This window comes from Saccopteryx bilineata, chromosome 1 (assembly GCF_036850765.1).
Source record: "Saccopteryx bilineata isolate mSacBil1 chromosome 1, mSacBil1_pri_phased_curated, whole genome shotgun sequence".
Taxonomy (NCBI): domain Eukaryota; kingdom Metazoa; phylum Chordata; class Mammalia; order Chiroptera; family Emballonuridae; genus Saccopteryx; species Saccopteryx bilineata.
In genome coordinates, this window is record NC_089490.1 from 6,485,651 (window position 1) to 6,551,583 (window position 65,933).

The following is a 65,933-nucleotide window of genomic DNA, read 5'->3' on the forward strand; positions in this document are numbered from 1 at the left end:
CTATGGAACCAAAAAACTACACAAGGTGTGTGTTGGGATTCCATTTTGAATCAGATGATTAGGTCCATGCTTATTAAAGATTATCCCAAACTGATTAGGAGTGGCCTTTGCTAGGAACCCTACCTACTTTAAGCATAAGGGAGGGCCCCCAGGCAAGAAGAAGAAAGTTGAGAATGGAGGGGGGTGCTTTTCTTTTCTTCCTTTTTTTTTTTTTTTTTTTTTTTGTTTTTTTTAGAGAGAGAGTTGAGAAGTGTCAACTCGTAGTTGAGGCACTTTAATTGTTCATTGATTGTTTTTCACACGTGGTTTGAAGAGGGGCTCCAGCTGAGCCAGTGACCCCCTGCTCAAGCCAGCGACCTTTGGATCATGTTGAAGATCCCACACTCAAGCTGGTGACTCCGTGCTCAAGCCAGCGACACAGGGTTTCAAACCCGGGATCTCAGCATCTGAGGCCGACTCTGTCCACTCCACCACCACCAGTCAGGTGGTGCTTTGCTTTTCTTCATGCTGTCTCAGAAAGTAATTTTAAAGGATTTCCACACTAAGGAACATGCCAATTGTGTTCTGCAAATTTTTTTTTATTCATTTTAGAGAAGAGAAGGAGAAAGGGGAGGAGCAGGAAGCATCAACTCCCATATGTGCCTTGACCAGGCAAGCCCAGGATTTGAACCGGTGACCTCAGCATTCCAGGTCAATGCTTTATCCACTGAGCCACCAGAAGTCAGACATGTGTTCTGCAATTTTGTTAACAGTTTGAGGAATGCACTGGTGGCTGCTTATTTTAAAATAAGCAGAACTTGTCGGTTGACTCTCTGCTGTCTGACCTCTGTTTGACCCTACTTCATACTTTTATGACCCTTATCAGACACTACAGTTGAGAAATGGGAATATTGTTATTTCACTTAACAGCCACTGATAAGCACTTCATGTCCTTGACATCTTGGATGCTTTGCTTCTGTTTCTGAGATGGATTGTGGGGGTATCTGTGGTATCTCTGGTCTTCCTGCTTCTACTTTCCTGGGTGGCAACACTTAGGATCTTTACCTAATTAGCTACTAATGTAAGGATTCTGTTACCCTCCATACCCACACCCTCTCTGAACTGGCTTATTCATTTGACACCTTGTTTATTCCCCTCTTGGTAAATTATAGACTTTTGGCATGTTTAAGATCCATGTGTGTAATAGGTTTTTTGTTTTTAGTAAAGAGGACTCTCCTCTCACTAGGCTGAGAGAAGCATTCTCTAGTGATAGGACTGTAACTACTCAACCATGTCTTTTCTTTTAAATGCTTATATTATTGCCTTTAGAAAGGAAAGGGGGGAGAGAGAGAGAGAGAGAGAGAGAGAGAGAGAGAGAAGAAGAAGAAGAAGAAGAAGAAGAAGAAGAAGAAGAAGAAGAGAGGAAGAGGAACAAGAACGCCAATCTGTTCCTGTATGGGCCCTGACCAGGATTCATACCAGCAACCTCTGCACTTCAGGACAATGCTATAACCAATCAAGCTAACTGGTCAGGGCTGAACCACGTCTTTACAAGCCTGCAGAACTAAAAAAACCGACCCCATAAATAAAATGTAGCTCTCCCACATTTTTAGGAGATAGAAATTCTTTGAAATGGGAAAATCTCTCAATATCAACTATACTCGGGCAACAAAGCCATGAAATAGTAATGGATCATAAACCTTTAAGAAAAACTGTTGTCGGCCCTGGCCAATTGGCTCAGTGGCAGAGCATTGGTCCGGTGTGTGGATATCCTGGGTTCGATTCCTAGTCAGAGCACACAGGAGAAGTGACCATCTGTTTCTCCACCCCTCCTCCTCTTGCTTCTATCTCTCCCCCTCCCACAGCCAAGCCTCCACTGGAGAAAGTTGGCCCAGGTGCTGAGAATGGTTCCATGGCCTCTGCCTCAGGTGATAAAAATAGCTTGGTTGCTGACCGATGGAGCAACGGCCCCAGATGGGCAGAGCATCGCCCCATAGTGAGCTTGCCAGGTGGATCCCAGTTGGGCACATGTGGGAGTCTGTCTCTCTGCCTCATTGCTTCTCACTTAAGAACAATACAAAAAAAAGAAAAAAGAAAACCTGTTCTGTCAGAGGAGTCTCCTTTCCAGGACACTGAATGTCTGCACATACACTGTATTCTTCAGATTTATTACTTGGTGGTCCTGGGTGTTGGAGTAAACAAGCCTGGATTAGCCAGAGTCACACACTACCTGGCTGCTTGCATTGCGCTCGAACCTCTGAATGCTGGAATCCTTCAATTCAAATTTCTTCTGCTTCCAATTTCTTATCTCTTTTCATCTACCCATTTATTTGTCGAATAATTCATTCTAGAAACAGCTTTTCTTTTTTTTAATCTACTAGATGCCAAGTGTGGGGCTAAACCCAACCAACAGTCTGCCCTTGTGGCACTTGCCATGTCTAATGGGTACTTTCAGGGCCCTTCCTCAAACCAGCCCCGCGAGCCGGTGCAGGACTCTCTCGAGGAACTTTCTCCATGTCAGTGCTGAGCTCCGGATCTCGCCCCGTCATTCTCCCTCCCACCGCCATGCCCACTTCCTCTTGCTGGCCAATAGGAAGATGGCAGAGGTTTGGAAGGAGAAACCCAGAACCTCCCCCACATACACCTCCCCCCTCCCAAAGTAGAAGCAGCCCTAACCTGGTAGCTCATTTGGTTTGAGCATCGTCGTAATACACCAAGGTTGTGGGTTCGATCCCCAATCAGGGCACATACAACAATCAACCAATGAATGCATAAATACGTGGAACAACAAATCTACATTTCTCGCTCTTCCTCTCCCTTCCTCTCTCTCTAAAAATCAGTAACTAATTTTTCTTTTTTTTTTTTAAAAAAAAGGAGAAGCAGCAGGAGAATTGGAAAGAGATCCACTTTATTATGAAAAGTTGTTTTTGTCTTCTTTAAAAAAAAAAAATCACAGGCGATTGAAAAGGAAAAAGAGGTGGGGCAGGAGAGTTGAGGCGTTTCATTAGTCCCACTCCACACCCTTACAATTCACTTGTGAACCGCTGGGAGGAAGAGAATTAAATAACCAGATGTGGGTACAGATGTGAGTACGGAGTTAAGATTCCCAGCCTTCCCTCCCGGGGAAAACTGAGGTCAGTAATACTACTCAGCAACAGCGAAGGAGCCACGCCCCCAGGACACTCCCAGGGAGGCCAGTGCAGGGCTTGGGAGAGCATTCCGCGTGGGCGTGGAAGGTAGGCACGGCTTGTAAACCTGGGACTTTGGTGGGTGGAGCAGGGGGGTTTGTAAACCAGGCTGTGGTCCAGAGAGGAGGCAGGAGCTGTAAACAATGGGGCAGGAGAAAGAGGAGCCTGCAGAAGGACCGGGGCCAGAACTCCCAGGGAGAGGAGGGCCCCGGCTGGAGGGCAGTCAGGGAAGGCTGTAGGGCGAGTGTTCTCTGCCCACGGAGATGGAGGAGGCTGTCCGCCTGCACCCCCAGGGAGCTCTGGGCTCCCACCTGGGGACCCGGCTCATCCAGGGTGCACAAGTACACCTGACACCCTCACACTGGGGACTGCGGGGGAGGGTGGGATTTGGGCTCTGTCCCTAGACACGGGATGAGGGAAGCAAGTTGGAAGATGCTGGCTGCCCTTCCCTGCCAGGCTCGTCTGCTCTGAATGTGCTGGTATCGAGGGCCTGCGGTTCTGGGAAGGAGAGAGGTATGCCCCTGTGCGGGTGGAGGGTCACCTCCGGCAGGACTCGTCTGTGGGAGAGGAGGCAATAAAGACAGAGTGAGTGAGGGCCGGTGCCTCCCGCCCTCCCCACCCGCTCCCTGCACTGAAGGCCAGTTGGCATAAGGAAGCTGCCTACTGTCGTCCACAGCGTGAGTGCCCGCTCTAGCAGTAATAGCAGCCATACCCACTGAGCTCACACTCTGTGCCAGGCATTCTTACAACTGGTTTATCTCACAATAACCCTTGGTGAGGTTAAGTAATTCGATGTCCAGCCATGGTCCTAGGTGCTTCATAAAAACCACTTAACCCACCTGACTAGGCAGTGGCACAGTGGATAGAGCATCGGACTGGGATGCGGAGGACCCAGGTTCGAGACCCCAAGGTCACCAGCTTGAGCGCGGGCTTATCTGGTTTGAGCAAAGCTCACCAGGTTGGACCCAAGGTCGCTGGCTCGAGCAAGGGCTTACTCGGTCTGTTGAAGGCCCATGGTCAAGGCACATATGAGAAAGCAATCAATGAACAACTAAGGTGTCACCACGAAAAACTGATGATTGATGCTTCTCATCTCTCTCTGTTCCTGTCTGTCCCTATCTATCCCTCTCTCTGACTCTCTGTCTCTGTAAAAAATAAAAATAAAAATCATCTTTTAAAAAAAAAACACTTAACCCTCGGCTCTGGCCAGTTGGCTCAGCCGTCAGCCCCGCATGTGGAAGTCCCAGGTTCGATTCCCAGCCAGGACACTCAGGAGAAGCGCCCATCTGCTTCTCCACCCTTCCCCCCCTCCTTTCTCTTTGTCTTTCTCTTCCCTTCCCGCAGCCAAGGCTCCATTGGAGCAAAGTTGGCCTGGGCACTGAGGACGGCTCTGTGGCCTCCGCCTCAGGCGCTAGCATGGCTCCAGTTGCAATAGAGCAACGCCCCAGATGGGCAGAGCATCGCTCCCTGGTGGGCATGCCGGGTGGACCCCTGTCAGGCGCATGTGGGATTCTCACTTCAAAAAAAAAATACAAAGTTGGCCTGACCTGTGGTGGCGCAGTAGATAAAGCGTCCACCTGGAAATGCTGAGGTTGCCGGTTTGAAACCCTGGGCTTGCCTGGTCAAGGCACATATGGGAGTTGATGCTTCCAGCTCCTCCCCCCTTCTCTCTCTCTGTCTCTCCTCTCTCTCTCTCTCCCTGTCCTCTCTAAAATGAATAAATAAAAAAATTTATTAAAAAAAATTTTTTTAAAAAAAATACAAAGTAAATAAATAAATAAATATCACTTAACCCCCTCAACAACTCCAGGAGGTAGTTATTATGAACCCCATTTCATAAATAATAAACTGATGCCAACGGTAGTCAGGTCACAACCAAAAGAGAATTCAAACTCGGGCCGACGGACCCAAACCTTATGTTTTAAACCACACTTAGAGCGCTCAGAGAGAACCCTGGTTTTAAAACTGGAGACCTGATGTGCACTTCGCTTCCCAGGACCTCAGCTTCCCCCACCTGTTTGTTAAAGGAGCAGGTCGAACCCAGCCCAAGGCCCCGACAAGCCCCAAGCGCCAGCCTTGCCCGCCCCTGTGCCTCAGGACCGCAGTGCCGGCTCCGGACAGCAGGCGGCGCCCCCCGCTCACCCACGATCAGCGCCTTGGTTCGCAGCCCGCTCAGGAGCTCCCGCTGCAGCTCTTCCTCGTCCTCGTCGTCGTCGGGCTGGGCCGCCGGGGCGCTGGGGGCCTCGGGCTCCGGGCCCAGCTCCTCCAGCACCGAGCTCTCGGAGGGGTACTGGTACGTGGTCTCCAGGGCCGTCTCGCTGAAGGAGATCTTGAGCTGCGGGTGGAGGGGCAGCGAGGAGGCAGGTCAGCCAGATGCCCCGGTCCCCAGACTGCAGGTGCCCCGTGGGGCCAGGGCCGGTGCCGGGTGGGGCCTGGGGCGGGACTGGGGCACCCTGCTGATTTGATCCTCCCATCCACTCTGGGACCCAGTTTTCCTTTATTTATTTTTAAAGATTTTATTTATTGATTTTAGAAAGAGAGAGAGAGAATGGGGAGTTCAAGCGGGAAGCATTAGCTCATATTGACTGCTCACAAAAATGAGGGGATATTTTATCGCTTCATATTCATTTTTGTGAGCAGTAGAGTTGCTTCTCGTTTGTGCCTCCACCGGGCAAGCCCGGTGGGTTGGGGGGTTCCCACCGGTGACCTCAGCCTGTCAGGTCCACCCTGTATTCACTGCGCCACCCCTGGTCAGGCCCCGGTTTTCACTTTGAGGCTGGCCCTCTAATCCCAGCGTGTCCCTCTTCCATCACATCGTTTCAAAAACATCAGACTTGAGCCTGAACTGTTGGCAGGGGCCTGGGCTGCGGAGGTGAGTCATGCCGGACCAGGTTCCTAACCTTTTAGTGTGGGAGACAGAGGAGTAAGTAGAAATTAAATAGATGGAAATAATGCCTGACCTGTGGTGGCGCAGGGGAATAGAGCGTCCACCTGGCACGCTGAGGTCGCAGGGTTGGAAACCCTGGGCTTGCCTGGTCAAGGCACGTACATGAAGCAAGTATGAGGAAATAATGCTTCCCACTCCCCCGCCCCCTCTCTCCTCTCTCTAAAATTCAATAAATAAAAATTTAAATTATAAAAAAACAAACATGGAAATAAGTTCTGTAATCAGAACTGAGTCTTTGGGGGCCCTGGGCCAACCAGGAAGGCTCCCTGGAGGAGGTGAGATTTGAGCTGGCTAATCTCAAGCAAAAGCAAGGGCAGACCAACAGAGATCCAGAAACAGTGTGTCCCCTCCCACACATACACACACACACAGGGGTAAAGATAAGCCTTGAGGCCCTGAACGGTGCAGCCAGAGGTGACCAGGGCAGAGAGGAAAAGTTCACACAAACACCGGGTAGGGTGCAGAGTGCACCAGAAGGCACACACAAAGAGACAGAGGCAAAGCCCCAGCCCCAGCCCCAGCCAGGGGACCTGGGGGGGAGAGAGACTCCTCCGTAGTAAACAGGGCGCGCCCAGCTGTTCTCACTGCTGCCCTACCCTTCCCTCTGCCTTCCTAAGAAGCTCAGGGGGAAGGGGCAAGGTGAGATTAACCCTGGGAGCCAAAGCGATTACAGGGGGACAGGCAGGAGGAGCCCAGGTGAACGGCTGGGGAAGGTCCAGATGGTCTATTCTCTTCCCTGGCATCCCGGGAGACCTGGGGCTGGGTCGGGCTGGGGTGTGAGAGGAGCCCACCCAGGGGGGTGGCTGGGCAGGCAGCTGCTAATGTATGGTCCCCACGAGGAAGCAGGGACTCAGGGACTGTCACTGCTTGACTCCAGACCCTACATCTCACTGGGGGCCAAAGCCAGAGCCTGACCAGAGCCTCCAGGATGCCGTTCCTGTGCGACCCCACCCTCACCTCTTGGGCGTCCTCCGTCTATCCACACAGGCCCACGGGGGGGGGGGGGAGGCATCCCACCTCAGGGCTTTTGCACTGGCTGTTCCCCTTCTTCCTGGCGCACTCTTCCCTCCCAACATCCCCGTGGCTTCCTGTCTCCCCATCACCCCATTATAAAGTTGTCACCGTCACCCTCTCCCCTCCTAGCCCTCTATCTTCCTCTTATCCCTCCCTGTTCTATTTTCTTTTCCCCCATGACCACCTCCTGACCTATCAGAGACCTTACTTACTAAACTCTCTGTGCCTGCTGTCACTGGGTACGGAGGGGTGCCCCCAGGCCTCAGACGAGGTCCCACAGAGGGCTGAGGAGGCGGGGGAGCTGTGGGGGAGGGGCCCAGCTGTAGACAGTCCACCCCAGTCTATCTGTGAAACAGTTGTGAGAACCCAGGGACGGCCACCTCACAGCCCAGCTTCTCAGGAGACACCACTTCCGTTTTCTGTTACGGACAGATTCGCCCGGTCTGGGAGCCCATGTCTGTTTCCCTTCCCCATTCCCTTTCAGGGTAGCGCGCTGGCCGTTTAGTAGCCGCTCTAAAAAAGGACTCCTCTTATCTGCTGTCCGACCCTGTCCCCTCTCCCTGCTTCTCTCCCCCCTTCCCCGTCTTCTGACTGGGCTTCCCAGGAATGTACAGCCTGCACGGGGTGGGGGTGGGGGTCGGAGGGGGTGACTCACCGGCTCCTCTCTCAGCTATATAAGGTCACAAGGGGGCCGGAGAGGGGAGGGCCGCTGAGGAGGCCCCACCCCCACCCCACCCAGCCCCAGCCCGGGGCTCCAGCGGCCCACGTGGGATTTCCCAGAATACGGCTGATAGAATTAGCCTGCAGACGAGTTATTTAGGGAAGACGGGATTGAAGGGTGGGGGTCCTCCTGCCCCTGAACCAGAGGGGGCGGAGGGGGGTGCTGTGGGTCTGGGGGGCTCGCAGCTTCTCCCCCCACCCCGCCCCCGCTCTGCTTCCTTCTCTCACCACATCCTGCGCGGCTCTGGCGGGCCAGGGCCTAGCCTCCTTCCCCACGCGGCCCCACCAGCCTTCCGGCCCCCGCCCCAGCCTTCCTGTTTGGGCGACCTGCTTCCGGCCCCCCAGCTCCCCGACCTAGGTCCGGGCACCCTCGCAGGTCCTGCCCTGCACCAAGGGGGCCCCCGGGCGTTCCGTCCCAATCTCCGTGCCCCCCTCGCCTCTCCCCACGCCTGAAGCGCCAGCCAGCTAACTCCCCAGGAAGTGACTTTCCTGAGCGCTGCACCCCGGCAGCTCCTGACCCGCCTCCCCGCGTGCTCGGAGGCTTGGGGCGACTCCGGCACCGCTCAGGGCTGGCGGCGGGAGCTTCTGGTGATGAGGGAGCTTCTGGATCAAATGACACCCCCTCCCCTAAACTTAACCTGGGTCTCTGGTCCCTGTGGTTTCCCACTGATACTGAGGACGCAGAAACAGGTCTGAGGACGTCACCTGGGGGCTGAGGACTGGAGACTAGAAAGGGCTCCCCCAGTCTCTGCCGGGATGGGATGGGATGTGTGTGTGTGTGTGGTGCAGGGACCTCCCTCAGACACTGGTGTGAAGGGAAGGGACTCAGGAAGTGGCGGGGGCAGGGCCAGGTCAGAGACATCAGCCTGGCTTCTCCCACCTTCTTGCACATCCTGATTCCAGTTTAACCTCTGACCCTCTGCTGGCCTCGGTCCCCACCCCTGTCCTCAACTCGCCTGCCTTGGACTCCCTGTTCTCAGTAGTGCCTCCAAATTCACTTCTCTCTTTTTCCACGAAGGGGGGGGGGGGAGGGGAAGAGGCCAGGGAGGCGGGAAGACGGGAAAACCGGGTGCTCTGCCAGTCCTGAGGAAGGAGGGGGTATTTTGGAGAGGAGAAAGCTTTTCTTGTCCCAAGAGAGAAGGGAGCACTGTCTGAAGTAGTGGCCCAGCTGGGGGTGTGCAACCCCGAGGTCACCACTTTAAATGGCCCCTGTGTGCTGTCTCTCCCAGGGGGCAGGCTTGCTCTGGGCCAGCCCTGTTCCACTGCCCCCCCACCCCGTCCCTGGAGGCCCCCCCCACTCCGCTCTGCCCCCTTTTCCTCGGGACTGTGAGGCCTTCCTCCACTCACTTCTTTCCGTGTCCCCCTAGAACCCCCAAGGCACCGCTTCCGCCTCTGCAGGCTTCCTGCCCCCCACATTCTTCCCCTGGAAGTCTGGGAGGGCTTTCACCCCGTGACCCTGCCCTATAGGTTCTGAGGAGTTGTTGGCCGGTCTCCTACCAGCTGGGCTGGGCTGGGTCACAGATTCGGAGGAAAGGAAGGAAAGAAATGGGGGCGGGAGACCTCATAGCCCGAGGGAGCAGAGAGTAAGGAGCGTGGGCACACCCTGGGACGGACACACCCAGGGCCAGCACCGGGCTGCGGGCAGGCTCTCCGGCTGGGAAATCAATGGCAGAGGGGGCTCCGAGAAGGAGGGCTGTGTCTGCAGAGCAGGGAGGGTGGGAGCGGGAATTCACCAGAAGAGGGGGAGACCAGCAGACAGGGGTGTAGAAGGAAAAAACAGCACGAAGTTCAGAGCCCAGAGGGAACAGGCGCGTGGGCTTCTAAGAAGTCTGGCTGGGGCCGCTCCCTACCTGTTTGTGGTGCCTTTCAGGGGACCCCTTCGCCAGGCAGCTGCGGCTGAGGCGGAGGTAGCCCCCCAGAACCAAGATCTCCTCGGAGGTCGGGTACCGCTTCTTCCCGGCCCCCGGGCCCACGGCATCAGGGGCGGCTGGAGCGGCGGGGGCCGCTGGGGGGACAGACCGCCTGGGGTTGACTGTGAAGGTGTGTCCGCTGCGGCGGGGGGCCCCCACCCCTGGCCCTGCCTTCACCCCATAGAACAGCCGGCTCATCAGGGGATCCCCAGGGGACTGGGGGGCAGCTGGGGCTGGGGCTGGGGCCGGGGGAGGCAGAGGGGCTGAGGGTGGGGGCCGGAGCTCCGCGGCTTCCTCTTCCTGCGGTCTCGAGCCTCCAGTCCCAGCCTCCTCCGGTGGGAGGGGGCAGGGGACAGCGCAGCGGTTCTGCAGGGCTCCCGGAGGCCTGCCCTGGGCCCCTGCCGCCTCCTTCTCAGCCTCTGCACGGAGAGGCCCCAGAGGCTTCTCAGCAGCCTCGGGAGGAGGCGCTGGCTTCTGAGTCTGAGTGTCTGGGTCCCTGGATGTCCATTCACGGCCCTTCCCCGACTGCAGGGTCCATTTCCACCCCTGTGTCAGCCTCAAGTCCCCCTCGCCGTCCTCCACGGGGCTGGGCCTACGTTCCGCCGCCCACACCGCTCCCGAGCTGCTGCTGCTGTCCCCAGCATCCGGTGTCGGGGTCTCGGGCAGCCCCGTAACCTCTTCGGGGGCCAGCCTTGGAGCCGGCCTGTCCTCTCTTCTCCCACATTCCTCCGGGCTGTCTTGCCGTCTTCCTCCCGAGTCCGGCCTCCCTTCCGATGCCTCTGGTTGTAGCAAACTTTGTTCTCGGGACTCTGCGGAGTCAGGCCTCCACGTAGGGGTCTCTGTCAGGCCCAGCTGCTGGCTGTCGGACTCCGCTGGACTCAGCCTGCTGTCCACCACCTCCCCTCTCCTGGGGCTTTGTTCCTGAGGCTCCACCGGCCTCAGACTCCGCTCCTGCGTTTCCCCGGGGCTCAGCTTCCACCTCCACGCCTCTGACAGCCTGGACCTGTCCCCAGCCTCTCCCGGGCTCTGCCTCCAGTCCCGAGCCTCCGAGGGCCTGGGGCTCGACTCTCGGGCGCCCCCTACCCCCAGCCTCCTCTCTCTGGCTTCCCTGGGGCTGAGCCGCTCTTCTCTGGCCTCTCCTCCTTTGGGGCTTGAATCCCGCGTCTCCCCAGGGCTGGGTCTCCACTCCCGGGTCTCCAAAGGCCCAGGCCTCCGGTCCGCAAGTGGCTCGTCACTCCGCTGCTGCTGCTGCTGCTGCTGCTGGCGCTCCTGCCGAATGAATCGGTTCTGGTGCACCGGGCCGATGGCCTCCAGGAGGACCGCAGACTTGTCTGGGTCTGGAGGTCCCGCCTCTGTAGTCCCAGACGCAGGGCTAGGCTCCCCGGGAGACAGACCGAGTTTGGCACGGCGGCGCTCCAGAAGTCCCCGCTTCCAAGCTGGCATCTGGGACAGGCGCTCCCTCTCCGCCTTCTCCCGGCCGCGAACGGCTGCCTCCTCCTGCCGGCGCCGGGCTAGCAGCTGGAGCTTCCAGTCGGGGATGGTGGCCATGGTCGCCTTGAGGTGAGGGTGGGGAGCGCTGGGGAGCAGAGAACAGGAAGGCGATGCTACCGAGAGGCCCCGGGGGCGAGCCTGGGGACGGGAGGAGCGAGAGCGGAAGGCAGAGGGGGACCCAGAGAAGGGCAGAGGGGCGGAGGGACAGAGGACAGAGGGGGAAAGAGGGAAGTGAGGCAGGCCAGAGACAGGGGAAAACCAAGAAAGAGAAGAGAGGCGGCGGGGGGAGGGGACGAGGCAGAGGGAGAGCGGGGTTCGGATTCGGCAGCCCAGGGTCACTGGCTGTCAGACACGGTCCCAGGATGTGAGAGGAGAGGAGGGCGAAAAGGGAAGTCGGTGTGAGGGCCGAGAGGGGAGAGAGGGGCTGAGGAGCAGGGTGCAGGCCTCGGGCGAGGCGGCCGCCCCGCTACCCGGGGGGCGCCGAGTGTGGACGGAGGTCAGGGAACCCCGCCGGGGTGGGGCGGCCGGACGCGAGCGGGTGTCCGGGAGCAGGGGCGGAGCGTGGAGAGGTCCAGGGGCTCAAGGGAAACGGGGGGTCAGCGGGGCAAAGGGAGCTCTGCGGAGGCAGCCGGGCGCGTCTCCGCGCGATCCAGGCGCCCCTTCCAGCTGTGCTCGGACCCCGCCCCCGCCCCAGGGCGGGTCAGGGGAAATACCCTCCCCCGGGGACTTTCGGAACTCGGGCGCGGGGCTGCCAGCGCGTTCCCAGAACCCTGGCGTCCACCCCCCCACCCCCACCCCGGCGCGTCACCAGCTCCCGCTTCCCCACCGGCTGTACCCGCGACCCAGGGGCGCGGAGGGCCGGCTCCGCGCCTCTTCGCTCCGGAGCCCGCGCATCCTGGGCCGGTTCTCCGCTCTCACGGAACCCTGACATCGTCAGCCATCCCCGCCCCGCGCCGGCCGCGCGCGGACAGACAGATCTCGGCACAAAGAGCAGTCAGCCCCCAGGTCCGGTCAGCCAGGGACGCGAGCGAGGACGGAGCTCGGGGACAGCCCTCCCCGGGTCGGAAGCCCCTCGGTCCACTCACGCTGCGGGGCTCCCAGGGGAGGGGCCGCGGAGGAGCCCGGCGTCCGGAGAGGAGGCGAGAGGAAGAGGAGGAGAGAGAGGGATCGAGGGAGATCCGGAGACGGGAGGGCGGGGAGGAGCGGGAGGAGGGATGGTGGAAGAGGGAGCCCGGGAGGAGGGACGAAGACAGGGACCTAGAGGCCGGGCGGGGGGCGGCGACCGCTTTGTCTGAGGACAATGGGGAGTGGGAAGGGGGCGCGGGGCGGAGCCCGCGGGGGGGGCGGGGCCTCGCTCCTGCCAGCCCCGCGTGCGACTCGGCCCGAGGCTCCCCATTTCCCGCCGCCACCCCTAACTTTACGCTTTGGGTCCGTGGGGGTCCCTTCACCCCGCTCCTGCCCAGTAGCCCCGGAAAACCCAGGGGTCCAGACACTCCCCACCCCCCTCCGACCCAGGGCGGCGGCTCGTGACTCAGGCCCCTCGAGGGACTTGGGGAGGAAGCAGCAGCTGCTCGGAGCGGGGGCCCGCCCTTCCCATCTCCTGCTGCTCCTCCCCACGCTCCGGCCTCCCGGGCCAGCCTTTGTCGCTGCGGGGTCCCGGGCACTGGGGAGCCCGTGGAGTGGGGTGCCCCTGGGGAGGGGCGCCCGGAGCTGCTGCCCACTCTTTTTAGCTCCCTTCTCCCTTGGGTTCCCTGGTTTGCACCGGGAACATCGGAGGATGTGGAGGAAGGGGGACAGGGCTGCTCCTGGAAGGTGGGGTGGGTCCTCCGGGAGTGGCCGCTGCCCAGCGGTCGCCAGAGGGCGCGGTGGCTGCCCAGACTCGAGTTTGGCGCGCCCAGGCTCGGGCTCGCCGTCCTTCCCAAACTCTGCCCTGCAGCTTAAGACCCACCGACAGAAGGCTCACCATATGCAGAAAAACCAGGCTGAAATTTATTTTCCGTGGATGCGGTTCCTCCGGAAAGCGGGGAGCCCTCAGCCCCTCGAATTAAGAGCGGGAGAATCCTCTCAACGAAGTTCAAGGACAGAACCCAGGGGCAGGGCCTAAAGAAGCGAAGAGGCCAGCCAGCGGGCTGGTGGAGATGGAGATGCAAGACACTCCGCCTGGAGGGCGGCCACTACTGTCCAACCTGCGGACCCTGGGACAGACAGCTCTGAGGAGCCAGGAGCAGAGGCCACTACTTGTGCCAAGGGAGTGGTCAAGCGGGACCCTCCTATCGAGGAGGTTGGGGAGGGAGTGTCACACCGGAAACTGTGAGAAGACCTATATGTTCCCCACCCCCTCTTCCTGGCTGGTGAGAAGTGGACCTTGGAGTGCCCAAACCCAGAACGTAGGGCATGTGGACGGACCCAGGGAGTGGCATGGATGGGGCAGCTCCTTCAGCCCGTGGACTTGGGCCCTCTGGTCTGAAGCAGGCCCGGATGCCCAGGCATTTGAATTCTGAGGGGCTGAGGAAGTCCAGGGCTTGAACACGCAGTCAGGTCCTCACTCGGCCTCCCCATCCTGCGGCCGGGAGAGCAGGTGCAGTTTTCTCTGCAGCTGGGCCCGGAGGTAGCGGAGATCTTGCTGGTCCAGTCCGTGAGCCAGACCCAGGTAGAGGGTGAGGAGGAGAGCGAGGAGGAGCCGGTCCGCGCCCAGGGTGGGCACCACCCACAGCACCGTCAGCAGCTCCACGCACACCGGGTGGCGCAGGTGGGAGAAGAGCCTCAGCGCCCGGGGGGACTTCAGGGCCAGAGGCTCACCCAGCCCCAGCACGTGGTAGTACACCTGGGAGCCGGAGAGCAGCTTACAAATGGAGTCCTGCCCTTTTCACAACCTAGCCGCCCGCCTGTTCCTCCCCTTCCGGGCACCCTCCTTCTGGAACTCAGGGCCAAGAACCAGCCCTTCTAAGTCTTGAGTCCCTGACCCTTGCTTCTGGGTCACGACCCTTCCTCAGCCACAGCAGGCCCATTGTTTTTGGCCTCTGAGGGAAGGCTGAGGGGAGACTACAGTAGAAGAAAGGCAGGTACGGGAGCAAAAGCAAGAGGAAGCTATGTGGCCCTGGCTGCTGGCTCAGTGGTAAAGTGTCGGCCTGGTGTACGGATGTCCTGGGTTCAATTCCTGGTCAGGGCACACAGGAGAAGTGACCATCATCTGCTTCTCTCCCCCTCCCCCTCTTCTCTCTCTCTCTCTCTCTTTCCCCACCTCCAGCCTCCGCACGATTGGTACCAGCGAGCAGTCATCAGGCGCTGAGGATGGATCCATGGCCTCCACACCTCAGGCACTAATAAAATGGCTCGGTTCAGGCCCTGGCCGGTTGGCTCAGCGGTACAGCGTTGGCCTGGCGTGTGGTGGACCCGGGTTTGATTCCTGGCCAGGGCACATAGGAGAAGCGCCCATTTGCTTCTCCACCCCCACCCCCTCCTTCCTCTCTGTCTCTCTCTTCCCCTCCCGCAGCCAAGGCTCCAGTGGAGCAAAGATGGCCCGGGTGCTGGGGATGGCTCCTTGGCCTCTGCCCCAGGCACTAGAGTGGCTCTGGTCGCGGCAGAGTGACGCCCCGGAGGGGCAGAGCATCGCCCCCTGGTGGGCAGAACGTCGCCCCTGGTGGGTGTGCCAGGTGGATCCGGGTCGGGCGCATGTGGGAGTCTGTCTGACTGTCTCTCCCCGTTTCCAGCTTCAGAAGAAAAATAAAACAAGAAAAAAGAAAAAAAAAATGGCTCGGTTCAGAGCAACAGCCCCAGATGGGCAGAGTATCGCCCCCTAGTGGGCTTGCCGGGTAGATCCCGGTCGGGGTGCATGTGGGAGTCTGTCTCTTTGCCTCTTCTCCTCTCACTAAAAAATAAAAAGAGGAAGGTAGGAGAGCGCAGGAAGAGCGGGGAAATCCTTGGAAAGGCAAGAGGCGTTCCAGAAAGGATCAAATAGGGGTCTGGGAGCCTCACCTGTTTGAGGCCCATGAGCTCGGCGTAGTCGAAGACGAGGAGGATGCTGAAGATGAGGAGCCAGGAAATGACGTGGAGCACAAAGCACAGGAGCGGCACCCAGGTGGCCCAGGGCTCGGCCCGAGCTGCCCACAACACAGGGCCTCTGGGGACGGGCTCCCAGTACCGCATCACCAGCTGGGGAGGGACGACAGGCTGGGACACCAAGGCCCACAGGCTTCCCCTACTCCCAAGTGGCCTGCGGCTCTCCCCACTGTGCCCACGAGCATCGCCAGCCAATATTCAGCACACGTATGGACGGTGCTGGGCGGGGTCCCAAGGATGTAAGGGTGACCGCCCGTACCCGAGGAGCTCCAGGATGGACGAAGTTGACCAGAGAGGTGCACAAAGTAGCCTACGCTAAGCACCCGCAGGGAAGACCGAGGGTGCTTACTGGGAAGCCTCCTCTAGGTTTGGAAGAAAGGGTAGGACTATGGAAGAAAGAGTTAAGGAGAGACTCTCCAGCAGGACACGGGCGGAGCGCAGAGGGGAACACGCAGGTGGCATGCACGCTTCAGGAATGGCAAGCAGTGCACCTGTCTTTGTGTTTTGGGTTTTTTTTTTAATCATTTTAGAGAGGAGAGAGAGAGAGAGAAAGGGGGAGGAGCAGGAAGCACCAACTCCCATATGTGCCTTGACCGGACAAGTGCAGGGTATCAAAACAGCGACCTCAGCGTTCCAGGTCGACACTTTATCCACTGCTCCACCACAGGTCAGGCCACCACCTGCCTTGATAAAGAGTAGGGTGTGTGCTGTGGAGGAACAGAAGCTGAGATGAGAGTTCTGAATACCCTCAGTTCTCCTAAACCCACACTTATGAGAAGTCTAAGGTTCTAGCCCTGGCTGGGTAGCTCAGTGGCTTAGAACACCGTTCTGATGCACCAAAGATGCAGGTTTGATCCCTGCAAATACAAGAATCAACCAATGAATACATAAATTAATGGAACAACAAATTGGTGAGTCTCTCTCTCTCTCTCTCTCTAAAATCAATCAATCAATCAATATAAAACAAAGAAGCCTAGCCTGACTTATGGTGTGGCGCAGTGGATTGGAGCACCAACCTGGAATGCTGAGGTCACTGGTTTAAGGCCCCCAGCTGGTCTAGTCAAGGCATATAGAAGAAGCAACTGCAAGTTGATGCTTCCCGCTCCTCCCACCCTTTCACTCTCCCAAAATTTATAAATAAAATCTTTTTTTAAAGAAAGAAGAAGCCTAAGGTCCTTGCCCCTGCAATCTAGGGCTTCCTTCCCAGACTGTTTCCCTTAGGGCCTCAGCATCTAGGGCCTCCTACCTGCAAGGCCAGGGCAGTGCAGGCCACATACAGTGACCTCTGAAGAACCCCGAAATACCGGGACATCCACGCCTTCACCGTCTCAGTTGCCATGAGGCTGTGCTGCACCACGAACAGGAGCAGGAGCCCCAGGTCCCAAGCCAGAGCAGCAAGCACGCTGTGGTCCTGAAAGGCAGCCAACCAGCCCTGTTGGGCATCTAGGGGGAGATAGAGAAGAAAAGAGAAAAAAACACCGAAGATAGTGGAAAACATGCCCACCTCCTCTCCTCTTGGGGTCCCGGGCCATGTCCCCTATTGCTTTCACGAGCGTTAAGGCCTTTCCCCCCCATTCCGTTTTTTCTCTCTTTCCCAGAGCTGGGGAGCATGGTTCCTGTTGGGTCGTCACAAAGGCATGGCAGGAGAGGCCTCCCTTGCCTCTTTTATTTCACTTCGCCAGATGTTCCCTTCTTTACTGTCTTCTCCATAGTCCTGTCCACAAGGCACTTTCCTTAGCAAACTCTGCATACTGCCCTTTTTCCCTCGGCCGCAGTCCTCCACTGTCCCTCCTCTCTAAACCGCTAACCCCCGACTTCCTAATTTAGCTCTCGGGGCTCTCCGGCTGCTGCTCCTCGGAGCCGGTCTCGGTTTTCGTTCCCTGGAACTCTGGAGCTTGCCCGGTCGTTCGTCCAAAGCCCCGCCCCGCTCCCTCTCCGCCGGCTCCACCTCCCCGCCCCTATCCCTCCCGCTCACCTGGACCTCCGGACTCCGGCATCCCTCCAAGGAGAGGCCGGAGAGAGGTGAAGCGCACGAACTCCACCCCGGTGCCAAAGGCCAGGATGAACGAGGCCAGGGCTGCGGGGACCAGGAGCAGGGCTGGAGCCATGGCGAGAAACCAAGGGGTGGGGACGAGGGCGGGCTCTGGGTTCCCGCGGCCGCAGGCCACGCCCCTCCACGCCCCGAGATGCCGCCTGGGGGCGGGGCTTCTGCGCGCCGCCGCCGCAGGCCCCGCCCGCCCCGCCTCGGGATGTCGCCGGGGGCGGGGTTTCCGTGCGCGCGCCACACAGGCCCCGCCCCGCCCCGGGAAGCCGCCTGTGGGGCGGGGCTTCTGCGCGCCGCGGCCGCAGGGCTCAGGCCCGGGTTCCTCTCGGGGTGTCGTGGTCGCCGCGTCCCGGAGGGAATGTTAGAGTCACGGGGACGAGGTGACGGGGCAGCGGCTCCGCAGCCACTCGCGTGGGTCGAATCCTACGGCGGCTCTTTTCCCGTCTCAGGTACAGTTCCTCTCTTGCAGGATCCTTGTGGAAACAGCGACGCAGGAGCAGCCCCCTAACAGCCCTAACCGCAAAACACCCGAGGTCAGAGAACAAAGCTGCGAAATCACCTGCGACATCGCTTGATGCTTATTTTGTAACTTCCTAGAAAGTTGAATTCTTGCTTCTCCGCTTGCTAAAGAAGGGCGCTTTTGTAACACAAGATTCGTTCGAATGATACCAAAGGCTGTTGATTTGTAACCACGAGAATGAAAACGTGAATATATGTAGGGTGCAAAGCTTTATTCTACTTGCAAACGTTTTCGGTTAATTTTACCCAAGCTTTCTAGTAGTTAACTATGACTTGACTCTGCACCCTCATTAGCTGAACTCCACTCACTAGCCAGACACCACTAAGAAGAACTTTGGTGTTAACATATTGTCTTCTTTAAAAAAAATAAAAACTTAAAATATAATTTTATATATGTGTGTGTGTGTGTGTGTAATATATATATTGATTTTAGAGAGAGGAAGGGAGAGAATGAAAGAAAGAAACATTCATCTCTTCCTGTATGTGCCCTGACCAGGGATCGAACCAGCAACCTCTGTGCTTCAAGATGATGCTCTAACCAACCAAGCTACCTGGCCAGGGCAACATGTTTTCCCTTGCAGATGTTTGTGATACAGACTAACAACATTCGTATCTAAAAAGCAACATAAAAGTAAGGTTTTCTTCATCCAATTTAGAGATCGTGTTGTGAAGAACTTACAGCCTCGGCGCCCTGAGCCCCACACCATGGCAGTCGGCAAGACTTACAAAAAACTAGGAGTTGAAACTTCTTGTACTCCCCCCTCTGCAATATCAATAAATAAAATCTTTTTTAAAAATTGCTAAGCAGCATCTTTTGTGGTCTGCAAACATTCCTTCTCCCTCCCCAAGGCTCTGACCTCCTGTTCTCTACACAGTGAAGGGCTCTGAATCAGTGCTACTGTATACTGTATGAGACAGTTTGTTTTCCTTCCAGACTGACTCTGCACGCTTTGTGTGTGCTTCAGGAAGTTGTCCTGAATGGACTCATCAGTGCAAATCAGTTTTCACTAAGGACGCTCTCTCTATAGCAGGGGTCCCCAAACTACGGCCCGCGGGCCACAGGCGGCCCCTGCTGCACTTCTGGAAAGGGCACCTCTTTCATTGGTGGTCAGTGAGAGGAGCATAGTTCCCATTGAAATACTGGTCAGTTTGTTGATTTAAATTTACTTGTTCTTTATTTTAAATATTGTATTTGTTCCCGTTTTGTTTTTTTACTTTAAAATAAGATATGTGCAGTGTGCATAGGGATTTGTTCATAGTTTTTTTTATAGTCCGGCCCTCCAACGGTCTGAGGGACAGTGAACTGGCCCCCTGTGTAAAAAGTTTGGGGACCCCTGCTCTATAGAGAACTGCTCCCTCATCTCATCCTTGTGGGCTTAGAGGTGGTGGTCACCATGGATCTGTGGGTACTGGGGTATGGCAATATTCTTTGTGATTTCTCTAATCTCTGCCTACTTCCTTGTAATTTTCACTTCATTAAACTCTCCAAAAATTATCCTAATTTTGACTGTGCCATCACTTCCTGCCAGGACCTTGAATGATAGAGACACTTATTACACAATGTGCTACAAGCTGTGGGATTCATTGGAAGTGTAAAAAAAAAAACAACACAAAAAAACCAAACTTATTCTCTACAAGTTTACATGCACTTGCTGAATAGCTCAGTTGGTTAGAGCAGAGGTCCCCAACTCCCGGGCCGCGGACCGGTACCGGTCCGTAGAGAAAGAATAAATAACTTACATTATTTCCATTTTATTTATATTTGTCTGAACGATGTTTTATTTTTATTTATTTTTCTTTTTAATAAATTTGGCATGCGTCACATGGTAAAGAGAAAGTCTTTGTATTTTTTTATTTTTTTTTTACAGAGACAGAGAGTCAGAGAGGGGGATAGGGACAGACAGACAGGAACGGAGAGAGATGAGAAGCATCAATCATCAATTTTTCATTGCGACACCTTAGTTGTTCATTGATTGCTTCCTCATATGTGCCTTGACTGCAGGCCTTCAGCAGACTGAGTAACCCCTTGCTCAAGCCAGCGACCTTGGGTCCAAGCTGGTGAGCTTTGCTCAAACTAGATGATCCCGCGCTCAAGCTGGCAACCTTGGGGTCTCGAACCTGGGTCCTCGGCATCCCAGTCCAATGCTCTATCCACTGCGCCACCGCCTGGTCAGGCAAAAGGAGCTGTTTTAGAGAACAATCCAGACTGACCAATGGTGGAGCCATGGATAGAGTGTCAATCTGGGATGCTGAGGTCCCAGGTTGGAAACCCTGAGGTCGCTGGCTTGAGTGTGGCATCATCAACATGACCCATGGTCACTGGCTTGAGCATGCAGATCACTAGCTTGCAGCCCAAAGTCATTGGCTTGAGCCCAAGGTCGACAGCTTGAGCAAGGGGTCACTTGCTCTGCTGTAGCCCCTGGTCAAGGCACATATAAGAAAGCAATCAATGAACAACTAAGGTGCCACAACTATGAGTTGATGTTTCTCATCTCCCTTCCTTTCTGTCTCTCAAACACACAAAAAAGACCAATCCAGTATCATTTAGTACAGGGGTCCCCAAACTACGGCCTGCAGGCTGCATGTGGCCCCCTGAGGCCATTTATCCAGCCCCCGCCACACTTCCAGAAGGGGCACCCCTTTCATTGGTGATCAGTGAGAGGAGCATAGTTCCCACTGAAATACTGGCCAGTTTGTTGATTTAAATTTACTTGTTCTTTATTTTAAATATTATATTTGTTCCCGTTTTGTGTTTTTACTTTAAAATAAGATATGTGCAGTGTGCATAGGGATTTGTTCATAGTTTTTTTTATAGCCTGGCCCTCCAATGATCTGAGGGACCCCTGATTTAGTATGTTCATAATGTGTACAATCACCACCTCTAACTAGTTCCAAAGCATTTTCATCTCCCTAAAGAAAACAGTGTCCATTAAGGAGTTACTCCCTGGTCCTGGCCAGTTGACTCAGTGCATAGAGCATCAACCCAGCATGTGGATATCTGGGGTTCAATTTCCAGTCAGGGCAAACATGAGAAGTGACCATCCATCCGCTCCTCTTCCCTTCCCACAGCCAGTGGCTCAATTATTTCAAGCGCCAACCCCAGGTGCTGAGGATAGCTTGGTTGATTCGAGCACTGGCCCCAAACAGAGGGTTGCCAGGTGGATCTTGGTTGGGGCACATGTGGGAGTCTGTCTCTCTGCCTCCCTCCTCTCACTGAATAAAAAATAAAGGAAAAAGAAATGGCTTTCAAATGGGAAGCAGGACACTGCGCAATAAGTACATATGTCAGTCTGCTTAAAGATGAGTGCCCCTAAAGACACCCGGGCATGGGGTTAGCCAGCTTTAAATGGCCATTTTAAAAAATCTGTGGCCCCTTGGCTCAGTGGTAGAGTGTCGGCCTGGCATGCAGAAGCCCCGGGTTCGATTCCTGGCCAGGGCACACAGGAGAAGCGCCCATCTGCTTCTTCACCCCTCCACCTCTCCTTCCTCTCTGTCTCTCTCTTCCCCTCCCGCAGCCGAGGCTCCATTGGAGCAAAGATGGCCCGGGCGCTGGGGATGGCTCCTTGGCCTCTGCCCCAGGCGCTAGAGTGGCTCTGGTTGCAACAGAGCGACGCCCAGGAGGGGCAGAGCATCGCCCCCTGGTGGGCGTGCCGGGTGGATCCCTGTCAGGCGCATGCGGGAGTCTGTCAGACTGTCTCTCCCCGTTTCCAGCTTCAGAAAAATACAAAAAAATATATATATATCTGTGGCCCCATCTCCCTATCTGTGTTTTCCCATAAGCCTTTTCATCCCCACCCATTTTCTAGACAAATCAGATCAGTACACACCAATCCTTTCTAAAGCCCTGAGTTCTCTCTCGCCTGACCTGAGGTGATGCAGTGGATAAAGTATTGACCTGCAATGCTGAGGTCGCCGGTTCGAAACCCTGGGCTTGCCCCATCCAGGAACATATGGATGGGAGTTGATGTTTCCTGCTCCTGCCCCCTCTCTCCTCCTCTCTCCCCCACCCCTCAAAAAATGAAAAGAGAAAGTTTTCTCCCACGTATTTTCTATTTATTGGTCTGGAAGGGAAGAGGGTCCTGGGACGGGGTTCTCAGGTGAACGGCATCCCCTCAGTGGGCAGGACAAAGGCCTCGGGCATGGCTTCCTGCCTCAGCACTCCGGTCAGCAGGAACTCGGGCGACAGGACCGGCAGCCCCGCCCGCAGCGGCGTGGCGCATCGAGGGGCGTCCTGGGGGCACGTGATCACAACTCTGCGAGGCTGGGGACAGAGGGGACAGACGGCAGGACAGAGGTCAGGGGGACAGAGCCCTCGCAGCAGGTCAGGACCACCCCCAGTCTAAGCCCCGCTGACAGCACCTCCTGACACAAGGCCACAGGAGGCACCCTGCACTGTCTGCAGAGCCCTCGGGCCAGAAACGTTGAATCTGCATTTATTTGAGCCTTTTTTTTTTTTTTTTCTTTCATTTTTTCATTTTTCTGAATCTGGAAACGGGGAGAGACAGTCAGACAGACTCCCGCATGCGCCCGACCGGGATCCACCCGGCATGCCCACCAGGGGGCGATGCTCTGCCCTTCTGGGGCGTCGCCATATTGCGACCAGAGCCACTCTAGCACCTGAGGCAGAGGCCAAGGAGCCATCCCCAGCGCCCGGGCCATCTCTGCTCCAATGGAGCCTTGGCTGCGGGAGGGGAAGAGAGAGACAGAGAGGAAAGCGTGGCGGAGGGGTGGAGAAGCAAATGGGCGCTTCTCCTGTGTGCCCTGGCCGGGAATCGAACCCGGGTCCTCCGCACGCTAGGCCGATGCTCTACCGCTGAGCCAACCGGCCAGGGCTATTTGAGCTTTTAAAATTAATTTTTTTCTTTCTGGTAAAAAGGGGGGGCAGACAGGGACAGAGAGACAGGAAGAGAGAGAGAGATGAGAAGAATGAACTCATGGCTGTGGCATTTTAGTTATTCATTGATGTGCCTTGACTGGGGCGGAAGGGGGGGGCTCCAGCCAAGCCAGTGACCCCTTACTTAAGCCAGCGACCAAGTGGTTATGTCTATGATTCCAAGCTCAAGCCAGTGACCCCGCGCTCAAGCTGGTGACCTCAGGCATTGAACCAGGGTCCTCAGCATCCCAGGCCAATGCTTTATCCATTGTGCCACCACCTGGTCAGGCTAAAATTAATTATAATTTACAGGAAATACAGGAGATAGAAGAATAAGATAAACGATATAACCAGGGAGCAAATAGAAAAATCCAGACTGAGGAACATTCTGAAGGACAATTGATCTAGTTTCTGCAGGAAGTCAATGACATAAAAAAGGCTAAATGGGTGGGGACATGCTCTGGAGCAGCAATTTTTTTTTTTTAATTTTTTTTTTAATTTTATTAATTTTAGAGAGGAGAGAGAAAGGGAGAGAGACAGAGAGGGAGAGAGAGAGGAGAGACAGAGAGAGAAGGTGGGGGGGGGAGCTGGAAGCATCAACTCCCATATGTGCCTTGACCAGGCAAGCCCAGGGTTTCGAACCGGCGACCTCAGCATTTCCAGGTCGACGCTTTATCCACTGCACCACCACAGGTCAGGGCTGGAGCAGCAATTTTTTTTTTTTTTTTTTAATTTTTATTTTATTTATTCATTTTAGAGAGGAGAGAGAGAGAGAGACAGAGACAGAGAGAGAGAGAGAGAGGAGAGACAGAGAGAGAAGGGGGGAGGAGCTAGAAGCATCAACTCCCATATGTGCCTTGACCAGGCAAGCCCAGGGTTTCGAACCGGCGACCTCAGCATTTCCAGGTCGACGCTTTATCCACTGCGCCACCACAGGTCAGGCCTGGAGCAGCAATTTTTAACTGGTGTGCTGCAAGAGTTTTGTGGGGGTTTTTTAGGTGAGAGGAGGGGAGATAGTGAGGCAGACTCCCATATGTGCCCTGACCAGGATCCATCCGACCCAGCAATTATGTCTGGGGCAAATGCTTGAGTACCAGCTATTTTTAGCACCTGAGGCTGACACACTCCAATGGAGCTATCCTCAGCAGCCGGGGCGTACCTGGAGCCTACCGTCAAACCAATCGAGCCACTGGCCGTGGGAGCCACTCAAAAGGGAGAGAAAGGGGCGGGAATGACACAGATGTTTGCTTCTCCTGTGTGCCCTGACTGGGAATCAAACCTGGGATGTCCACATGGTGGGCTGACGCTCTATCCACTGAGCCACTGGCCAGGGCTGCAAGAATTTTTAAGACATGCAATATCTGACTAGTCAAGGGCACTGACCTCTTTTCCCTTAGATTGTCAAATAAAAACATGACAATTGGCACTGGTTGGTTTGCTCAGTGGATAGAGTGTGGGCCTGGTGTATAGACATCCCAGGTTCGATTCCTGGTCAGGACACACAAGAAAAGTGACCATCTGCTCTTCTTCCCCTTCTTCCCCCTTCTCTCTCTTCCCCTCCCACAGCCAGTGGCTCGATCCCGGTTGAGGTACATGCAGTCTGTCTGTCTTTCCCCTCTCACTTAAACAAACAAACAGACCATGACAACAGCAGGTATGAATGCCCTGTCTTGAACCATAAGACATCTACGTCACCTATAGGTCATATAAAAGAGTTGCATCTTAATAATCATGTTGCATAAGGTTGCATCTGATTGGTTAATTCTTGGGACCAGAAATCTTTATAAGTAAGTATAGGCATCTGAATTTTTTTAAACTTTGATTTATTTGAAAAAGTCACTTTGGAGCAAAAGAGGTAGGCAATTACTTTTTTTTTTTTGTAAATCAACCAAAATTATACCTATCTTTTTATCAGATTGGCAAAACATATATTTTTTGGTGTGCTGCAGAATTTTAGTAGTTTATATATGCCAAGAAATGAAAAAAGTTAAAAATTGCTAATCTTGAGTCAAAGAGAATTAAGATATACTGTGTCAATAGAGAGAGCTGGTTTGAATACTGATTGAACTGTAAAGACATTTTTAGACACCTGGTAAAATTTGATTAATGGAGTATGAGAAAATGACTGAGAAACTATTGTGAATTTTACTACAAATCAATAGTGGCATCGTGCCTGACCAGGCCGTGGCGTAGTGGATAGAGCATCAGACTGGGATGCGGAGGACCCAGGTTTGAGACCCTGAGGTCATGAGCTTGAGCGCAGGCTCATTTGGTTTGAGCAAGGCTCACCAGCTTAAGCCCAAGGTTGCTGGCTTGAGCAAGGGGTCACTGGTCTGCTGTAGCCCCCCCCCCGCCACAAGGCACATATGAGAAAGCAATCAATGAACAACTAAGGTGCTGCAGCTATGAGTTGATGCTTCTCATCTCTCTCCCTTCCTGTCTGTCTCTCCCTATCTGTCCCTCTCTCTGTCTCTGTCACACAAAAAAAGTAGCAGGGTGATTATAAAAAATGTACGTATTCCTGAGTTCCTGAGATTAACATTAGAGAGGAGAGCAGAGAAAGGCCATGTGGAGGAGAGGAGAAGCAGCCAAGATGGCGGAGTGCTGAAGGAGAAGCTGGTTTGTGCAGTTTGTGCAGAGAGAAGGAGATAACTTTGATTCTAGGAAACTTGGATAAGTCAGTAGCTTTGTGAGCGCTGAATGAATAAGTTTTGGAGCCCAGTGTGTGTTTTTACTTGCCTGTCGGGTGCAAGCTAGGATTAAAGATGATGGCCCACAGGCCTGACCTGTGGTGGCGCAGTGGATAAAGCATTGACCTAGAAATGCTGAGGTCACTGGTTCGAAACCCTGGGCTTGCCTGGTTAAGGCACATATGGGAGTTGATGCTTCCAGCTCCTCCCCCCCTTCTGTCTCTCCTCTGTCTCTCCCTTTCCTCTCTAAAATGAATAAAAATAAATAAATAAATAAAAAATCATAAAAAAAAAGCCCTGGCCAGTTGGCTCAGTGGTAGAGCGTCGGCCTAGCGTGCGGAGGACCCGGGTTCGATTCTGGCCAGGGCACACAGGAGAAGCGCCCATTTGCTTCTCCACCCCTCCGCCGCGCCTTCCTCTCTGTCTCTCTCTTCCCCTCCCGCAGCCAAGGCTCCATTGGAGCAAAGATGGCCCAAGCGCCGGGGATGGCTCTGTGGCCTCTGCCCCAGGCGCTAGAGTGGCTCTGGTCGCAACATGGTGACGCCCAGGATGGGCAGAGCATCGCCCCCTGGTGGGCAGAGCGTCGCCCCCTGGTGGGCGTGCCGGGTGGATCCCGGTCGGGCGCATGCGGGAGTCTGTCTGACTGTCTCTCCCTGTTTCCAGCTTCAGAAAAATGCAAAAAAAAAAAAAAAAAAATCATAAAAAAAAAAGATGATGGCCCCCCCACACACAAAAAAGTACGTATTTCTTAAAGATGTGTTATTTTAAGTACATAGGCAGAAATAATATGATGTTTGTGGGTTCCCTTAAAATACTTCAGCAAATGGAAAAAAGGGATAGAGCAAATGTAGCAACATCCAAATGAATCTGCGTGATTGGTACGTGGAGGCTCACTGTATTATTCTCTCTCCTTTTACGTATATTTGAAATTCTTTAAAATACAGAAATTATAGTCAACGGGTATTAGCCAGCCCCCCCCCCCCCCGCTTTCTGAACCTCCCCCCCCCCACCCCGCCCTCTCACTACTGCGTCCGTGGGCACCTGGTAGGATCGGGGCATGCTGGGGAGGACCGTGCCCCCACAGCAGCTGATGATCTCGGCCATCTGCTGGGGCGGCGGCTGGACTCCCGGGGTCACGTGGACCTCATAGCCCTAGGAGGGAGAAGGTGTGGAGGGCCAGGTCCGCAGGAAGCTTCGGGAGGGCGGGCTGCGCACATGGGGGGCGGGGGCGGGGGCAGGTCCACCCCTCACCTCCAGCAGCCTTCGCTCGCGGGCCCGGCGCAGGGAGTCGCGGAGGCTGAAGCCAAAGTTCTTTTCCTGCTCGGGATCACTCACCACGTATTCCTCCGGGGGCAAGAAACAGCCGGCCCTGCGGGACTGCAGGTGGGGGCCATCAGCGCCCGCCGCCTGGCCCCCGGCCTGCCCGGTGTCCACGAGAAACCCGCGGCGCTTGTGAAGGAAGCCTCCAGCCTGTCCCGTGTCCCCGCCTCCGCCTCCTCCCGCCACGTCTCAGTGCTCCGTGAGCAGTCAGTGCCCTGTGGCCACGGCCTCTCACCTGGCGCAGCCAGTCCAGGGACAGGATGGGGAGGCCCCGGCCCAGGGCACACAGGAACTTCACTGTCCGGCGGATTCGATCCGTTACCAGGTGGGACGCCTCCGCCACCGAGCCGGCCAGGCGCCCGCCCAGCGCCAGCACGGCCTGCTCCCCACGGGCATCCACCACGCCGGTGAAGAGCACCTGTGCAGGGGACTGGCCCGATGTGGTCACGGCACCCCGCGCATCGCGCCACCTCCCGGCCTGCAGGCCTCCTCCCAGGCTCCCGCTCCCCAGGCCCGGGCACCCGCTCTCCCACCTTGGGGGCTGTGCAGTCAGGGTTGGGTTTGGTCCCACGGAGGCTGCGGCTCGGCAGTCCGCTGGGCTCTTCCTCAGCCTGGCCCCTCTTCCTCTTGCCTGGTCCTGGAAGGACTGCACCCTGGGATTGAGGGAGATCTTGGTGGGAGCATCAGAACCCCGAGTCCTTCCCAGCTCCATGGCCCCAGCCCCCTCCTCACCTCTTCTTTTCCTGGCTTCTCTGCGGGGTCTTCCTCTTCCTCCAGGAACACTGTCTTTGGGGGACCATCCCCTCTTCGGGGCCGTTTCTGAGGTGAGGGTGAACCCACAGTACCCAAAGGCCTCTTGGGGTTTTGAGAGGCCTTAGGCTGGGGCTCGGGGGTGGACGCACATCTCCCTGCTGCCTCTGTCTTTGGGACCTGGGGCACGCGGGCGAGCGCAGGCTCAGGACGGGTCCTAAGCGACCTGTCTGCTTGCACTGCTCCCTGCCTTTGGTTCCTGGAGGCCTGGGAGTTAGTTTCAAGGGGTGCAGAGCAGGGTTCATAGACCATGGGAGCTGCAAGGGACCCAGGCTTCCTAGTGGTCCTTGGCCTCCTGCCACCATTGGCTTGAGGGGTGGGCTCAGGGACAACAGGCTGGTCTGTGGGGACAGGAGACTGGAACTCAGGGGTGGGGGGAACTGGCACAGCACTCGTAGATCTTAGTTTCCGGCTCCGACCACCCTGAGCCATGGCCTTGGAGGTGGCAGGCTGGTCTGCAGAGGTAGGAGGAGCAGGGGCAGGGGCTGTGGGTTCAGTTGGTTGGTGGGTCTTGACAGAGGACCTGCCCCGAGTGACCCGTGCTGTGGGCTCAGGGGTGATGGGCTGGTCTTTGGAGGTGGAAGGCTGGAGCTCAGAGGCCGTGGGCACAACTGGGATAGGGGTCTTAGAGGACCCATGTGTCCTGCCCCGAGATGTGGACTTAGGGGTGACAGGCTCAGGGGTGATGGGCACAACTGGGTCAGGGGTCTTGACAGATGACCTGTGTGTCCTGCCCCGAGGTGTGGACTTAGGGGTGACAGGCTGGTCTTTGGAGGTGGAAGGCTGGAGCTCAGAGGCAGTGGGCACAACTGGGTCAGGGGTCTTAGAGGACCCGTGTGTCCTGCCCCGAGTGGCCCGCACTGTGGACTTAGGGGTGACAGGCTGGTCTTTGGAGGTGGAAGGCTGGAGCTCAGGGGTGATGGGCACAACTGGGTCAGGGGTCTTAGAGGACCCGCGTGTCCTGCCCCGAGTGGCCTGTGCTGTGGGCTCAGGGGTGACGGGCTGGTCTTTGGAGGTGGAAGGCTGGAGCTCAGGGGTGATGGGCACAACTGGGTCAGGGGTCTTAGAGGACCCGTGTGTCCTGCCCCGAGTGGCCCGCGCTGTGGGCTCAGGGACTATGGGGACAGCTGGGTCAGGGGTCTTAGAGGACCCGCGTGTCCTGCCCTGAGTGGCCCGTGGTGTGGGCTCAGGGACTATGGGGACAGCTGGGTCAGGGGTCTTAGAGGACCCGCGTGTCCTGTCCCGCGCTGTGGGCTCAGGGGTGACGGGCTGGTCTTTGGAGGTGGAAGGCTGGAGCTCAGAGGCGGTGGGCACAGCTGGGTCAGGGGTCTTAGAGGACCCGCGTGTCCTGCCCCGAGTGGCCCGTGCTGTGGGCTCAGGGGTGACGGGCTGGTCTTTGGAGGTGGAAGGCTGGAGCTCAGAGGCCGTGGGGACAGCTGGGTCAGGGGTCTTAGAGGACCCGCGTGTCCTGCCCCGAGTGGCCCGCCCTGTGGGCTCAGGGGTGACGGGCTGGTCTGTGAGGGGAGCAGGGCGGGGCTCCAGGGCTGTAAAGGAAACTGGAGAGGCTCCGGCCCTGGAGGACCCCTGGGGCCTGACTTTGGGTTTTGCAGGAAGAGGGTCCAGCTCTGAGGACACGTGACTGCCAGGAGCCCTCTTGCTGCCCTCACTCCCGCTGTGCCTGGTCCCGGGGGTGGGCGGCTCTGCGGAAGACGGAGAGGGAGCAGAGAGGGGCAGAGGAGCAGGAAGCTCTGGGCTCTGGGAGGTGATGGGGCCCGGGACTGGGGCCGAGGCGTCAGGCGCTGTGGAAGGCAGACAAGCACGCAGGGACTCTGCTTCACCCTGGGGAGAAACGAGCAGGTGAGGCGGGGAGAGCCGAGGGGAGACGGGACAGGACACTGCTCCTGACACTGGTTTGGGGACAGTGCTCACTGGCACTTCTGTCTCTGACCCCCTTCCCCTAGGCTGGGAGCTTCCTGGGGAGGAAGTGGTCTCCTCTCCCACGGACCCCTCCCCGTAAGGCCAGCACAGGGCTGTGAGCATGCGGATGATGGACGGCTGGGAAAGGGACAGGGACGCGGAGAGAGATGCTCTTCCTGGTCAGGCAGAGGGGGACAGAGCTGGAAACGGACACGTGGAAAACAGCAGGGGCCAAGGCAAAGGACAGCAGCCTGCTGAGCAGTGAGGAGGCGTGAGTGACAACCCAGGAGGAGGGAGGGGAGAAGGTCCGGGCAGGGAGCTCTCACCCTGGAAGCCTTCTCCGCGGGTGGCATCCTGCAATTCGAGTGGCCTGGACAGAAAGGAGACAAGTGTGGCTGAGGTCCCAGCAGGAGCTACTCAGGGCTGGTTAGTAGGAGGGCTGTGGGCCACCTTGGGTCCCCCTCTGCCTTCACTTACCTTTGCCTCTCTGCTGCCTCCTGGGGCTCAATGGGGCGCCCCCTCCTCCACCTGACTGGCCCCCAGAAGCTATCAGGGCTGAAGCGGGTCTCCGAGGGTCGCCTGCCCCTCCTTCAGGCCCCAGTGCCAGGCCGCAGCCTCCTCCCTCTGCCCCCTGGCTCCGTGTGCCCTCCCCCAGGGTTCCTTGGGGCACACCGACTTCTGACCCACCTGGCTCACAGCCCCCCTCTGGTGCCAGCTCCTCTGCTGGTCGCCCCGACACCTCTCTTGCAAGAGCCTGCCTTCCCGCCTCCCGCGGCTCCTTGGGTGTCTCCGCTTCTGCCCTCCCCCTCTCCCTGTCCTTTTCCACACTCGCCCTTTCCACCACTCTACTGGACTCCGGTCTCTGAGGGTCTCTCGCTACCACCTGCTTCTGTTCCCTGTCCTTCCTCATTCCGGCTGACTCCTCCTCTCCCCTCACACCTTCTCCTGACCCTTCTGCCGGCAGTTCTTTCGTTTCCCTGGCTAACGGCCCTCTCTCCAGGGTCACACTCTCTGCTGACGCTCTCAGTGCGCCTAGGCCTTTCTCTGCAGTCTGCACGCCTCCGCCTTGAATCCCAGACGGCTCTGCACAAACTGGGCTTTCTGAATGCTGGTCTCGCGGTGTCGTCCTCACTGAAACGGAGCCAAACCCCCCGGCCTCAGGGTGGGCAGCAATGGGCTGGGTCTCAGAGGCCTCAGACTCTCCGAGACAGAATGGCTGCGTAGCCAAGACCTCCCACGACTCATCCAGGGCGCCTGGAAGTCAGAGTCAGAGTCAGAGTCAGAAAGGAGGGGAAGGAGAGGGAGGGAGGGGGAGAGAGAGAGAGAGAGAAGGTTAACAGTTTGAGGAAGGATTAAGATAAATTCATGAACAATAAATCTATACCAAAGAAAAGCTGGGAATAAGGAAGACATCATTTTCACGTTTGTCTCAAACAGTAAGACCATACTTTCGTGTAAAAGCTCTCACAGCATCCTCTTAAAAATTATGCTAGGCACACATGATCAGGTGGTGCAGTGGATAGAACATCAACCTGGGATGCTAAGGACCCAGGTTCGAGGCCCTGAGGTCACTGGCCTGAGCGCGGGCTCACCAGCTTGAGCGCGGAATCATAGATATGACCCATAGTTGCTGGCTTGAAGCTCAAGGTCACTGGCTTGAGGAAGGGGTCACTGGCTTGGCTGGAGCCCCCCCCCTCAAGGCACGTATGAGAAGGAATCAATAAACAACTATGAACAACTGAGGTGCCACAACTACAAGCTGATGCCTCTCATCTCTCTCCCTTCCTGTCTGCAGTCCCTGTCCCCACTTCACTAAAAAAGAAAACAAACAAAAAAGCAAGGCAAATAGCTCTACAGGTCTTTTTTCCCTATTAAGATGGAGAAACATCAGCACAAAAACAGCTATGAAAGAAATGTCTTGAGGGAGAAAACAAGGGTGCAAAGCTCGGGGCACAGACGAGGGCTTCCTGTACCTGGGGCCTGGAGGCTGCAAGGGGCCGGGCCGGGCTCCTGGGGCAGAGCCGACAGGAAGTCCTGGGTGGGCTCGTCCTGCACGGTCTGGACTGCTGCACAGGACAGAGGCCCTAAGCACAGCCCCTCCAGAGCTCCAGGGGCCCAGGCCGTCCCCACCCTGCCCAGGCCGGCTGTCCCACCCTGCACGACTGCACAGGACAGAGGCTCTAAGCACAGCCCCTCCAGAGAGCTCCAGGGCCCAGGCCGTCCCCACCCTGCCCAACTGCACAGGACAGAGGCCCTAAGCACAGCCCCTCCAGAGCTCCAGGGACCCAGGCCGTGCCGTCCCCACCCTGTAGGGACCCCCAGGCTAACAGCGGACCAGCAACCCGACACAGACGCCTCACCGTCCAGGCTCTCACTCTCTCTCTTCACAAAGCACTGAGTGGCTTCTAGGTCCAGTTCTTCAGAGTCTGGTGGTGGAGGAACACAGGATAAGAAATCCTATCTGACCCCTAACACCTGACTGTTTCTCTGCTCCTCTCTCCAACCCAAACCCCTAGGCAATGGCCTGAATGTTTGTATCCCACCCCACATTCTGTTTCTTTTTAAAACTTTTATTAGTGTTTGCCTGACCAGGTGGTGGCGCAGTGGATAGAGCGTTGGACTGGGATGCAGAGGACCCAGGTTCGAGACCCTGAGGTTGCCAACTTGGGCATGGGCTCATCTGGTTTGAGCAAAAAACCCACCAGCTTGAACCCAAGATCGCTGGCTCCAGCAGTGGGTTGCTAGCTCTGCTGAAGGCCCGCAGTCAAGGCACATATGAGAAAGCAATCAATGAACAACTAAGGAGTCCCAACGAAAAACTGATGATTGATGCTTCTCATCTCTCTCCATTCCTGTCTGTCCCTATCTATCCCTCTCTCTGACTCTGTCCCTATAAAAAAAATAAATTAAAAAAAACCCAAAACTTTTATTAGTGTTTATTTTTATTTCTTTGTGTGTGACAGAGACAGAGAGACAGAGAGAGGGACAGATAGGGACAGACAGGAAGGGAGAAAGACAAGAAGTATCAGTTCTTTGTTGTGGCACCTTAGTTGTTCATTGATTGCTTTTTCCTATCTGCCTTGACCGGGGGGCTCCAGCAGACCAAGTGATCCCTTGCTCAAACCAGATGAGCCCGCGCTCAAGCCGGTGACCTCAGGGTTTTGAACCTGAGTCCTTTGCGTCTGAGTCAGATGCTCTATCCACTGTGCCACCGCCTAGTCAGGCTTAGTGTTTATTTTACGCTGAATTTATACCTGGGCCATAAGTTTTTTTTTTTGTTTTGTTTTGTTTTTATTCATTTTAGAGAGGAGAGGGAGAGACAGAGAGAGAGAAGGGGGGAGGAGCTAGAAGCATCAACTCCCATATGTGCCTTGACCAGGCAAGCCCAGGGTTTCGAACCGGCGACCTCAGCATTTCCAGGTCGATGCTTTATCCACTGCGCCACCACAGGTCAGGCTGGGCCATAAGTTTTTGTTTCTTTCTTTTCTTTTCTTTCTTTCTTTTTTTTTTTTCAGAGACAGAGTCAGAGAGAGGGATAGACAGGGACAGACATACAGGAACAGAGAGAGATGAGAAGCATCAATCATCAGTTTTTCGTTGTGACACTTTAGTTGTTCATTGATTGATTTCTCATATGTGCCTTGACCAGGGGGCTACAGCAGACCAAGTAACCCCTTGCTCAAGCCAGCGACCTTGGGCTTAAGCTGGTGAACTTTTTGCTCAAACCAGATGAGCCTACGCCCAAGCTGGCGACCTCAGGGTCTCGAGCCTGGGTCCTCCGTATCCCAGTCCGATGCTCTATCCACTGCACCACCGCCTGGTCAGGCTCTTTAGTTTCTTTTGGGATATTTCTTCTGTGCAGCCTCCTCTTCTGGTTTGGGAATAATCTGCTCTTTTTCAGTAAGGATCATCTCAGTGTGGCGGGGACAGCACTTGTGAGTTCTGGGCCACATCCTGGAAGCTCTGTTCACCTGATGTGCTCAGTGACCAGAGAACCTACATCTCAACCCTTAGGTTCAGCATTGCTCTCTGCATTTTTAAGCACGTGCAGCAAAAATTCAGTATTCTTTGTGTCCAGCCCCACTGTTTGGCCTGGGCACACCTACCAACTCCATTACTGTCACGACGAACGGCACACATTGCTTCTACGAGGTGGCACCCTTCAGGCACTGGGGGCTTTTTTTTTTTTTTTTTTTTTACAGAGACAGAAAGTCAGAGAGAGGGATAGACAGAGACAGACAGACAGGAATGGAGAGAGATGAGAAGCATCAATCATTAGTTTTTCGTTGTGCGTTGTGACTCCTTAGTTGTTCATTGATTGCTTTCTCTTTTTTTTTTTTTTTTTTTCATTTTTCTGAAGCTGGAAACAGGGAGAGACAGACAGTCAGACAGACTCCCGCATGCGCCCGGCTGGGATCCACCCGGCATGCCCACCAGGGGCGACGCTCTGCCCACCAGGGGGCGATGCTCTGCCCATCCTGGGCATCGCCATATTGCGACCAGAGCCACTCTAGCGCCTGAGGCAGAGGCCACAGAGCCATCCCCAGCGCCCGGGCCATCTTTGCTCCAATGGAGCCTTGGCTGCGGGAGGGGAAGAGAGAGACAGAGAGGAAAGCGCAGCGGAGGGGTGGAGAAGCAAATGGGCGCTTCTCCTATGTGCCCTGGCCAGGAATCGAACCCGGGTCCTCCGCACGCTAGGCCGACGCTCTACCGCTGAGCCAACCGGCCAGGGCCCATTGATTGCTTTCTCATATGTGCCTTGACCGTGGGCCTTCAGCAGACTGTGTAACCCCTTGCTGGAGCCAGTAACCCTGGGTCCAAGCTGGTGAGCTTTTTGCTCAAGCCAGATGAGCCCGTGCTCAAGCTGGCGACCTTGATCTCGACCCTGGGTCCTCTGCATCCAGTCTGACGCTCTTTCCACTGCGCCAGTGCCTGGTTAGGCACTTGGGGGCTTTTAAAATATGCAAACCCTTGATGTCCTGGGAAGCTTTCGGGTGAACATGAAGAGCCGAACCTCCTGATTTGCATATTTATGGAATGTTCTGGGTCAAGCGAATAGCGAACCATTTTCAGAGATCACCTCCAGCCACTTCCAGGAAGAGTCCACCCCACATTCTTATTCTAATACCCCAATGTGATGGTATTGGGGGTAGGGCCCGTGGGAAGTGATCAGGTCCTCAGGGTGGAGCCCGCATGAAGGGGATCAGTGCCCGGATAAGAGACCCCAGAGAAGTCCCTTTGCCCTTCTGCCATTTAAGACCACGGCGAGAAGAAGGCTCCCTGTGAACAAGCGAGCCCTCTCCAGACACTGAATCTGCCGGTGCTTTGATCTTGGACTCTCAGCCTTAAGAACTAACTAACTGCGAGAGGTACACGGTGAGTGTTCAGAAGCCATCGCTCTGTGGGACTTTGTTGCAGCACCTTGAGTGGACCTCGTCACCCTGTGAGCTCGCTCTCTCTTAGGGACAAGGCAGGAAGGCAGGCGAGCACTCACCTCCACGGCTATCAGCAGAGTCCTCGGTCACGTCCACCTGTGGCTCTCTCCCACTTTCTCCGGGGGGCTGGGCTTCCTCTGTCTGTGGCTGGGAGGATTCCCCTGGAGCACCTGTGTCTGCCAAGAGACCCGTTAGGTTCTCCCTCGAGACAAGGAGATGGTCCTGCTCCACGTGGGCCCCACCCCAGCCCGCCTCTGCTCTCCTGGTAAAGAACAGGCACCGCCCACTCCGCCCAGCAGCGGCTCCTGCTGCAGGCCGGCTCCTTCTCACACCTGCCCCCCCCCGCCCCCCCCCCCCGCGAGGCTGCACCCCTCGCTGGTTTCCGTCCCCACCTGGAGGTGGCTGGGCTTCCTCTGGACGCACTCTGGGCAGCGCTGCTGGGCCCCCATCTGCTTCCACGCTTGTGTGAGGTGTCCATGGCACAGGCACCGGAGGCTCCTGTGGAAGTGAGGCAGCGGGTCCTGGGGGGACCCCCTCTTCCACCTCTGTGCTGAGGCCTGCTGTGGAGGCCTGGCTGCTCCCCAGGGGGATGCCAGGTGAGTCCCCGAAAGGTGGCTGGCTCTTCTCTGGACGTGCTCTGTCTGTGTGACCCTGGGGGACACATTCTCCGTTTTCTGCTGGGAAGCCCTCCTCCATGTCCGTGTCGCTGTCCTGCCCAGCAGAGGCCTGGATCTGCTCAGGAGCCAGAGGTGGGGCGCTGCCCTCCACATCTGCGTCTCTGCTCTCCTTCAGGTGCGCCAAAGCGAGTGCTGCTGACACTTCCTCCTCGGCGTCCGTGTCGGTGTCGCTATCGATCACCACGGCAGCCCGCCTTCGCCCCAGAGGGACTGTGCCAGGGGCCTCGGCCTCCTCCCCGTCAGCATCACTACCAGCCGGGCTCGCCCCAGGACGCTCTGCTCCAGCGCAGCGGAAGCTCCGCCTCTTCTGGACGGGAAGCACACACTGAGTCCCAGGGACCCCCTCGTCCTCCACATCCGTGTCACTGTCTATAAAGCCGCAAGGCTGGGCCGTTTCCACGTGCACCTGGGCGGGCCCTCCTGCAGCTGGCTCCCTGCCCTCCCCAGCAGGCTGGCTCCTCTCCAGAGTGCCCCCAACTGAAACCACCCCATCTCCTGCACCCCTCTCGACGCCTGTGTTACTGTTCCTCTCCTTCAGAGAATGCTGATCCTTTCCACACTGGACCTCGGCTGTGCTGGCTTCAGGCTGCTCTGTCTGTGCAGCCGAGGACGCCTCCCCTGCTGTGGCTTGCTGGCTTCCCTCCTCATCTGTGTCACTGTCAGAGGTAAAGGTGCAGGATGGCCCAGGGCCGTCGTGGGCAGAAGACCCCTCTTCATCACTACGAAGGGAAGAGAGAGAAAGATTACACTTTCCCAGGAAGGGCTGCCTGACTCACCTGTGAGCTCCTTGCGGGCAGAGACAAGGTAGCATTTTCATTCTGTATTGACTTTAGAGGGGAGAGGAGGCGGGGGAGGAACACGGATTTGTTGTTCACTTATTTATGCATCCATTGGTTGACTCCTGTATGTGCCCTGGCCCAGGACTGAACCCGCAACCTTGGTGTATCAGGACAATGCTCTAACCAACCCAGCCACCTGGCCAGGAGTATTTGTTTTTCTGTTTCCAGCAGTTAGCTCTGCACTCGGCACATCAGAGGGGCCCAGCATACACTCGGCGGGTGAAAGGATTTGTGTAGTTCCCCAGCCATCACCCCCATGCTCATTATCTCCCTCAGCGATGGACCCCGGTCCCGAGTTCCTCCTCCTCCTGGAGACTCAGGTGCCAGGCCCTGCAGCACTCACCTCTCCGGAACAACTGTGTCCAGAGGGGAGGAGGTGGTCCTCGGTCCTTGCACCAGGCGCCTTTCAGAGAGAGGATCTGCCCGGAGTAGAAAGGAGTGAGCTGAACGTCTCCCAGCCCCCGTCCCGTCCCGTCTCTTCGCCCAGCCTCGCGGTGCACACACGTACCCACTTCCTCCTCTGAGTCCTCGGCCAACGGGACCCCCCAGGGCCGAGCTCCTCCCTGTACCTTGGGTGTCCTCTCTATGGCTAGGGGGCCCCCGGAGGCAAAGGGCAGAGAGACATCCAGGCGGTGGTACTGGCAGGGCACGTCTGCAAAGACGACCAAGTCCTGGTCCCTCAGACGGTGACTCTCTCCAGGGCTCAGGGACTTAGGGGGCCTCAGGGTCTGAGTCCCGTTGAGGCTCCCACAGTCCCAGAGGACAGGTGCCTTGTTCCGGGCCAAGATCTCAATCACCGCATGTTGTTTGGAGATGGACGGAAAGGGCAGGGCCACCGAGCAGTCAGGCATCCGGCCCACCACGTTCTTCCCCAGGTAGAGCGGGAAGTCTAGGAAGTAGAGAAGGAGACAGGTTCCAGGCCACATTTCCGGCCTGCTATTGGAAACGTTTACAGTCAAGTACCCAGCTAGTCACTCAAGGTCCCCACATGCGTTAGAAACATAAAAGACCCCAGTATTGAAAAATCTAAGTATTGAAAAATATATGCAGTGCATTTTTTAATGTTTATTTTACTGATTTTAGAGAAAGAAAGGAAGAGTGCAGAAGAAAGACAGGAACATCTGTTCTTGTATGTGCCCCGACCAGGGATTGAACTGGCAACCTCTGTGCTTCAGAATGACAGTCTAACCAACCAAACCATCCAGCCAGGCGCAATGTGTTGTTGTTTTGGTTTTTTTTTCTTTTATAAATTTGTATTTTTAAATCTAATTTTTTTTTTTTTACATTTTATTTATTCATTTTTTTAGAGAGAGGAGACACAGAGAGAGAAAGAGACAGAGAGAGGAAAGAGATAGAAAGAACAGAGGGAGGAGCAGGAAGCATCAACTCCCATATGTGCCTTGACCAGGCAAGCCTGGGGTTTCGAACCGGCGACCTCAGCGTTCCAGGTCGACGCTTTTACCCACTGCGCCACCACAGGTCAGGCCTGCAATGCGTTTTTTTAAAGCAAAAAAAAAAACAGAGACAGAGAAGAGACAGACATGAAGGGAGGGAGATGAGAAGCATCAATTCTTCACTGTGGCACTTAAGTTGTTCATTGATTGCATTCTCATATGTGCCTTGACTGGGGGTTCCAGCAGTCAGTGACCCCTTGGTCAAGCCAGCAACATTTGGGCTCAAGCCAGCAACCATGGAGTCATGTCTATGATACCCCTCGCTCAAGCTGGTGGGCCTGCGCTCAAGCAGGATGACCCTGCACTCAAGCTGGCAACCTTGGGGTCTTGAAACTGGGTCCTCTGCGTCCCAGGCCAACCCTCTATCCACTGTGCCACAGCCTGGTCAGGCACAATGCATTTGTCATAGTTAACACCCCATCCATCCATACTAAGTTTTTTTCCTATTGTGATGAAATATACGTAAAATATAACATTTTAACCATTTTTAAAAATGTCTACAGAATTGATTTTAGAGAGAGGAAGGGAGAGAAAGGAACATCAATCTGCTCCTGTCTGTGCCCTGACCAGGGATCAAACCGGCAGCCTCTGCACTTAGGGGTGATGCCCCAGCCAGCTGAGCCGCTGGGCCGGAGCCGCTTTAGCCTTTCTAAGTGTACAGTAAAACCATCCTTAGTGAGTCCAGGGCACCTGCCTGGAAAGGTCAAGTCTGTTCTCCGTTCCCAGTAGGACCTTTTACAGATTTCCTCGAAAGAGATGCAAGCTTCTTACAGCCCTCCAGCTACCTCCCCACAAAAACGAGAGGCCTCTCCCAGTCCTCCAGCATCCACACCCGACCTTTCTCTGGTCCGTGGGCACTGCTGAAGATGCGCAGTCGCCCCAGGGGCTCCACGCCGCACCCCAAGGCCTCACTGGGTCTCTCTGCCTCTTCCTCTTCCTCAGCCTCCCAGTGAATAGCCTGGGTGTCCTCCATGATCTGGGGAGGAAACACATTATCATCATCACATTATCATCATCTCTGTCACCGGTTCCCACCGTCTCAGAGAGGAGCCTCGCAGCTGGGTGTGAACCGGGGCTACTGTGGAGGCTGAGGCTTCTCTTTACGTCAAGCATTCTTGACATAAAGAAACACGTCACAAGGTACCAACTTCACGAGTAGATGCCCCTCAGCTTCCAGTACGGTTCCATCCTGCAGAGCATCCTAAACGGAAGATGCAGTTAATACACCTAACCTACTGCACATCGTAGCTTAGCCGAGCCTGCCTCAGACTGCCCATAACACATTAGCCTATAGTTGAGCACAATCATCTAATGCGGAGCCCATTTTATACTAAAGGACTAAATATCTCATGTAACTTATTATGTATACCACTTTTGCAATATTGTTAAGTCATAAAACCTTAGCTTGGAGAATGTGTGTAACAAACACACATACTTATTTTCATAGACCAGCGATTTTCAACCTGTGTGCTACAAGAATTCTATTTTATTTATATTTAAAATTTTATTTGATTGATTTGAGAGAGAGAGAGAGAGACAGGAAGATCAACCTACTCCCAGACCAGTGCCCAGACCAGAGACTGAACCCCAAACACCTGCACATCAGGATGACGCTCTCACCAGCTGAGCTATCTGGCCAGGGCTGTCACAGAATTATTAAAACACGCAACAGCTGACTGACCTCTATGCCCTTAGATTGTCAAACAGGATGACAACAGCCAACACAACAATAGCCATCTAGTGAATGAATCAAAATTATAGCTATTTTTTTGGTTGGATCAGCAAAAAAGAAATTTTTTGGTATGCTGCCAAACTTAATTTTTTTTCATACAATTTCTTTTTAAATTTTTTTAATATTTTTATTTTTTTTTACAGAGACAGAGAGTGAGTCAGAGAGAGGGATAGACAGGGACAGACAGGAACGGAGAGAGATGAGAAGCATCAATCATTAGCTTTTTGTCATTGCGCATTGCAACACCTTAGTTGTTCATTGATTGCTTTCTCATATGTGCCTTGACCGCGGGCCTTCAGCAGACCGAGTAACCCTTGCTGGAGCCAGTGATCTTGGGTCCAAGCTGGTGAGCTTTTGCTCAAACCAGATAAGCCCGCGCTCAAGCTGGCGACCTCGGGGTCTTGAACCTGGGTCCTCCACATCCCAGTCCGACGCTCTATCCACTGCGCCACTGCCTGGTCAGGCTCTCTTTTTAAATTTTTTATTTTTAGCAGAGGCAGACAGGGACAGACAAGCAGGGAGAGAGATGAGAAACATCAGTTGTTTGTTGCGGCTCCTTAGTTGTCTATTGATTGCTTTCTCATATGTGCCTTGAGGGGGTGGGGGCTCCGGCCAAGCCAGAGCCCTTGCTCAAGCCAGCGACCCCACACTCAAGCTGGACAGGCCTGCGCTCAAGCCAGCTACAGTGGGGTTTCCGACCTGGGTCCTCAGCGTCCCAGGCCCACAATCTACCCACGGTGCCAGGGGCCTGGTCAGGCAGAACGTTAGTCATTAGTTCATGCGTGCCATGAGATGGAAAAGGTTGAAAATCGCTGCCATAGGTTAAGTGTTTTGAGAAACAATACTTAGTCTTACTATATGTGATAGTTTTCATTGTTTTCTATTTTTATTTTTTAATTTATCTTAAAGTTATACGAATGACTTTGGAGCCATTATTATTATTATTATTATTATTAAATTACTTGTTGATTTGAGAGAGGAAGGGACGGAGGGAGAGACAGAAACGCCCATCGACTCCTGCAAGTGGCGGGACGGGGGAATAAACGTGCCTCTGGCTGCAGAGAGCCCGCGCTGTTTCGTATTCTCGGAAAAGCCCACAGGATCAACTACGATGCAAAACTCCTCAGCAAAGAGCTAACAAGATCTGAGCCCCGTGCCCTGCAGTGCAGCCCTTGCCCCCACAAAGCCCCACGGGCCTTCTCCCCAATCTCTGAGCACACTGCCCCCCACATCGGCACGCTCGCCGGCCCTCCGCGCCTAGTGTTCCGGTCCACTCCTCCGCACTCCCCACCCCCCAGCGCCGCGTCTCTCCTCCGGGGTCCACCCTGTTCGCTCCAACAGTGGCTATTCCGCACCTGGCACCAAACGAGAATAACCCTGCCCGCCCGGGGTTTCCGCCACCGAGTCCGTGATCAAAGAGCCGGGGGGGGGGGCCGACGAAAACTCAGCGCGGCACGAGCGGGATGCACTACTCTGCAAAGGGGCCGCCCGAGGGAGAAGCCGCCGACGGGACCAGCAGGGCGGTCGCCGTCCTGCTCCAAAGAGGCGAGCTCAGCGGGCGCCCGCGACCCTCGTCTCTAACCCAACAGGCCGGCACCTCTGACCCCCAGCCTGCGGGGTGCCCTGCGGGGTGCCCTCCGGGCCCAGCGGGTCCCCAGCGTCTCCATACCTAAGCTCGGGGCGGGGCCTCAAGCAAGGAAGAGCATCGTTGCTTTCCCAGAGGCAACTTCCGAGGCTCCTCCACCCCGTCGCGCCCCAAGACACGCCCCTCCCGCCCTCGGAAGCCACAAAATGGCACCCGGTCGGGGCGGGGCGCGGCCACGCGGAACTCACCTCCTTTTGAGTCCCCGCGCGCGCCACCAGTAACGGCCGCGACCCGATGGCGCGAACGCTCCGGCCAGGACGGAGCCAATGTGTTGATTGGTTCCCGCGGCTGTCAATCGGCCAGGCTGCAAGCCGATTGGCGAAGCACCTCCCCCCCTCCACGCGGTGCAGACGACGCCCCGCCTCCACCCCGCCCCGCCCCTTGCAGCTCAAAGGGGCGGCTCTCCAAGTGTCTGGGACCCGTTTAGAGAGGCGGGGGCCTCCGAGCGCTCAAAGAATAGCGCACCTCGATTGGGCAGCGCCAAAGATCCGCCTACTTCCCGCGCAGATATCCAAACCTCGACCACAGAGTCTCGCGGCCGCTGGTGCCTAGAGGGGCATACCATAGTTGTTGCGCAATGCTGCTTGGTGCGGCTAGAGCGCCCTTTCTAAGTCTTCCTAGGCATGGTGGCTGCTGACTCATGGAAATGAAAATAGGTTGCGGGTTGCTTTCGTGGCCGGAGGCTGCAGTTTGGAGAACATCCCGAGGGCGTGGCGCTTGAGGACTTCTCACTGCGATAGAAGTTCATTTTTTTTTTTTTTTGATTTGCTGGTGTAGTTATAAGTCTTGTCTTTTCCTTCCTCAGAATACAGCCCTGATGGATAGTTTGAGGTTTTCTTAAAGTGCAGATCCCTAGCCTAGGCCAACAGAGAGAACCGTTGTTGCTAACCGAGGTCTTTTAAGGAGTGAACAAAGGATAAAATCATTGAAGTTATTTCATACTGAGAATAGTAACACTTTGACACGTGTATGATGTAGAAAGCCCTTTTTCATTCGCTGTCTCACTTCATTCTGACCACAACAATCAAAAAGGCAGAAATAGATTTTATAGAGGGAATTGAAACTCTGCTAAGTTAAATGACTTGGCTAGGTTCCTACAGCTAATGCAAGGTAGAGGAAAATTGAAACAAGTCCTTTGATTCTAAATTCTAAACTCCACTGCCATAAAATAGCTACTTTGTGATGATGCCCTAAAACACTTAAAAGAAATTTTAAGTTATTGCGGGGGGGGTGGGGTGTCTTCTTATACAACGTGATGTTCTTTCTGCTATTTGTAAGATGATTGAGATGGGTATTGAATCCAATGTGAACAATAATGACCTTCATATCACGTCTTTTATTGTAGTGCTTACCACATTCTACTTTTTATACACTTTTATCAAATTGCAAGGTCCTAGAGGCCAGGAAGCTAATTCATAATCATTTGTGTATCCCTAGCTTCTGTTTTGGGGGACACTCACCAGGAAGCTAATTCATAATCATTTGTGTATCCCTAGCTTCTGTTTTGGGGGACACTCATTATCAAGTGAGTTAATTGCGGAGAAAAAGTATGCCACTTCGATTTGCGCCCATCTAATTTTCTCCTATGAATAACCCCTTCCTCGTTTTTAATTTAAATCCTGAAGTTCCTGAAAGGTTGCAATGGCTAGACATCTATCTAGTCAGGGAAATCGGTGTACTGAAAAGCACTGCCTTCCTCAAAGTGGCCAAAGGCAGACTGGAAAGACAATGAAATTCTAGCATGTATCTCACCCCATAACGTCTCTGTTCGACAAAACCAGAGTCTTCAATGCCGTTCTACGGCCCAGATCGTCTACGGGACGGAGACTTCTGGATTCACAGATCCCAGGTATCAGTCTAAACCATTCCATTTATTCTTTGAACATACTCTCCAGACAATTACATCTCTATTCTGCAAAGCCCTTGGTGCAATTTTGTTTCTAAACATTATCATTAGAAAACTCCCAAGGAAATAGCAGGAAGGCAATCTCTTCCTTCTTCCTGAGGTTATCTGGGGGAGCAGGTCATGCCTTCGGTCACCAAAGGGCCAGTTGCTCGATAGCAGAGCAGGGTGCCGCGTTTCTCCCCAGTTTTCGCAGAGCTAAGCAGTCCAGTCTTATCAAGAGCTACCGCAGCGGGGAGCTTTCAGGGCGTGGCCACCCCACCTTCCCAATTCCTGCAGCCCCGCAAACGACTTCCTTTTTGCATAAAAGAGTGAGTCCTAGAAGAAAGCCATCTTGCGCAAGGTCATTTTTCATAAAACGCCCCAAAACCAAAACCCCCAAACCCAGCGCCCACCCGTTCGTCCCTTAATTTTCGCAGTGTGGACAACAATGGAGGACTACAACTCCCAGAGAGGACTGCGCTCATTCGGCCGAGCAGAGACCAATGGGCGTGGGCAACCTGACCAGCACCGACGAATCAGGGCCAGCCTCGCCGAGGCTTTGTCTCAGCGCGGCGCGGGCCCTTCTCCCGCCTCCCGCCGGCGCACGCGCGCCCCGCCCTGCCCGCCTTCCCTCCGCGCCCTGCCCTCTCCTTTCTCCCTCTCAGATCCTTCCTGCCGCCGCGTTCGCATCGTGCTGCTTCAGCCTCCGGGGCACGTCCCATTCTGCCAGCCTGTGAGCAGCAGCAGAGGGGAAAAAAACAAACAAAAAACCATATTTCTTGCCCCATACCCGCTTTGAGACGAGCAAAAAATTGTAATTTGAACCATGAGAGAAATCGTGCACATCCAGGCGGGCCAGTGTGGCAACCAGATCGGTGCCAAGGTAAGGATTTTAAACCTGTTTTAACTATATTTCTTTTGCAGAAGAAAAAAAAAAGTCCGATGTAAACGATGAAGAGTGGTTGTGGGCCGTGTGCAGTCTCCAGCCTTAGCCAAGCTTTGCCAAGAAGAAGTTCTATCTGTGCGAGACGCATTTGTAGCTAGCATTTGCTTTTAAAAAAATGGGGAATTGTTTTTCTTGGCAGAGTCAGTTTTGGGGAATCGGTCAGCAGCCTTGAGGTTTGCGGGGGCGGGAAGAGCGAGGTTCTCTAAGGTTTGACTTCAAGGGGATCTCCTAACGGTCCGAGGGCCGGGTTAGGAAGGCAGATGCGGAAGCCCGCCCAGACAAAGCGCGGCCAGGTTCCCCATGTGCATCCCCCTTGGCGGGTGTCGTAGGCCGAGCCCGAGGGGGACGGGGCGAGGCTGGGTGGGGGTGCGGCTGCAGAGCCCGGCCCCCGAGCTGGGTGCGCCAGGGTGGGCTGCGCTGCCCAGCACCTCCACAAAGGACCGAGGGTCTCCGCGCGCCCCCGTGGTTCCCGAGCGGCGGACCCGTCATTTTTTGTGGATTGCAAGGCTAATAAGAGCTGAACTCATTTTGCTTTTTTAAAAAAATTTCCCCTTAAAGAGACCCTTTTGGGGCTTAAACACGTAGGGAGAAAAGGGTGGGGGTCCTTTTCTTTAAGGGGACCCTCGGCACTATATGGTGGGAGAAAGGGAGAGCATCTTCACTGGAAGCAAGAGAGGAGGGAGAAGCTATCCAAAGAAGAAAATTCCGAGGTCGAGGTTTTGAGTTCTTTTTTTTTTTTTTTTGCTAGCGCGCGCGCGCGCTCCAGTGTAGCGGGAGAAAAGGAAGTGCGGTCGCTACGTTGTAGCAGAAGGGCAGGGCCCTGCGGGGCGGGCGATGTGCGCCGCTGCCGGCCGCCAGGGGGCGCGCGGGCTCGAGCCAGGCCCCGCCCCTCGCGCGCTGATTTCGCGCCCCGGCTCCGCCCCCGCGCGACGCCTCCCTTTGTCAGCGGCTTGGCGGGCGCTGGCTTTGGGCTGCTCCCGCCCTTTGCGCGCCGCTGGAAGGGGCGGTGTCCTGCGTCGGAGGCGAGGGTTGAGAGCTCTTTAGTAATCAAGTGGGCCGACTCCGGCCAACCCACCGGTGTCCGCGGTCACCAGGCCCTCCCAGCTGGACATCATTTCACATCCCAAGCCGGCTTTCCCCGGCGGTGGGGGTGTCTAGTGGTGGAGGTAGGAGCGTAATCGGTAGTGAGGGCTCATCGTTCTTTCCCGACAGTTCTGGGAAGTGATCAGTGATGAACATGGCATCGACCCCACTGGCACCTACCACGGGGACAGCGACCTGCAGCTGGACCGCATCTCCGTGTATTACAATGAAGCCACAGGTGAGGGGGGAAGATCGGATGCCATGTCCTGTTTAATTTCTCACTACTTGGGGCGGGGGGGGAGCAGTAAAGACTGGCTCTGCTGCCCTGTCACCCAGCCCTAATCTATTCTGCCAATTTTCACTCCTCTACTTTTCTTCCCTATAGGCGGAAAATATGTTCCTCGTGCTATTTTGGTGGATCTAGAACCTGGTACCATGGACTCTGTTCGCTCCGGTCCTTTTGGCCAGATCTTCAGACCAGACAACTTTGTTTTTGGTAAGTTATACAGATATTTATAGATGTCACCATTTCTAATCATTTGGGTACCAAGAGGACAGCGAGTTAGGAAATGATTATTGTACTGGAGGTGTTTTATGGGGCCATGTTCTGAAATTTCTAAAAGAGGGTGGAGGGCGTGACTGCCTGGCATGGTAAACTGGGCGGGTGTGTCATAGGTGAAGGAAGAGGAAGGTTTTCCCCAGAGTTGAAAGTGGAGATGAGGTGTGTATGGGCCACTCTACTAATCAAGCTTGCCTCCTGACCCCGTTCCAGGTCAGTCTGGGGCAGGCAACAACTGGGCCAAGGGCCACTACACAGAAGGGGCCGAGCTGGTCGACTCGGTCCTGGACGTGGTGCGGAAGGAGGCCGAGAGCTGTGACTGCCTGCAGGGCTTCCAGCTGACCCACTCCCTGGGCGGGGGCACGGGCTCCGGAATGGGCACCTTACTTATCAGTAAGATCCGCGAAGAGTACCCCGACCGCATCATGAACACCTTCAGCGTGGTGCCGTCGCCCAAAGTGTCCGACACGGTGGTGGAGCCCTACAACGCCACCCTGTCTGTCCATCAGCTGGTGGAGAACACAGACGAGACCTACTGCATCGACAACGAGGCGCTGTACGACATCTGCTTCCGCACCCTCAAGCTGACCACGCCCACCTACGGGGACCTCAACCACCTGGTCTCGGCCACCATGAGCGGGGTCACCACCTGCCTGCGCTTCCCGGGCCAGCTCAACGCTGACCTCCGCAAGCTGGCCGTCAACATGGTGCCCTTCCCGCGCCTCCACTTCTTCATGCCCGGCTTTGCCCCTCTGACCAGCCGTGGAAGCCAGCAGTATCGGGCCCTCACGGTACCCGAACTCACCCAGCAGGTGTTCGATGCCAAGAACATGATGGCCGCCTGCGACCCCCGCCATGGCCGCTACCTCACGGTGGCTGCTGTATTCCGTGGGCGGATGTCCATGAAGGAGGTGGACGAGCAGATGCTCAACGTGCAGAACAAGAACAGCAGCTACTTTGTAGAATGGATCCCCAACAACGTCAAGACGGCCGTCTGCGACATTCCGCCCCGCGGCCTGAAGATGGCCGTCACCTTCATCGGCAACAGCACGGCCATCCAGGAGCTGTTCAAGCGCATCTCGGAGCAGTTCACGGCCATGTTCCGGCGCAAGGCCTTCCTGCACTGGTACACGGGCGAGGGCATGGACGAGATGGAGTTCACCGAGGCGGAGAGCAACATGAACGACCTGGTCTCCGAGTACCAGCAGTACCAGGATGCCACCGCGGAGGAGGAGGAGGATTTCGGTGAGGAGGCGGAAGAGGAGGCCTAAGGCCACGCCCCCGATGCCCGGCTCCTCCGCCCGTCGGCCTCTTCCTCAACAGCCCCTGTCCTCTCCCTTAGAATTTCCATCTTCTGCCTTTTTTTTTTCTTCTTTTAGGGGTGTTCTAGAACAGTGCCCGGCTCGTGACAGGCACTCAATAAATACTCGTTTGTTGAATGTCTCCTCTCTTTCTACTCTGGGAAATCTGTATTTCTGCTCTTCTGGGTAATCCTGTATTTCCTTCTGGTACCTGCCCCTCCCCTCTGTCCAGTTCCTATTTCCTTCTCTGTTTCAAAATAATTCTCCCAAGAAGCGGGGTCTCCTCCGGAGTCCATGGAGAACTGCGCTGGAAATGGGCATCCCAAGCCCATGTGGTGACCAGGGAGGAAAAGGAAACAGTGCTGACTGTAGTGGGTAGAAGTCCCCACAGGGAAGGGGTGGGATTCCCCATTCTAGAGCAGTTTGGGACGATGGGATTCAGGCTGTTCAAGTCCTCCTTTCCAGCTTTGTTCGTCTTTTATCTCTGCCACCCTCAGCTTTGGGGGAGGTGTTAACAGTATTATCTCAACCTTCAGTCTGCAAGCTCTGTCCTGAGCGGTTTCCATTGCAGGGGCTCACCCTGCTCTCGTCAAGTGTGCTTCTTCCCTTCCACGTCCTTCATACTGAATCGCTTTCCTTCTTAGATGAAGAGAATCAAGTGGGGAAAATCGTGAACAGCCTTGGTCCCTAAGCCTCCAGAAAGGCCCCTTCCATCTCTTACCTTTTCTTACCCAAAAAAGGAGTATGGGTCCTATAGGTGTAGGAAAAGGGACACACTGCCACCTACACGTGGGAGTCATTCCCTGGAGGAGAGGGGGCAGGACACCCTCTTAACTTCTGGCAGCATCTCATTTCTTTGCTATGGCCTTTCCCCAGCCCTACCCACCACCCTTGGTTCTGTCCTATCCTACAGCTCAAATTTGTGTTGAACTTTTTTTCATATTGAAAATAAAATGACATTGCCCCAAGAGCCAAAAATAAATGGGAATTGAGAAAAAAAAAATGTGTGTTCATTTAGCTGGCTGGTTCACTTAACTAACACGTGTTTTGTTCTCCATAAATGGATGAGACTATCCTAAAATTTAATTAACCCTCATCTTAATCCCTGGTACCCAAACTAGCCCCTACTTGCCAGTACCAGTCTATTTTTAGAGAGGAAGGGTGCCCTGTCCAGGGATTGAATCAGCAACTTTTGTGTATCAAGACACTGCTGCTCTAAACCAACCGAGCTATCTGACCAGGGCACCAATAACACACCAGTCCTAAACTAGGATAGCCATGGGCTTTGAAGCAGGATGTGGAAATGTGTATGTCAAATGGTATATAAATGGTTTCTAGACCAGCACCACCATGGAGCCTGGACAAAGTGGGTTTCAGGCCTCGTGTACAATGTACTGGAACCAAAACCACATTGGATCCCGGCAGCCTTAGCTGCTGTTCCCAAGTGCAGCACACCCGGGATTCCTGTGGGTTACGAGGACCTAGCTTTCTGGAACCACGTGGCCTTTCTCAGCCAACCTAGGGTAAAGGTAACTAGTATGGGATGCTATATGGTCCTGCTCTTGGCCCTGGCCGGTTGGCTCAGTGGTAGAGCGTCGGCCTGGCGTGCAGGAGTCCCAGGTTCAATTCCCGGCCAGGGCACACAGGAGAAGCGCCCATCTGCTTCTCCACCCCTCCCCCTCTCCTTCCTCTCTGTCTCTTCCCCTCCCGCAGCCGAGGCTCCATTGGAGCAAAGATGGCCGGGGCGCTGAGGATGGCTCTGTGGCCTCTGCCTCAGGCGCTGGAATGGCTCTGGATGCAACAGCGAAACCCCAGATGGGCAGAGCATCGCCCCCTGGTGGGCATGCCAGGTGGATCCCGGTCGGGCGCATGCGGGATTGACTGCCTCCCCATTTACAGCTTTGGAAAAAAAAAAAAAATCTTCCCATTATATGGTCCTGCTCTAAACACTGCTACACTTGGCCTCATGCTCTCGGTTGAACACAAGTCTGAAAGCTACCCCCAGAAACTGCTATCATTTCCCTGGACTATGTTTTCAGTAACTATGGACTAAAGGCTCCATTTCCTTCCCTATCAGCATGTTTTCTGACTAAACCAACTCGGTGTGTGGGGTGGGGAGTTAATTCTACAGCCCTTAGTGTACAAGTAACTTTCTCATCCTAAGAAGGCGACTGGAGGCCTCATTTTTAATGAGTTCTGTCTTAATTGCTAGTATCCACACTCGATAGCAAGTTATTTGACAGGTTGAGAACTTCCGGCCACCTCTCAGTCTTGGTCAGAAAATAATTCTGCACAACAGGTTCAGCGTAGTTTACTTAGGAAGTTAAACAAATTGGGGGTGGGGTTATCAGAATGCTGGCACGGAACCCTCGGGGGGCTGGCAGTCTCGGTTGGTAGTGTGGGACCCGGAAGGGGAGCGACCCTTCCCTCTCCCAGGCAAGGCACGGGCTATTTGGCAAGGAGAGACGAGGGGCGGAGCCCCACCGTCAAAGGACATGCTCTGGGAGATCAGCTGAAACACATGCAATAGGGCACCATTCGGGCAACTTGAACCACGAGGCTGGGCACCTGCGAAGGTGGAGGGTGTCAGGCCGTTCGCAGGGGCTTGTGGTTCACCTGGCAAAAACAAAACAAAACAAAACAGTAGTTGACACAGGAACCAGACGTCACGTTCCAGACTCCCCTGGACCAGCGGGCCGCAGAGAGGACAGGCACACCCAGGGGGTCTTCTTTTGTTTTTTTCAATGACAGTTCACATTCAACCCTCTTTTATTAGATGTACCGCACAGGGAGGCGTCTGCTAGTTCTTCTGGCGCCCCACCTCACCCTCTTGCAAGCAGTCAGGATCCATGTGGAACAATGTATTACTGAAAGGGTGTGGGAGGAGGTAGGGCTTGTCCTGCACAGGGCTCTGCAGCTCCCAACCCTCCCTGCAAGCCTCAGGGAGGCTCCCAGGAACCCAGCTGGAAGGTCACTGAAATGGCCCAATGCCTTTATTTACATATGCATGTAGACTTTGTTGAACACACTCTTGTACTTAAACTGTGTGCCAAGCAGTGCTCTCCACACACTCTGCAAATGTGTTTACTCATTTAATTCTCTTTAGCAATTCCACAGGGTAGCTGCTATTATTAAACCTGCAAGGAGACAGGTACAGAGAAGTCAAGGACTTCTCTGAGGTCACAGCACGCGTGGGAGCCAGGACTCAGACAGCCTCTGACCTCCACCGTGACCTTCGAGTGAATCAATAGGCACCAGGAAAAGCAGTGCCCTGACTTAATTGTGGACGGGTTGCTACCAGCTCACGGTACTAGACAGAGGGCCTGGGTTGGAAGCTCGGCTTCCCCAGGGTATATGGCATGGGCTCAGTTACTTAACATGTTGGGAGTCCAGTTTCTTGACTTTGTAAAATACTACATACCCTAAGGGTAGTTTCATTAAAATATTTAAAAAATAAATAAAAACCATTTATGTCAAAGCTGAGCACTGTGTCTGGCAGAAAGAAGCAACAAATGCCAAGGCCGCACCGAGCGCTGGGGAACCCAGTGGCTCTGCCTCAGGCCCCACCCCCAGCCCTCACCTGGGAGATGCTGACGCCGGTGAGTCTCTCCACGCTCTCCGGCAGGCGGCTCAGGATGTCCAGTACTTCCCCGGTTACTTTGGCCGCCCCCACGGCCCCACTTCCACTGGACACCAGCGTGATCTTTTTGGCGGAGGTCAAGGGACCACTGATCTCCTCTGCCACCTGGTAGGTGAGATGCCCACTCAGCGCCTGGGGTCTGACCACACCCCTCCTCAAAGGCCTTAGCCTGTGTTTTTTTTTGTGTGTGTGTGTTTCTGAAGCTGGAAACAGGGAGACAGTCAGACTCCCACATGCGCCCGACCGGGATCCACCCGGCATGCCCACCAGGGGGCGATGCTCTGCCCATCTGGGGTGTTGCTCTGCCACAATCAGAGCCATTCTAGCGCCTGAGGCAGAGGCCACAGAGCCATCCTCAGCGCTGGGGCAAACTTTGCTCCAGTGGAGCCTTGGCTGCGGGAGGGGAAGAGAGAGACAGAGAGGAAGGAGAGGGGGAGGGGTGGAGAAGCAGATGGGCGCTTCTCCTGTGTGCCCTGACCAGGAATCGAACCCGGGACTCCTGCACGCCAGGCCTACGCTCTACCGCTGAGCCAACTGGCCAGGGCCAAGCCTGGGTTTTTAAAGATTCTGTCCTATCGATCACTCATCCTCCCTCCGGTCACTGGCCTGGATCTCCCACCCCTGATGTAGGGACCCCAGCGGACTCCCCGCAGCGCCCAGCACCCCGCCCTGACCTGGGGAAGCTTCTCCAGGAGCATGTCCAGCTGCGCGGCCTCCTGGTACAGCTGGAACGCCTCCGCCTTCTTGGCCATCTGCTCGGCCTCGGCCCGCGCCCGCGCCGCGACCGCGAAGGCCTCGGCCTCCCCGCGCATCTGAGGAGGGGGGCACAGGGCACCGTGACCCCGCTGGCCGCATGCAAGCGCAGGAGGCCCCAGCTGAGCAGCCACGCCCGCTCCCCAGCAGCCAGGGAGCGCCCCCTCCTCACTCACCTTCACAGACTCCGCTTCGGCCTCCGCCTGCATGATCAGCTGGGACCTGGGCAAACAAGGGGAGCGGAGGGAGGAGCTGGGGGTCAGTGGGGGGGGGCTCCCGGGGAGAGGCCCAGCGCCAGGGTGGGGGTGGGGGCTCCCGGGGAGAGGCCCAGCGCCAGGGTGGGGGTGGGGGCTCCCGGGGAGAGGCCCAGCGCCAGGGTGGGGGGGGGGGCTCCCGGGGAGAGGCCCAGCGCCAGGGTGGGGGTGGGGGCTCCCGCCACCCGAGTCCCACCGGAGGCGCCCAGGCAGGGAAGGCGACGGAGCCGGGAGGCCCGCGGGAGGGGCGCGTACTTCTCGGCCTCCGCCAGGCGCTCCAGCTTGTAGCGCTCGGCCTCCGCCGGCTTGCGCACGCGGGACTCCAGCTCCTTCTCGCGGCGGGCGATCTCCTGCTCCTGCACCGCCACCTGCTGGGCCCGCTCCACCACCTGCACCTGCACGCGCTGCTCCTCGATCTGCTGCTTCGTTTTGGCCACCTGGGCGAGAGGGATGGATGCTCGGCGTCAGGGCTGAAGAGCCTTGTGAAGCCGGCGCAGGGCTCCAGGGTGGGCTGTGAAAAATAGGGCAGGTCCGTGGAGCGGTCCCGGGTCAGGTCCGCCAGCTGGGCGAGACCATTTCCCCTCCAGAGCCGCTCTCTCAGAGCCAGTTATCAGTGAGCAGGACTTTTCCCTAGGCGGCCTCCGCGTCAGAGCCGAATGGGGCTGGGACCCAGTCCGGTTGCCTCGGGACGGCTCCCCTTCTGTTTTCCCACCATGTCTCCCTCTGGCGTGTGAGCACCTGGAGGGCACCGAGTGCACGGTGCACCCACCTCCAGCCTCCCAGTCTCCTTCCCGTCCATCCCCTCTGCTCCCCAACTCTGCTACTGGAACCGTGGTGCTAGCCAGCTCTCAAAATCATCTCCAGGCCCTGGCCGGCTGGCTTGGCAGTCGAGTGTCGGCCTGGCTCGTGGAAATCCTGGGTTTAATTCCCGGCCAGGGCACACAGGAGAAGTACCCATCCACCCCTCCCCCTCTCCTTTCTCTCTCTCTCTTCCCCTCCTGCACCAGGGTTCCATTGGAGCAAAGTTGGCCCGGGCGCTGAGGATGGCTCCATGGCCTCCGCCTCAGGTGCTAGAATGGCTCCAGTTGCAGCGGAGCAACACCTCAGATAGGCAGAGCATCACCCCCTGATGGCCATGCTGGGGTGGGTCCCGGTCGGGCACATGCGGGAGTCTGACTGCCTCCTCACTTCTAACTTTGGAAAAACACAAAAAAAACCCAAAACAAACAAAAAAAACCTCCAGCCTCAACTACTGCAATGGCCTCCTACTTTCTTCTTAGGGGGCTGGCAGAGCGTGTGTGTGTGTGTGTGTGTGTGTATGTCTTTTTCACTTGCTACTTTTGTATATGGCACAGACTCAAAAGAAAAAAATAAACAGCAAGAAGCCAAGCTTCCGCGTATTTCCTCAAACGATCTGGTCCCCTTCCCCAGGAACGACCACTGTGACCGGCTTCTTCTGTATCCTTCCAGGGGTGCTCGACCCGCACGGACCAGGACGTGGGTATAGAATGCCCCTTATTTAGGCAGACTGCGTTTTCTTTCTTTCTTTCTTTTTTTGTATTTTTCTGAAGCTGGAAATGGGGAGGCAGTCAGACAGACTCCTGCATGCGCCCGACCGGGATCCACCCGGCACGCCCACCAGGGGGCGATGCTCTGCCCACCAGGGGGTGATGCTCTGCCCATCCTGGGCGTCGCTCTGTCGCAACCAGAGCCACTCTAGTGCCTTGGGCAGAGGCCAAGGAGCCATCCCCAGCGCCCAGGCCATCTTTGCTCCAATGGAGCCTTGGCTGCGGGAGGGGAAGAGAGAGACAGAGAGGAAGGAGGGGGGGAGGGGGGGAGAAGCAGATGGGCACCTCTCCTGTGTGCCCTGGCCAGGAATCGAACCCGGGACTTCCGCACGCCAGGCCGGCACTCTACCACTGAGCCAACCGGCCAGGGCCTAGACTGCGTTTTCTTATTCCCTGTAGCGTGCAGGGAGCAGAAGGCTCTCGCCAAGATGTTGGTGTACAGGGGAGGCGCACACTTCCTTCCTGTCTCGTTGCTCCGGCTCAGCCGGGCAGCATCAGCCCTGGGGGTGTCACCAACACGAGGGGGGGTGCTCCTGCCCTTACTGGGCCCATCTGTTCGCTCTCTGGATATGGCACCCTGGCCAATCTCTGACCTGGAAACGTCAGGCCTGTTCCAAAGGGGACCGGATGCTCCCCACTGCAGTGTCCAGTGGGGACAGCTCTCCCCTACCTTGGGGCACCCCTGCCCCTGCCCCTGCCCCTGGGCCACCTTCTGGTGAAACTCAACCTCCAGCAGCCTCCTTGGACAGAGTACGTGGGCAGGAAGTTTTCTGAGCTCTCCCTTCTCCACATATTTCTTCTACCCTTCTATTGTGAGTTAGTTGGGCGGGGCACATGTTACTATGTGGAAATTCATTTTCATCAGAGTTTTGAAGGCACTGATTGCTCCATGGCCTCCTAGCTTCCGAAGAAATGCAAAGTCATTTTCATGCCCAACCATTTGAGATGTTTTGTTTTTCCTTCTCTCTGGAGGCCTCTACATCTGTTTTTTTTTTTTATTTTTATTTTTTTTATTTTTTTTATTCTCAGTGTTCTGAAATTTCAGTGCTAGGTTTCAAAGAGATGTTTCCCATTCCTGTGTTCCATTGGGTGGGTTGTTAAAATCTGGAAACTCACACCCTTCCCAATGGATAAACACATGGTAAATTCTTCATTTGTCCATTTCCTCTGGTCTGCTGGAGATACTGGCTTGGTCTTCAATTATTTTATCTATGTCCATTCCTCCCATCTGTTCTGTTCTATTTTCTGGGAAATTCATGAGAATTTCTCTTCTAAAGTAATAAAAATTTCTGCCATATTTTACTAATTTGTAAGAGCTCTTTTTTGTCTGTTTTCCATTCTCTATCCTGACTTCCTGGTTGTGGATTCTTATCTTACCAAGCATATTAATTTAGAAAAAAAAAAAAAAAAAGCATCTTCAGCCCTGGCCAGTTTGCCAAGTTCGTAGAGCATCAGCCCCATGTGTGGAAGTCCTGGGTTCAATTCCCACTCAGGGCACACAGAAGTGACCATCTGCTTCTCCACCTCTTTCTCTCTCCCCGTCCCTCCCACAGGCATGGCTCAAATGGTTTGAGCAAGTTGGCCCCCGGCGCTAAGGATGGCTCCATGACCTTGCCTCAGGTGTTAAAACAGCTTGGTTGTTGAGCAACGGAGTAGTGGCCCTAGATGCACAGAGCATCATCCCTAGATGGGATTTCCAGCAGGATCCCAGGCAGGGTGCATGCAGGAGTCTGTTTCTCTGCCTCTCACTTAAAAAAAATTATTAAAAAAAAAAAAGGTTGCCTACCAGGCGGTGGTGCAGTGGATAGAGCATTTGACTGGGATCCGGAGGACCCAGGTTCGAGACCCCAAGGTTGCCAGCTTGAGCGCGGGCTCAACTGATTTGAGCAAAGTTTACCAGCTTGGACCCAAGGTCCCTGGCTCAAGCAAGGGGTTACTCAGTCTGCTGAAGGCCCACGGTCAAGGCACGTATGGGAGAGCAATCAATGAACAACTAAGGTGTCGCAATGAAAAACTGATGATTGATGCTTCTCATCTCTCTCCGTTCCTGTCTGTCTGTCCCTCTCTCTTAACTCTCTGTCTCTGTAAAAAAAAAAGCTTTCTTCTCCCTGCACAGTCTGTATCCTCCACACGGCTTTGCTGCGGGCGGTTTAGGGTTGTCCTCCCTGCTGCAGGGCTCCCTGACAGATCAGGTCCCCCTTGGTTGTCTGCTCCCAGAGAGGAGGGTCCGCCACACTGACCGGAAGCTCTGGGTTGTGGGTGAGCCTGCGGACTGGGAGCTTCCCTCCAGGGTGGTCTGGACAGGCCGCTGGCTGAGCGACCTCTGATTCAGGATCTCTGTCTTTCTTTTTGGCTCGGTCATGTTCCCCAGCACAGTTTTCTGATCCATTCTTTGGGAGGTGGGAGCCAAGCAGGGCAAGGGGTGAGGGGAAGCCGTTGGCATTTAGCCTTCAGGAGGTGCGGTCAGTTCAGGTCCCTGTTGCTGGTGCAGTACGAGGCCCCTACCTACCTCTGGCCGGCCGCAGGTCACATCCTCTGGTTTACTCTTACCAGATAATATACCCCTAGATGTCTTCCGGGGCAGAGAGGGGACCAGAGAAGGGACCCCGAGCCAGGGGGCCAGCCAGGGGCTCTAACTGAGAAGGCGTTCTTCACCTCTTTTTCCCCGATCTCGACCGTCTTCACCACAGCTCGGGCCCGTGGCTGTGCGCTCCTGGGCCTCAGATCACGGCCCTTTCCTCCCGGGCACCTTTGTTCTCAGCTGTCTCAGCCAAGCTTAGCCAGTTACAGTGGCTTTCCAGCTCCCGAAGTGACGCTGTGGTTTCTACTCCTCTCTTTCTCTTTAAATCATTCTATGTGCTTTTAATGACGAGTTACCTGCATTTGTTCAAGGCATCGTCTTTGAAAAAGCTCCCACCTCATCCCTCTGCTGCCTCTCTTCTGACAATCGGTTCTCCCCACAGCAGCCAGACCGATCCTCGTTAGAACACGGACTGGACCGCAGCACCGCCCTGCTTCAAGTTCTCTAACAGCTTTCCTCTGTGCTCTGAACTCTCCTCTGGATCTCCATCATGTCCACCTGAGCCCAATGTGACCTGGCCTTGCCGGCCTCTCCTTACAGCACTCCAGCCCCACAAGACCAGAAACCTCCTTTCTGTTTCTGCGACATGCCAAGCTCTTTCCAACCTCAGGGCCTTTGCACGTGCTGGTCCCTGCCTAGCCACTAGTCACTGTGGCTATTTAAATATAAATTAATTATTAAGTAAAATTTAAAATTCAATTCCCCAGTCACAATTTCACTGGCCACATTTCAAGTGCTCAACATCAGGGTAAACTACAGAACCGTACCCATCGTCACAGAAGTTCCGCTTGAGCATCACTGGTTTAGAGCACCCTTGGCCCACAACTCTGCGTTCTGTCTTATGCTGTAAGCTCTGTGGGAGCAGGAATCTTTTCTGACTCATTCACACTCATATCCTCACCTCCGAAACAATGCCTGGCCCAGAGGAAGCACTTCATAGAAAACTGTGGACTGAATCATTATTTCCTGATTACCCAGCACAAAGCCTGGCACAACATGAGGAAATGATACAAGTTAAAACAGAGCCCCAACCAGCCCCATCTGTTGATCTGCATACAAAGAAAGCCATGTTTCCAGAGTCAAGGTCATTATCCATGTCCCACCCACGCAAGCGGTTTCCACTATGTTACTGCTTCTCACACTCCAGCGTACACATGAGTCACCCAGGGATTTAGTTAAAACGCAGGTTCCGATTCGGTCTGGGCTGGAGCCTGATAGTTTGTACTTTTAACAAACACTCCAGGGCTGCTGCTGCCGGGAATTTACACCCACAACTCAAGATGTTTTGCACCCCATTATGCTTTTTAGCCTTGGCAAGAATGAATTTCATGACATTGCCACACGCTGGGTAAAGGTCTCAAATACACTTGATTCTTGTCATTCACGGTAGCTCTGCTCTAGAACATAGCCACGAGTGGTGAGTTAGTAAATACTGATTTTGTTCCTAGGGGCAATACGGGGTTAGGTTCCTAGGAGCCTCTGTTCACAACACTTTTGTCCACAGGTCAATATGTAACCTTGTTTTATGCACCTTTCTGTTTAAAGTCACCTTAGGTAATAATCATTGTGGGTTCATTATCAACGAACTCGCGGCCCACAGCACTGGAACGCCTGCCTGAAGGAAGCCCATCTAACACAGGTGTCTCCTCCATGCAGCCGCGCCCGGCACGCCCCAGCCTCCCTGCGCTTAGGAAGACTAGGCCGCACTTCAGAACTATGCTTGGGGGTCATTTTAAACCAACAAAGACCACAAGAATCTGAATAATGTGGCAGTAAATACACGATGAAGGTCCAGGCTGGGTGGCTCAGCGGTAGAGCATCAGCCTGGTTTATGGATGTCCCAGGTTCTATTCCCAATCAGGGCACACAGAAGAAGTGCCCATCTGCTTCTCCACCCAACCCCCTCTCACATCCCTCTTTCTATCTCTCTTCCCCTCCTGCAGCCACGGCTCCACCGGAGCAGGTTGGCCCCTGGCACTGAGGATGGTTCCATGGCCTTCGCCTCAGGTGCTAAGAAGAGCTTGGTGGCTGAGCAACAAAGCAAGACCCCAGACGGGCAGAGCACCGCCCCTCAGCAGGCTTGCCGGGTAGATTCCAGTCCGGGTGTATGTGGGAGTCGGTTGTCTCTCTGCCTCCCCTCCTCTCACTGACTCCATATATACTCCCTGAATATATAAATATTTTGAAGACAACACTATTTATAGCGTGAGAGTTGAAAGAAGGCAACATATCTTGTTCAACCCGAACCGGGAGCTGCCCACCGAGCAGCTCCGGTGTCTCCGTGCATGTCTGCAAGCGGCCACAGACGTGCTGCACGTACTGATTTTGTTTGGGGTTACCACTACATTTTAGCAAGCAGGTGTTCTCAATCTGGAACCCACCAACGACGAGGCCTGGCTGTGCACCCCTGTAACGGCCAGCTGTGCCCGCATCGCCCTTTGCACGAGTCAGAGCCAGCTCTGTGCTCTCCTTCCTCGCACCCGCCTTTGATCCCTGGGGCTGCCCTGTGTGAACGAGAAGAAGGCGCCCTCCCTCCGGGTGGGTGCAGACTGACTCACTGACTGGCCCAGGTCAGAACGCGCAGCTTGGCGAGCGAGCGAGACCCGGGCTGGACCTCTCTCTGCTCTGGTCCGCTCCCCACGCGGGTGCCCTGGCAGGGGCACAATCCGCTCCAAGCATGTGACCTGCCCTACTGCTCGTATACGTGACCTTTTCTTTGCTGTACAGCTGAAATGTTTTAAGTCTTTTAAGTCTTCCTCACACGGCGGAGGAGCTGGGTCGGAAACGGAGAGCAGGACAAGGCGTTGGAATAGGAGGGTGGCAGCCTGCGAGAGGGGCGGGGGCGGGGGCGGGGTCCACCCCAGCGCCGGGCTCTGACCTGCAGCTGATAGGCCAGGTCGGCCTGCGCACGGCGCGTGTTGACCTCGATGTCGTAGGCGGCCTTCTTCAGCTCGTAGTCCCTCTGCGCCTTGGCCATCTCGATCTCGCTCAGGTACTGAGCAGACACTTTCTCCTGCTTGGCTTTGGCCTCCTGTCCACACAGAGAGCAGGTGGGGAGTCACAGCAGGGAGGGGAAGGGCCCCAGGGGGAGAGCCCCCTCCCCGACAGGCTCCCCTGCCTTGGCCTCAGCCTGGCCTCATCTATTTCCTCTGCCAACCCAGTTCCACCAGCCTCCACAGTCAGTTGCTCCCCTCCCACCAAGCACCCAGTAAGCCCCCGGTGACCAAGTGACCCCCTGCCCCTCCCGTACCCGGATCCCAGCGTCTCTCTTGGCCTCTGCTTCTCCAATCCGAGCGTCTTTCTGGACTTGAGCAGTTCGAGCCTTCCCCAGGGAGTGCAAATAGTCCTGTGAAAGAGATGCAGATACTAGAGTCCTTAAGACGATCTAGGCCCTGGTTGGTTGGCTTAGTGGTAGAGTGTTGGCCTGGTGTGTGAATGTCCCGGGTTCGATTCCCAGTCTGAGCACACAGGAGAATTGACCACCTGCTTCTCCACACCTCCTCCTTCTCTATCTCTCTCTTCTCCTCCCACAGCCATGGCTCGGTTGGAGCAAGCTGGCCCCGGGTGCTGAGGATGGCTCCATGGCCTCCCCTCCCCTCAGGTGCTAAAAATAGCTCTGTTGCTAAGCAACGAAGCAAGAGCCCCAGATGGGTAGAGCATCATCACGCCATAGGGGTCTTGCTGGGTAGATCCTGGTTGGGGCGCATGTGGGAATCTGTCTCTCTGCCTCCCTGCTTCTCTCTTAAGAACAAAACAAAACACAGTTTAAGAGAAGAAAGGGAAACAGAGGACCAGCTGTCTAGGTTACCTGGTCATCGTGAATGTCCTTCAGGGTGTAGCTGACCACACTGATGCCCATGTTCACCAGGTCGGAGGACGCCACTTTGAAGACTTGCTCGGAGAATTTCTGCCGGTCCTTATAGATTTCCTGGGGTAACGGATGGTAGGAAAGAGGAAGTGAGGCTCTCGGAAGCTCCGGCCACTGTCTCCCGCAGGCTAGCTCAGTCCTTAGCCCCCCGCCCCCCCTCGGGCATCCTCTCCGGGTGTCTCCCCGCCGCAGGCTAGCTCAGTGCTTAGCCCCCCGCCCCCCCCCTCGGGCATCCCCTCTGGGTGTCTCTCCGCTGCAGGCTAGCTCAGTCCTTAGCCCCCCACCACCCCCCTCGGGCATCTCCTCCAGGGGTCTCCCCACCGGCAGACCCACCTCCACAGTCATGTGGGCCATGATAGCCCTCTGGTGGCCCTCCAGTGTCTCCAGAGCAATCTGGGCGATCTCAGCCTCCGTCTTCCCCAGGAACATCTGGCAGGCGGCCGCCAGCATCTCCTTGTTCTGCCCCTGGATTTTCACCTGGAGCCAGAGGGAGGGTGGGAAGGGTGAGGCGGAGGAAGTCTCAGGAAGCCAGGGAGGAAAGCAGGAGAGAAGAAAGGAGGAGTCCAGTACCCTGGAGAAGGTGAGACTACAAGACCCCGCAGGCAGAGGCTGGGAAAGCCGGGGTCACGAGATCCTTCAAGTCTAGGGACAGAGAAGGTGATGGGGGGCGTGGGCTCTGGGGTAAAGGCTCTGAAAGCCTCACCTGGGCAATGCCAGTGACTGAGATGGGGACCCCGTGGCGAGTGTAAACCTTTTCACTCTTGACATTGAGGGTCAATGTGTTGAGAGAGATCCTAGAGGGAAGAAGAAGGGTGGACAGTGAGGAAGGCGGAGAAGACAGAAAACGAGGGTCCCCTTCCCTGGCTCTCTCCCCACCCACCTCTGGATCTGCTGGATGCAGGGCAGGACAAAGACTCGTCCCCCAGCCACCATGACTGGGGGGCTCCGGCAGAAACCTGAAAAGAAGAAAGGTTCAAGGCCAGTGAGCTGCGGTGGCCACAGCAGCGATGGAATATGGAAGACTCTAGAACTGGGGTTGGAGGAGGAGGGAGGAAGGCAGGGAGGGGAGGGAGGAAGGGCAATCCCCACGAGGAAATCTGGGAGCTGGAGGGGGGGGTCCCAGGGACTGGGGGGCGCACAAGCTGGCGGCTCAGGCCGAGGGAGAAGCCATGGGGCTGCAGGGCTGGGAGGGAGCGGGGAAGGGCCCAGGCCAGGCGCGCAGGGGTTCGGGGGTCACTGGCTGAGAAGAGGGCAGTACTTACCAGAGACCACCATGGCCTCATTGGGGCCACAGGTGAAAAACATGGCTCAAGCGGCAGCTGCCCGAGAGGAAGGAAGCGTCCGCGGAGAGGCCGGGCGCTGTGGAGGCCACACAGGAGTGGCTGTTTCCCGTTCCCGTCAGTCCCGCCAGGGTGCAGCCACCACCGCCCAGTCCCTTCCGTACCCGCTTTTCCCTGCGAAATGCAGCAGGCCCCCGCGACGCCTGTCGGCTGCGTACGGCTACTGCCTGGGGCCCCGCCTGCAGGGAGGACGGCTTCTCCCCGACCCGATAAAGCTCTGCGCGCCCGGAGGCCCCCGACCCCGCGCCCCCCGCGCTCCTGCTCCACGGCCCCTCCCCCACGGCCTTCCCAGGCGCGGGCGCGGCCGGGTACCTGCGAGCCGAGCCGCGGCCACCCGCGCACCGCCTTCCCGGACGCCCTACCCACGGCCTCGCGCGCCCCCGGCCCGACCACGCCCTGGGCCTGCGGCAAGGCCACCCCGCCCCCCGCGGCCGTCCAACCCCGGCCCCGCGCTAGGCCCGCCCCTCTTTCCCGGCAGGCCCCGCTCGGAGCCCAGCGCTCCCGCCCTGCACCGCCACCCCCACCTCCCGGACCGCCCCGGGCTCCTGATGTGATCCTGTGGGCCCGGCGCCCGTGGCAGGGGGGATATTGCCTCATCTGGGCTATGCCCCGCGGCCACTACGGGGAAAACCGCAGACTGGACAAGGAAAGTATGCGTCCGGCCACCGGATGCTGGGTTCCGTGGTCTGGGACGAGGGACTGGGGCCGTGGCCGCCGGGCCCTGGCGCCCGAAGCAGGGAATCGTCGCTGGTAAAGATACACTCAAACGACTGCCGACTGTTAATCGAGTTTATTTGTGTTCACAGAACATACCGGGCGACCCCACAGCCATCCCCTGACAGCCCCCACCCCTCACCCCGTAGCCACCCTTTGGGGACAACTTCAAGGAGATCGAAGGCCAAGGACCTTATTCACAGAGTAGACCCAGGGGGTTGAGATGCTGGAGGACGGAGAGTGTCATCCCCTAAATCCATGGCCCGCCACCGTTCTGGACCCCCAGCCGGCGCCCGCCGACCAGGTCCTCTCTGTTCTCTCCCATCTCCCCTGGTTCTAGACGCCTCCACCAACCCCACCGAGCTCAATAAATACCAAGAGACCTGCATGTGCAGCAGCGGGCACGTCCTGCACCCCTGCATAAGTTAAATAAATATTACATACACCCCTCTATCACCTAGGGGACATACATAAATACATATAAATATTCATTAGGAGCAATGAGATAAATTAACGCCGCCCTCCTTCCCCGCCGGGCTCGGCCCTGCGTGTCCGTGCGTGTCCCGTCCGGGAGCGGGCTGGCAGCTCCACTGTAGTGTTGAGTGCGGGTTGCCCCGGGAGTCCCAGTTTGGGATACGCTCGCTCTCGCGCACCAGATACACCTGGTGTTTGTTTTTTCAGATTCTTGGTTGGGGGGAAGCGGGGTGGGGGGCGGGGGGAGCGTTGAGAGTCCCAGTTAGAAGGCGGCGGGGTGTTGCTGGAGAAAAGTGCTGAGGTCCAGAGCGTAGTCCGAGGACTCCACGGTCAGATTAAATGGCTCCACCAGGGCTGGGGGCGCAGGGGTGGGCGCAGAGGACACGGCGCTGGGGTCTTCCTCCGCGGCCAGGGGCGCCGGCAAGCCTTCTTCAGCCATGAGGATCTGGCACAAGACGACCGTGAGCAGCAGGAAGAGCAGCCTCTTGGCAGGGTTTGGGTCCTCAACAGGCAGCTGCCGCCGGACCTGAGCGGAGACAACCAAGGGAACAGATCAGCCCCGGGTCCTGGCGTCCGGTTATTCCCCCCCGACCTCCCCCCTTCCCGGCCGCACACTTCGGCCACACTTACCACTCGCGGGTAGAGCACCCTACGACTGCGCTTTCGGTGCCCGCGGGAGGCGCTGGGGCGCGCGGCCGGGGACACCGCCGGTTCTGGGAGAGGGTCGAACGTGAAGATCTCAGGACCAGACCCCCGCCGGGGTCCAGGGCTGGTGGAGGGTACTGGGGTCGGGGCCCGCAGGACGGTCATGGTGGGGAGGTTGCTGCGAGAGTGACACATGGTATCTGAGCCGAGAGGAACAATGAGTGCGCCCCGCGGTCTTCCGGAGCCAGTTTATGTACAGCCCAGAACTGGGCGGGCGCGTCTCCGCTCCGCCCCGCTGGAGCCGCCTTGGAAATTCCGAAGATTAAGCAAAGGGTGGGGGCGGGAGTCCGGGCCTGTGCAGCTGTAGATGCCCAAGTACGTGTCGTGTGTGAGTTGAGTAGGGGTGGGTGAGATCCCGGGCTGCAGGCACATGTCGGGACATGTGGCCGCTGGCGAAGGGCCCACACACAGCTTTCGGAGAGGGTTCCACCACAGGCCCCATCTCTGGGGAGGCAAGCAGGACTTACATAAAGAAATCTGGCCATGAGCAAAGTCAAGGAACCACAGTTAAGCGGCTATATCCACACACCTGAAGATGCAGACAGAACACACACACCCCCTGAGCCCCCTGGGGTAGCTCGGTTGGTTAGAGCATCGTTCTGAAGCGGCTAGAGGTGGCCTGATCCATCCCTGGTCAGGGTACATACAGGAACAAATCAGTGTTCCTCTCTCTCTCTCTCTCTCCCTTTCTCTCTCTCTCTCTCTCTCAAATCAATTAAAACAAAAAACAAACCCAGAGGGCAGTAGTTACAGAAATAACCCAGCACAGGAAGAAAAATGAACTCATAGCACATTAGCACGCACAGAGGCAGCCTGCGGGCCTGAGCACACAGGGAAACACACGTTCGAACATTTACACACACACCACACGCAGGGGTGGAAAATTTTCTCCTTCTTCCCTTCTAGGTTCTCGGCTGGTCTAATAATTAAATTGACGTAAGCGTTACCAGGAGAAAAAGATTTTTAATCACCCGCTTAGGGGAGCCCATGAAGGACCTGCGGTGAGAGGCAGCGAGGAGGTGGAGGCCTCCTGGCCGTCCTGAGGACGGGACGGGGGCTCCAGGGCGCAGGGCCGTGCCCGGGGAGAGGAGAGAGGGTGATGGGGAGGCACATGTCCCCTTGCCCAGCAGGACAAGCCTCTCAGATGAAGGTCCCGTCTGCTCACAGCTCTCCTCCTGCCACAGGCCCCTCACGATTCCTTTTGGCAGTGACGGGTGAGGTCCAGAGCTTCTCCTGAGCCTGCCGGTCTTGATGGTCTTCAGCTCAAAGCATTCCCCACGCCAACGTGGCACATGTGGGGTGGCGTGCTCTGCCCCCTTCACCACGCACAATCACACTTACCCACGTGTGCGTGTTCGCACAGAGCCAGGGTACCAAGGCCAGCGATGAACAGGGCGGCAGCTATGCCACCTGGGGCCTGAACACAATTCATGCGAAGAACATTTTAAACCGCGAGGGGTTATGCAAAGAGCGTGGTAGTGGTCATTCTTCCACTTCAGGTAGAGTTTCCACAGTCTCATAACTGCCTTGGAGACAGCTGCTCATGGGCACCATGGGCACTCGTGGGTGGCAGGCACCCTCGTCAAGGTACTGTGGAGAGTACTGAGCTGGTTTCCGTGTACGTGACGCGGGGTGCGCAAGCCCACTCACGGTGGGCACCTCAGGTGTGGGCCAGACCGGAAGAGCTCCCGGAGGGTCCTAAGAAAATGGAAGTCAGTGTGAGGGGGCCCAGAAAGGCTACTGTCCACCAGTCAATCGGGCAAGGCTCCCTGGAAGAGTGGCCTGGGAGGCGCCCTAGAACCGTGGGTGGGACGGCTCAGAGCCCCGACGGGAAGATGACTGTGTGTGAGGGAAATGGAACCAGCCGCCAGCTGGAAAAGTACAGGGTGCATTTGGGGAACCACAAAGAAAACAATCCCAGGGCCAGCTCCCCGTGGAGTGAAGGAGGAGTGGGCAGTCACGGGGGCTGGGAAGGAGCTGGGCAGAGTGGGGACAGCTCAGCGGCCCGGCCAGGGAGCTGGACGTCATCAGACTGTGGAGCTTTGCGGGGCACCGGGTGACGAGACAGAGGGACAGGGCAGGTGGGGGAGCTGGGCGGGCAGGGAGCGTGCCCTGGGGGGGGACACACGGAGGCAGGGGCATCGGGTGACAGACAAGGGAACAGGTCAGGCGGGAGCTGAGTGGGCAGGGAGCATGCCCTGGGGGGGGACACACGGAGGCGGGGGCACCGGGTGACAGACAGGGGGACAGGTCAGGCGGGGGGCTGGGCGGGCAGGGAGCGTGCCCTGGGGGGGACGACACACGGAGGCGGGGACACCGAGTGACGAGACAGGGGGACAGGTCAGGCGGGGGGCTGGGCGGGCACACGGAGGCGGGGGCACCGGGTGACCAGACAGGGGGACAGGGCAGGCAGGGAGCTGGGCGGGCAGGGAGCATGCCCTGGGGGGGGACGACACACGGAGGCGGGGGCACCGGGTGACAGACAGGGGGACAGGTCAGATGGGGAGCTAAGTGGGCAGGGAGCGTGCCCTGGGGGGGGACACACGGAGGCAGGCCGGAATGCTTTGGAAGAGGTGCAGGTGGAAGGTAACAAGGACTTGAAACGGTTCCACGGCAGAGTTTCCAAGAGGAGGGGCGGCTCTGAGAAACATTCCTCGCACGAAACCACCAGAATGTAACCACGAGACGGGTGTGCTCAGTGCCCAGGAGTCTGGGTGGCGAGGGGCACTGACAGCAGAGAACGAAGCGAGCAAGGCTGACTCCAGAAGCCTGAAACGCCGTGGGCTCAGCAGACCTCTGCCGCAGATCCTGTGAGGCCCGGGGCACCGGCTGGGCACACGGCTGGCCTCTCCCGTCAGAACTGTCACACGTGTCTGTGTCCGCCACAGGACCCACCTCAGTGCCTGCGTGTCATGGCTGCTCAGTAATCTTTTTTCCCCTTGACTTATTGATTTTAGAGAGAGAGGAAGGGAGAGAGAGAGAGAGAGAGACAGGAACAT

At 56.2% G+C, this 65,933-nt stretch overlaps 6 protein-coding genes across 15 annotated transcripts; 1 reads left to right on the forward strand and 5 right to left on the reverse strand.

Moving 5' to 3' along the window:
* Positions 1 to 2,877: 2,877 nt before the first annotated feature.
* On the reverse strand, positions 2,878 to 12,523 carry PPP1R18 (protein phosphatase 1 regulatory subunit 18). 2 transcript variants are annotated; one of them, XM_066253494.1, is made up of 4 exons: positions 12,335 to 12,523; positions 9,699 to 11,334; positions 5,310 to 5,502; positions 2,878 to 3,724 (listed from the first exon to the last, which is right to left on the reverse strand). In XM_066253494.1, the coding sequence occupies exons 2-4, from the start codon at positions 11,304 to 11,306 to the stop codon at positions 3,705 to 3,707; spliced, it is 1,821 nt and encodes a 606-aa protein (XP_066109591.1). In that variant the 5' UTR covers positions 11,307 to 11,334; positions 12,335 to 12,523; the 3' UTR covers positions 2,878 to 3,704. The 2 variants fall into 2 exon arrangements, with proteins under 2 accessions (XP_066109591.1, XP_066109539.1); XM_066253442.1 differs by having other exon boundaries at positions 12,085 to 12,523.
* A 174-nt stretch (positions 12,524 to 12,697) lies between these two features.
* Positions 12,698 to 17,455, reverse strand: NRM (nurim). Of its 2 annotated transcripts, XM_066253983.1 has the most exons (4): positions 17,284 to 17,450; positions 16,555 to 16,751; positions 15,225 to 15,401; positions 12,698 to 14,073 (listed from the first exon to the last, which is right to left on the reverse strand). In XM_066253983.1, exons 1-4 carry the CDS (start codon positions 17,414 to 17,416, stop codon positions 13,792 to 13,794), a joined length of 789 nt encoding a protein of 262 aa, XP_066110080.1. In that variant the 5' UTR covers positions 17,417 to 17,450; the 3' UTR covers positions 12,698 to 13,791. The 2 variants fall into 2 exon arrangements, with proteins under 2 accessions (XP_066110080.1, XP_066110143.1); XM_066254046.1 differs by lacking the exon at positions 15,225 to 15,401 and having other exon boundaries at positions 17,284 to 17,455.
* Positions 17,456 to 21,912: 4,457 nt separating this feature from the next.
* MDC1 (mediator of DNA damage checkpoint 1) lies at positions 21,913 to 41,400 on the reverse strand. Of its 7 annotated transcripts, none has more exons than XM_066252806.1 (16): positions 41,288 to 41,400; positions 38,724 to 38,862; positions 36,941 to 37,321; positions 36,776 to 36,851; positions 34,976 to 36,312; positions 31,842 to 31,907; positions 31,455 to 31,547; positions 29,959 to 30,735; positions 29,808 to 29,851; positions 28,715 to 29,403; positions 27,487 to 28,285; positions 27,288 to 27,407; positions 26,990 to 27,184; positions 26,686 to 26,811; positions 26,476 to 26,586; positions 21,913 to 22,132 (listed from the first exon to the last, which is right to left on the reverse strand). In XM_066252806.1, the coding sequence occupies exons 2-16, from the start codon at positions 38,857 to 38,859 to the stop codon at positions 21,965 to 21,967; spliced, it is 5,118 nt and encodes a 1,705-aa protein (XP_066108903.1). In that variant the 5' UTR covers positions 38,860 to 38,862; positions 41,288 to 41,400; the 3' UTR covers positions 21,913 to 21,964. The 7 variants fall into 7 exon arrangements, 5 of the variants coding, with proteins under 5 accessions (XP_066108903.1, XP_066108875.1, XP_066108809.1 ...); XM_066252778.1 differs by having other exon boundaries at positions 28,637 to 29,403; XM_066252712.1 differs by having other exon boundaries at positions 26,990 to 27,172; positions 27,487 to 29,403.
* A 2,383-nt stretch (positions 41,401 to 43,783) lies between these two features.
* TUBB (tubulin beta class I) lies at positions 43,784 to 47,793 on the forward strand. Its single transcript, XM_066252954.1, has 4 exons — positions 43,784 to 44,031; positions 45,307 to 45,415; positions 45,563 to 45,673; positions 45,950 to 47,793. Exons 1-4 carry the CDS (start codon positions 43,975 to 43,977, stop codon positions 47,005 to 47,007), a joined length of 1,335 nt encoding a protein of 444 aa, XP_066109051.1. The 5' UTR covers positions 43,784 to 43,974; the 3' UTR covers positions 47,008 to 47,793.
* A 1,523-nt stretch (positions 47,794 to 49,316) lies between these two features.
* Positions 49,317 to 61,492, reverse strand: FLOT1 (flotillin 1). 2 transcript variants are annotated; one of them, XM_066253037.1, is made up of 13 exons: positions 61,354 to 61,492; positions 60,964 to 61,155; positions 60,582 to 60,657; positions 60,405 to 60,495; positions 60,035 to 60,178; positions 59,642 to 59,761; positions 59,084 to 59,179; positions 58,712 to 58,864; positions 51,940 to 52,121; positions 51,607 to 51,652; positions 51,352 to 51,489; positions 50,618 to 50,782; positions 49,317 to 49,653 (listed from the first exon to the last, which is right to left on the reverse strand). In XM_066253037.1, exons 2-13 carry the CDS (start codon positions 61,004 to 61,006, stop codon positions 49,624 to 49,626), a joined length of 1,284 nt encoding a protein of 427 aa, XP_066109134.1. In that variant the 5' UTR covers positions 61,007 to 61,155; positions 61,354 to 61,492; the 3' UTR covers positions 49,317 to 49,623. The 2 variants fall into 2 exon arrangements, with proteins under 2 accessions (XP_066109134.1, XP_066109203.1); XM_066253106.1 differs by having other exon boundaries at positions 60,964 to 61,060; positions 61,354 to 61,479.
* A 330-nt stretch (positions 61,493 to 61,822) lies between these two features.
* Positions 61,823 to 63,113, reverse strand: IER3 (immediate early response 3). The gene is made up of 2 exons (XM_066252880.1): positions 62,860 to 63,113; positions 61,823 to 62,755 (listed from the first exon to the last, which is right to left on the reverse strand). Exons 1-2 carry the CDS (start codon positions 63,067 to 63,069, stop codon positions 62,492 to 62,494), a joined length of 474 nt encoding a protein of 157 aa, XP_066108977.1. The 5' UTR covers positions 63,070 to 63,113; the 3' UTR covers positions 61,823 to 62,491.
* Between the last annotated feature and the right edge of the window lie 2,820 nt (positions 63,114 to 65,933).

Bases quoted from the DNA above. Each gene is read 5' to 3' on its own strand.
- FLOT1 (XM_066253037.1), bottom strand. From the start codon at position 61,006: ATGTTTTTCACCTGTGGCCCCAATGAGGCCATGGTGGTCTCTG. The intron at 60,496-60,581 runs GTGGGTGGGGAG...TCTTCCCTCTAG, and splicing joins TGCATCCAGCAGATCCAGAG to GATCTCTCTCAACACATTGA. The intron at 60,179-60,404 runs GTGAGGCTTTCA...CTCTGGCTCCAG, and splicing joins CAGTCACTGGCATTGCCCAG to GTGAAAATCCAGGGGCAGAA.
- IER3 (XM_066252880.1), bottom strand. From the start codon at position 63,069: ATGTGTCACTCTCGCAGCAACCTCCCCACCATGACCGTCCTGCGGGCC. The intron at 62,756-62,859 runs GTAAGTGTGGCC...GTCTCCGCTCAG, and splicing joins GGGTGCTCTACCCGCGAGTG to GTCCGGCGGCAGCTGCCTGT.
- PPP1R18 (XM_066253442.1), bottom strand. From the start codon at position 12,143: ATGCGCGGGCTCCGGAGCGAAGAGGCGCGGAGCCGGCCCTCCGCGCCC. The intron at 5,503-9,698 runs GTAGGGAGCGGC...CTCCACCCGCAG, and splicing joins CTGAAAGGCACCACAAACAG to CTCAAGATCTCCTTCAGCGA. The intron at 3,725-5,309 runs GTGAGCGGGGGG...CCTCTCCCACAG, and splicing joins AACCAAGGCGCTGATCGTGG to ACGAGTCCTGCCGGAGGTGA.
- NRM (XM_066253983.1), bottom strand. From the start codon at position 17,416: ATGGCTCCAGCCCTGCTCCTGGTCCCCGCAGCCCTGGCCTCGTTCATC. The intron at 16,752-17,283 runs GTGAGCGGGAGG...ATCTCCCCCTAG, and splicing joins GCCGGAGTCCGGAGGTCCAG to ATGCCCAACAGGGCTGGTTG. The intron at 15,402-16,554 runs GTAGGAGGCCCT...GTCCCTCCCCAG, and splicing joins GCACTGCCCTGGCCTTGCAG to CTGGTGATGCGGTACTGGGA.
- MDC1 (XM_066252668.1), bottom strand. From the start codon at position 38,859: ATGGAGGACACCCAGGCTATTCACTGGGAGGCTGAGGAAGAGGAAGAG. The intron at 36,313-36,775 runs GTGAGTGCTGCA...TTCCCTTCGTAG, and splicing joins GACACAGTTGTTCCGGAGAG to TGATGAAGAGGGGTCTTCTG. The intron at 29,404-29,807 runs GTGAGAGCTCCC...GTTTCTCCCCAG, and splicing joins CCGCGGAGAAGGCTTCCAGG to GGTGAAGCAGAGTCCCTGCG.
- TUBB (XM_066252954.1), top strand. From the start codon at position 43,975: ATGAGAGAAATCGTGCACATCCAGGCGGGCCAGTGTGGCAACCAGATC. The intron at 45,416-45,562 runs GTGAGGGGGGAA...TCTTCCCTATAG, and splicing joins GTATTACAATGAAGCCACAG to GCGGAAAATATGTTCCTCGT. The intron at 45,674-45,949 runs GTAAGTTATACA...ACCCCGTTCCAG, and splicing joins ACCAGACAACTTTGTTTTTG to GTCAGTCTGGGGCAGGCAAC.